We start from the raw sequence: 72,089 nt of genomic DNA, 5'->3' as shown, positions 1-72,089 counted from the left end.
GTGTGTATGTATATGTATATGTGTATAAATATTTATGTGTACATACATGAATGGGTACACATACATCTTATTCTGGAAAACCTATTCTCAAAATATAGAGGATGAATGTTTCTTGGTTTTTCTTAGTTAAATACAGTGTCTTTTTTTTTATTTGGTTATCATCACCCATAAATGTAGTTGTCACAGTGGTCATGATTCAAATTTCACAGTTAAACAGGATTCCTCTGCATCTTATTTTATAAAGATTTCTGCTATCCTAATATTTTGTGTGCATAGAATCTTATGAGATTAGTTAACTTTGCTCTCTAAATAAAGAAAGTGGAATACAATAGTTTGTGTGAAGTCACAATAGAGACCAGGTTGAAATGACAATCTCAAAGGTCCTAATCACATTAACACCCTTGGGAAACTTCAGGGCTCTCTTTTCTTCTCACTGCAAGTATTTTACATTAAATTGTCAAGGTGAACCCACTTCCGAAATTATTTATGTAAGGTAAACCTAGCCTTTTAGGTAGAAGAGTGGGATCTCTAATCCTTTTTTGGTGCTATCCTTAACAGCTCCAAAAAACCTTCTTAAGTGCATACCATAAATACTTTTGGAGTACTTGCCCTTTTTTAGGACTGTCAAATACATTTTATTAACTGACTCGAGGAGCATATGGATAAACTCTGTATAATGGCCAAAGAAGCATAGTAAATTGTTTTGAAAAGTAGAATGAAACCTTGCTATTTTTGCATATCATTTTTCTTTGTCCTGTATTTTACAGTTTTCTAATCTATTAAATGAGCAAAGTGCATTGCAATTTTGGTGAGGTCAACACTAGGATACATAAAAATGTCTTTTTATAATGGTTCATGTTGATAGTTTTAGGTGCCCAAGGAAAGTGACCAAGAGCCTTCTGGTTATGTCATAAAACTAAAACAGTCTCTATTTATAATTATGATTATAAATTAAATTCTTAAATATTTAAATATAGAACATAAATTTACAAAAACTAAAATTAAAATAATTGTAAATTTAAAAAACCGTAATGATCATGTATTTTATGAACAAGCAGGAAGAATACAAGAAGAAAGTAGGGCGAGTGAGGAAGTTACTTGCCCAGGAGACAGGACACCAATGCCTTGGGTAAATTAATTAAGCCATTTGGCACTTTTTAAATCTTTTCAGAACAATGAGGAGATTGTACCCCAATAATTGGAACTTTTATGCTGATGGTTTCAGCTGGCAAACCATTTATACCGATGTTAAAGGTAAAAATCCAATAGCAGTAGACTACAGGAGTGTGTGTGTGTGTGTGTGTGTGTGTGTGTGTGTGTGTGTGTGAAATGTGTTGAGGAGCTATAGAGTCTGAGTCCTTCTCGCCAGGAAACCTCTGCAGAATTCCTTGTACTTTCAGGACTATAATTTGAAAATTACCTAGAGAATTTCTAAAATCCAGCTCTGTCTATTGTTTTATGAATTCTTCTTGGCTAGTTAAAGAAGACTCAGACACTTGTAGAGAGGGAAAATAAATCTAGAGTTACCTAACATATTTTGCTTAGAAACTAGCCATTGTGATTTCTCAAGTATAATGTTAGGTGGTTTTCGATATTCATGTGTACAATATATTCAACTGTAAATCAAAGAAAACACTAAAGAATTTTACATTTTCTTATGGGAAGTAACTTTAAAATTGTAGTAGGAAGGTCAGGAAAACATGAATTGCTTCAGGAGTATAAATTAGGCTCACAGCCATTATCACAATCAATTATACAGTTTATGTAACTAAGGAAAAGCTGCATCTTATTTTATAAAGATTTCTGCTATCCTAATATTTTGTGTGCATAGAATATTTTGTGTGGGGAAAGAATACATCCTATGTGGAAAAAAATACATATTTCCCAAGAAGAGAGAGGGGAATAATAATGAGTGGATTGGGAAAGTTATTTGTTATAGAATCAAGACTAATATGCCAAGAAAGTGAAACCACAAAGATTATGCTTGAAAGTAGTGTCAGACAAGCTGGCTTGGCCACTCTCTGGGAAGGCTACTGTGGTTGAACATCTGCTTTCAACAAAAAAGGGCAAATATTATGGTACCAACAATTCTAGGCATTCTACCAAGGGGTCTCTTTGCTCACGCTAATTCATGTTAGATGTGTATTTCTAGTTTCTGCTGGAATTCTAAACAGTTTGTTGGTTTGGTCAACAAGCTGATGGCATGTCAGATCAGATGTAATCAGATATAATCAAATGGATATCTATCCTCCCTGGGTGATTAGGAAAGCAGGCTACTCTGGAGGCCTAAAGGGATGCTCCTGGATACATTTCAGAATGACCCAAGACAGAAGGAACAGCTGCAAGACTGAGCCCAGATCTTGCAGGTCTGAACACCAGAGATGGTTTAGATATTTTAAAAGCACACTAAAGGCTTTTTCAGTCTATTCCGCTTCCATTACTCAAGGATGCAATTAGAAAGCTGGTAGCCGATTTCAGACTAGACTTCTACTACTAGGAAAAACTCTTCTCACACAAAGCAGCCTTTTCCAACATTCTCAACAGTCACTCACGTGGCAGGCCGGGCCACATTTAGATGCTATGGAAACACATTTAGAAAACTATGTGAGAGGAACTGTGTCATTTTGCAAAGTTAACACAGTGCGGAGACATGAATAGCAGATAAAATCTTCACCACATTTTAAGATTTTTGTTGCTAATACACTTGTCTCAATTCTGCTGCCTGATAACGAATGCTCAGGTAGTCTACCAAAAAACTATAATAACGATATTAATAATAACTGCACAACTATTAAGATTCTCTTGGACACTGAATAGCAGCACAGTCAACTTGCCACCAAGTCTACAAATCCATCTACAGATATTTGACCTAAAACTGACAATAAGCAGTCAGACCCCCATGCATGAGGATCCCAAAATTCAAAAACACTTTATTAATATCACCAACAAGCCACTCTCAGGATGAAATAGAAAGACAAGCTAACCAATAACGGGCTGTGAGCTGGGGAGAGCATCAATATTGATACTGAAATCAGATTCCTGTGGTTTAACTCTCTTAAGAGGTCCTGGCAGGTAAGAAAAGAGATGAAAGAACATTCTCCAACCAGATCTGGAGCAGTGGGCTGACACCCAGGCAGGAAACTATCTATATTTCCATGCAACATCCATGAGTGTAGGTTGTGAAATGCAAAGAAACAATAGTAGAGGAACCAACAGGCCGCATGATAGGAACAAATATTGGGAAAGAATTTTCAAGTAACCTCTGATAGAGCAAACAGGCTAGTTGTTTTTTACTTATAAAATTTCAGAAAATGTGGCATTTGTTTGAGTCAAGAGAGATGCTTTACTTTTTATTCTAGATGGTCCAAAATACCTAGGGAACTTATAATTGATGCCCTAAGGACCCCCTCTCCCTTTTTCCCCCGCCAGTATAAACACCTTTATTACCCCTGGATGTTCCTGGGGCTACTGGCTATCAGTTGCTCCCACACACACGCAGAACACCTTTTTCTCCTGCTAATCTGTCTATTGTCAGTTAATTCACAGGCCTTCCCCTACCGCCCACCGCCCACCCCCCACCAGTCAGACTTAAGCTGGTGGGGATGTTTTCCGTTCCAACACTGAGAATCTCACAATCGCCTCTCCTGGGCACTGTGGCTTGTCCATCACAGGTCACCCTATGGAGTAGCTGCCTTCAAAAACAGGTATAGCTGCCGCCTCAGTCTGCCCCTCACCGCCTCACCCCCTTCTGCATGGCTCTTACTCTTCCATGTGGTCAGCTTGAGAGGGAGGGGAGGGGTTGATGAGTGGAGTCCCCATCGTGTAGCTGACCACTGTGTGCCTAGCCCTCCAGCGGCCAGGTCAACAGTTGGGCATTTTCAGTTTCAAGTAGTAACTGGGCGCTTTTTCTCAAAAGGTTCTGGATACTTCTTCAAGGAAGAGATTTATTTTATTTTATTTTATTTATTTATTTACATAAAAGAATAAAATGACCCTCCAAAAATCACTGTAGGAGGCTTTGAAATCTACCAGACTTCTTTACCTAGTTGCAAGGGAAGAGCATTTTTTTCCTTTTTTTTTTTGGCTGGACACTTAGATGCACTCTTTCCCGCTCACAGAAGGAGGCAGTTCAAGGCATTTAATCTGCAAGGAGGCATTCAGCCCTACACAGAATTTACGTATTAAAGACCCTGCATATTAAGGGTAAAGTTTACAAGTCACAACAAGATTGCTCTAACTGCCAAATTAGGAGCTCAGGGTGCTATGCTCAAACCATTTTTGCTTTAAACATCATTACCAATAATAATCTGCGGGATCTGAGTTGGGCTGGATGTTTGGCGGCTGATGTGTGAGGGGGGAAAGAAAGCAGCTGCTGGCTTGTCAGCTCTATGAGCTAAGCATTGCTAAGCAGCAGAGACTTGCTTTTATGAGCTTGTCCAGTATAGGTCTATATAATTTTATTTAGCCATTTATGAGTCAGGAGACACATAGGCTGTCTAATTAAAAATGCCCTTCTGTACAGGCTCTTTTCAGACCCAAACCACACTTTCATACAAAGGAATGCATAAATATACATGATAATTGACTCTAATGACAGGAAAAGAATGTGATGAAACATTTCCTGATAAAATCTAGTCTCAGGCATGCAAAGGGGATCAAGACTCCTCTTCAGTCACTGTGATTTACAACATAAAGGGAGAAATTCTAAAGGGTGAAGTAATTTTCTTCTAAAGGCAGAATATATGTATGAAGAAAAGCAGAGGGCCTTTGTGTGATCTGGACAAGGAAAAATTATGAATGTTTTCTAGATGGAAGAGGAAAATCCCATTTGACAAGCCAGCCTTCCTTCATGGCCTTTTTAGTTTCTAGGTATTGAGTCCATTTTTCAATTCCTCTCCCAAGTTTGCTGTGCTTCTGATTACAGAGCAGTTAGGCTTAGTAAGCAACATGAAAAGGACATTGTTTCTGGGCTTTCTTCCATTGTTTTTTTAGAGCACGCCTCTAGACACACTTCCCCTCTTCTATTATGAATCCAGCATTCTTCAGAGATATGGAATGCAATTATAATGATTAAGGATCTTAGTGTTTGAAAATGAATCTTTAAAACTGGACACAGTTGTTAGAACACAATTGCAAGGCCTTCCATAAACATTCCATGCATCTTGGAGGTACTGAAATTTACAGAGACCTCCTTGCACGCAATGCTATGTATTAATAAAGCCGAATGTGATAGTTATCAGATGGATAGTTTATCTGATTTCTTATCTTAAAGTCATTCAGTGTTGAGCTTCTCCCAGAAATAGCTTTAGGTCTCTAAAGAATAGAAAATGAAAAAATACAGGAACAAATAAAACTCGAGAACAAGAAACAAATATTTCATCGGATTCAAAATAAAGGATTTTGGCAATCAAAAGGATGGTCAACAGAATAGCTTGGTTATTTACTGCATTAAATAGCAAGCACCTGACAGATTTAGCATTTACAATGCTTATTATGTAAGAAAAATAGGCAAAATCACGTTTTGCACAGGAGTGCGCTTCCTTTGTAACAATTAAAATACTTTCAGTAAAGGATATGGAAATACTCTTAGCCGATCTAAAGGATATGTTTTCAAAGAGCCCAAATTATTTACTGAAACAGAATTCGTTAAAACAACAACAACAACAACAAACCATGTATTTATTTTAGAGAGAGAGAGAGAACATGTGTGAGTATGTGAGCAGGGGGTGGGGGTAGAGAGAAAATCTCAAGTAGACTCTGCGCTGAGTGCAGAGCCTGACACAGGGCTTGGTCCCACGACCCTGAGATCATGACCTGAGCCAAAATCAAGTCGGACATTTCACTGATGGGGCTACGCAGGTGCTCCTGAAACAGAGGTCTTAAACCAAGTGCCAGGACCAGTAGCTTACTACTCTATCAAAATGATGGATAATCTTTTATGAATACGCATGCACACTGAACATTCATTCTCTTACCAATTTAAGGACCAGACAGATAGGACTTTTTAAAATGGCTATCTGTGGTCCCAGGGACTCCCTGTCTTACCCTTGAACCTGCTTTCCCCACCTTTTCCCCTTTTTCCCCCACCTTTTTCATGCTAACAACTTTGGCAAAGGAATGCCTGGCTTCCTGGTTGACATAAAAGGCTCTTGTAAGGTGGCAAACAAGGCCCACTGAGCTCAGAGCGTGAGCGCAAGGGATGGACTGTGGTGGGGGAGAGAAAAAGGTTCCTGTTGCCTCACAGAATTCCAGTGGCAAGCTGGAAATAGAGAATGTCTCTAACCTCAGCACCACATCCTTACCTCCCTTTCTCTCCTACATTATTGCTCTGTCTTTAGATTTCCATTGATCCCCACTCCCCTTCCCTTGACTTGAGGAAAGCCTACCAGCCAGAACACCCTCTGTGCGACTTCCTCCATCAGCCTTGTGGAGGACAGCTTGCTTCTAAGTAAGATTTTAGGGAGGGAAACTTTGACAGAATGCTTCACTAAAGCTGTCTTTTGGCCCCCTTGCTCTTCCCAACACATTTCTTTCCTTGTTCTCATTCATTCACTGAATGGGGCTTCCTCTGTCACCCTTTGGGGCTCCTCTGCCCCAAACATGTTACAGTTCGCCCTCCCCCAACACACCCCCCATAGTTCTTTCACTTCCTACTGCTCTTCTCCTTCCAACGCTCTCACTCGTGACCCTATCCATGCTCATGGTTCCAAATACTCACCCTACCTCTGGCCAACACCGTTTTCCTGAGCTTCAGATCCATCTCCAGCTCCATTCTGGAAGTCTTCATGCAATGAATTGAATGTTTCTATCTCTTTAAAATTCAGATGTTGAAATCTTAATTCCCAGGGTAATGATATTAGAAGGTAGAGCCTTTGAGAGGATAAACCGTCATGAATGGAATTAGTGCCTTTATGTAGAAGAGGCCCTAGAGAGATCCCTTCTCTGCAATGGGAGGGCAGAGTGAAAAGACATGGTCTACAGAACTGGAAGTGGGCTCTCACCAGACACTGAATCTGCCAACATCTCGATTTTAGATTTCCTAACCTCTGGAAATATAAGAAATAAATTTCTGTTGTTTATAATCCACCCAGATCATGGCATTTTTAAAGAGCGGCCCCAACAGACTCAGGTCCTTCACCTTGCTATCCTTAAATCATCTTAAACACAACTTTCTCTGAACAGAGTGCTTTGGGGGCACCCGGGTGGCTCAGTCGGTTAAGCCTCTGCCTTTGGCTCAGGTCATGATCCCAGGGTCCTGGGATCGAGTCCTGCATCTGCTTCCTCCTCAGAGGAGAGTCTGCTTCTCCCTGTGCTTCTCCCCCTGGCTTGTGCTCTCTCTCACTCTCTCTCAAATAAATTAAATAAAATCTTAAAAACAAAACAAAAGAAATGGAATGCTTTGTATGCTGCATACCCTTGCTCTCCTTCTGGTGCTAGTTGGTGGCATCTACATGGTCACAGGAGAGGGAAAACTGATGGAGAAGAAACTTAAACCCAATTTCTAACTGGGAGAACTTAAACCCAATTTTCCTGGGCAAAGTGAGACATGGGAGGGCCGAGGCCGAGAGAGAGCAGGGAAAGCTCTTTGTTTTTGAATTTGGGTTTTTGGTTCAAAGTTCTGCTTGACTGCCATGGATGATAGCCCTTAATCCAACTGGCTCCCGAAAATAAAAAACTAGAGACCAGGAGTGGTAGAGAGAATGGGAGTTTAGTTTCTGCAGTGAGGGGAGCCATACCAGTTAGTGGCAGTTAGTTTGCTGGTAAGAGAAATCTGAAATGATAATAGCTTCAGTAAGAAAGAGGTTCATGTTCTCTCAAGGAAGAGGCACAATTACGCAGTCCAGGGCTGTTGTGATGGTGCCATGATGACTTCAATGTTCCAGGCTGTTCTATTTTTAACTTTTCCATCCTTAGCAATTCGTGCTCATCCTCAGGGTTACTGCAGATCTACAGAAAACGCTGGTGACGCTCCAGCCATCAGACCCACGTTCTGCTCAGGAAAGAAGGGAGAGGACCAAAGGGACTTCCAAGCAGCTATATCCAATGCACTCTACTAGCTTCTCCTTGGCTACCTCGAGAGGGAAAAGTGGCTGGATTTTTTTTCTGCCCATAATAATGTGCAAGTTCTATCTGGTAAGAAGATGACTTAATGGAAATTAGGTAGAAAACTAGCAGAAGCTGGTACTGGGGGTTCTAAAAAAAAAAAAAAGGTTGAGCTTTTTTTTTTTTTAATATTTTATTTGAGAGAGAGTGCGTGTGTGTGAGAGTGCACATGAGTGCGTGCATGGTGGGGGAGGGGCAGAGGGAGAAGCAGACTCCCTGCTCAGTAGGGAGTCCTACACTAGCTCAATCCCAGCACCTTGAGATCATGACCTGAGCCAAAGGCAGTCACTTAACCAAATGGGCCACCCAGGCGCCCCCAAAACTTGAGCTTTTAAAAACATTCAAATGCTTGGGCCCTCTAGGTTCATGTCACTGGCCGAAGCCCTTCTAGTGTTCTCTGGCTGTCCTCACCCACCACACTGAATTAGTTGCCAAGACCTGCCAATTTTAATTCCCTGCATCTAACTTGAAGCCATAGCCTCATCTTCCCTCGTGCCACCACTCCCCTAGTCCCGCCCCGGCCCTTCCCAGATTGATTACTGCAACCACCTCCTGGGAGATTTGATAAGACAGTCTCTGGAAAGCACTTGCACAGTATCTGGCTCACGGTAAGCACTCAATGCATGTTAACAATTGTTACTATCGTGCTTTAAAAAACTTCAGTTTGTATGCTGTACCAGAGCAATTTGTTTAAATAGCTGATTCTCTTACTATTGGGTGGCTAAGGGCAGGGCCGGCTCTAGCTCATCTTTTCTTCTCCAGCACCTAACACAATCACTAGTGCGCAGTAGGTTCTAGAATGCATGAGCACTGATATTTCTGTAGGACTGATACCCTGCAGACAGCAGAGCAGATTCATGGAACTCCACAGATCACACATACGGATGGATCTCTTATTTCTACTTATTAGTCTGCTGTCAGCAGCAGGCCAAGTGTCTCTAGTTCTCATATCTTTTTCTCCAAGCTTAGACTTTATTCCCATTTTGGGCTCCTGATACGTCCCCTTTGAATTTTTTTCTAATCCTATAGGAGTCTATCTTTCTTCCTATCTAGCTAGCTATAGTCATATATATATATATGATATTCTGTGATGTATATTATATATTTTCCAGGAGTGGTATTTTTATATAAGAACATCTATAAATTATAGGATATATACATTCCTCTTCATCTTCATATTCCTTTATTTTTCCATATTTCCTTCATATTTCCATATTTATACAAAAACAACCTACCTGGCAATAATAGTAATAATGATGATAACAGTTAATATTTTTAGCCCTTGAGTTGCACCAGAGACTTCTCACAGCTCTGTGAGGCAGTCAAGTTTTCCATCTCCGTGTTCCAGAAGCACAGAGACGTCTGATACTCTGCCTTAGGTCTCTGGCTTGTACGTGGGAAAGTAGATGTTGACTTGGATATTGTTTGAATCTCAGTCTCACAATTTTCCCCCCTTCAGACTTTGATTTCTCCACCCCCCTGCATTTCCAAGTATGCCAAACTTTCCATCATACAGTGTGTCTTAATTTATAAATCACTGGCACATACATTATTTTACTTATCTTCCTAACAACTCTCAGGGGTGAGTTAGGAAGATTTTGTGACTTGCACTTGACAAATGGGAAAAATGATGCTCATAGACATCGCTATTTAGATGTATAAGGTATTAATTCTGGCCACGTATAGTAAACAATATCTAGTCCAGCCCACTGGAGAGAAGGACATGGAGCCTCAGAGAAGTCACTGGCTTTCCCTGGTTCCCCCAGCTCGTTGCTGTACCTATAGCCTGTCTTTGAATTCATTGCCAGCCCCATGATGTGGAAGATATATTGACTTCGGAGCCAGTGATTGAATTTCTCTGAGCTACAGTTGACTCAGTTATAAAATTATAAAACGGGGGATTTTATTAAGACTGCTGTGAAAAATAAATGCAATTAATATGGAACGGCCCTAACACAACCCAGGTACCTGGAAAGTATTTACCAGACACCAGCGGTTTGGCTTCCTCCTTTCTTTCTAAGGTTGTTGTGAGGCTGTAATAGAGAAACTTCCTTTTCCACGTCACGGACTGTCTCCCATACCACCGAGCTATGAAACCGGAACTCCCCATCCTCTCCTCTCCCAGGCGGGTCTCAACTCGGGCACCCTGCCGTCTGGGTCACCGCATCCCTTCCTCGCCTGCAATCCTCTGGGGACACAGGCAAACCTCTAGGCTCCATCAGGTCACTTTTCCTTTTGCCAGGTTCCATTTCCAGCCCAACTCTCTGGTCCATCACTTCCAATCACTCTCTTGCCACTATTTTTTTTTTTTTTTTTTTTTTTTTACTCCCTTGCCGGCTTTGCTCCTCCGGGCCCCCATCCCAAACGCTGCAGGAGAGCCCTAGTTCCTCGCCCTGTTGCCTCAGAGCTTCCTGGGCCCACCGCAGCACCCCTGCCCACCCCCATTCCATGAGCAGGGGCTGCCATTCTAGCCCAGGGCCCTCCGTGTTCACCTCCTTCCTCCAACCCCTCACTGCCCTCTCACCTGCCCCTTTGCGCAGAACACAGTGCGCTCCATTCTGCAGAGAAAACCAAACTTGTCCGGATGCCTCATGGCTAACATCCGCTGAGAGCTGACTGTATGCCAGGCACTGTGCGAGGCTTTGCTTCTCGTCTCCTCATCTCACCTTCCGCGGAGCTTCCCGCGGTAGACGCGGTTATGACAGCCCCACTTTGCAGCAGAAGCCCCAGCCCCAAACCGGAAGCCGAGAGACGTTGGCTCATTTACCCGGGGGGAGCAGCTGGGGGCCCGCAGCGGGACGCAGACCCCTGAACTGACCTTTAAAGCATCAGACAACAAATTCTCCAAGTTTCTCCTCTGTAGACCAGACCTAATCTTCATTAATTTTTAAAAATTGGGTTTAACATTTTTCTTCTCAGAGCTATTCATGCACATAATTTAGAAAGAAAAACAGGTATGTAAAACAAACACCAAAAACCGCCCCCCAAAACAAAAACTACGCAGCAGCCCCTGACCTTTGCATCCTTCATTTCCTCTTCTCTCCAGAAACAACCACTTTTAGTTAACTCTTTGGGCACTTTTATGCATATTTCTAAATATCATGCCTATGTTGCTACTTACTGATCTGTCCGTGTTAGCCACATTCTGTTGAGTTCCCACAACGAAGCACGAGGAATTAGCTATTATTTCCCAGAGCAATGCCTGGGCCCCCTGAGCACATACGCCGCGTTGTCCTACCCCATTCAGCTACAGGTTATGTTCATTTATATATAATAAAATGTAAATGCCAATCACGACTAAACCACAGGTGGCTTACAAATACTTTCCCTTTCCTGAATGCTGGGCTGTAAGGTCTATCATTAAAACGTAGTATTATGTGCTGCCTTGACATCTGGGGAAACCAGGAGGCGTCAGATGGCTTCACCGCATGCTCCCCCTTCCCCACTCGGCTCTCCTGCCTAAGGTCCCCCAGCTGAACAACTCTCCTTATCAAGGGGACCAGGTGCTGCTCCTGCTTATCCCTGAGTAATGAATTTCAGTGCCCTGCTAGCCTTTGGAATTATTAAAAAAAAGCCAAATACATCATCTTGTGGGGAAGGAGGAGTCACTTTGCTCTCTTGATACTGCAAAGAAGGCCTCCCACAGTCCCTGCTGATTCATTCCATCCCAGAGCATGGCCTCTGTGTGGGCCTGCCTGGCAGGGCGGGCCTCCTCCCCCAGGGTGTATTTGATGTTAATAAACTACTGTCAGTCTCACTGCCCAGTGTCCGGGGTGGTGTGTTCAGCCATCCCATAACCCTAGGATGAGAACTCATCCTCACCCAAGAGATTAATGGGAGGCAATTAAAACACACATCTCTTTGTGTTTTTAGGACTGATAACCTTCTGGGTTTTCCCCAGGCCCTTCCCAGTGATGTAAATTTCCTCTCCATCCCTTCAAGTCTTCATGTTCATTTCCTCTGCTTGCCAAAGTCCTTCATGGAGCCCCTGCCCTGTTCCAGTCTGGCTGGGTTCATTACTTTGTGGGCTCAGCAACCATCATCTTTTTGAGATTTTGCATGCCTGAGAATGTTGTTATTCTCACATGTACTTGATAGGTTAGCTAAGTTTCGAATTCTTGGCTGGAAATGATTTTTCCTTCGAATTTGGAAGCCACTTTCCGTGTCTTTCGGTTTCCAACTTTGCTGTTGAAAAGTCCAAAACCACTCAAAACCCTAATCCTTCTTATGTGACCTGTTTTTCCTTTGCATCATGGAAAAAAAAAATCCTTTCTCTCCCTCATCTCCCCCTCCTTATTTGAATTTACCAATGAAATGTACCGGTGTAGTTCTATTTTCATTCACTGAACTTGGCACTTGCTAGGTCTTTCTAATCTGGAAACTCACATCCTTCAGCTCTGGGGAAATTTTCTTGTCTTATTCATTTGATTTTCTCCATTCCGTTTGCTTTCTTTATTCTCCCTTTCTGGAACTCTTTTTATATAGATATTGGCTCTTTTAAATTGTACTCTTATTTTTTCTTTTCTTTCATGTTCTCTCTGTTCTTCTAAGATTTCTTCTGATTTCTAGATTTCTTCACCTTCTCTTCCAATCCTTCTATTGAGTTTTCCATTCTGATTGGTATAATTTAAATTTTAAGTTTGTTTTCCTGTGTTCTTTTTGGGCATCTCTGTGCTGCTGGTTGGATTTTATTGATAGTGGGCTTCACTGTCTGGTGATTTGGCTGGCTGTTTTCTTGCAGAATCCCCAGTGTCAGTATTTCTGGTTTTTTCTTGTGGGTGGGCCAGATTTCCCAGGGAAAGCTCTTCGAGACTCTTGCCTGGAGGAATGCCTGGTGCCGCCAGCATTCTGCAAGAGGGTCCCTCCAATTCTTGAGTCTTCTGCAGTAGGGGAGATGTACATTGGGTTACTTTCTAGCTTTCTCTACTTTCCCAGGTCTGCTAAGCCAGTTACCACTCACCCATCCCCTTTTCAATTTTTAAAACTGCACTGCTGGTGTTTACATTCCTTTTGCATTTTTATACTTTCCATGTATTAATTAGCTTTACTGCTCTCTAAATAGGATTTGGGAAAGAATTTGAGGCTAATGCATGTGTTTAATTCTTGTCCCTTTATTTCTATTTCTACCATCTTTTCCTCATTTCCTCTCATTTTAGCTAAAGTCTTTTTGAGTCTAAGGCTCTTCACTGAAATTTGAATTCAATGTCTTACTGTCTCTCTAGAGTTAGTGCTTCAATACTCATCCATCCCTGTCTTGTACTTTTGAATGTGTATTGGCTTTTTCTGTCAGCTGTAAACACACTGACATAAGGCCATCTCTAGACATTCTTTTGAACTGATATCTTCTTCGTATGTTTCCAACCATATTTCTGCTTCCTTTAAGAATCAAGCTTTTTGAAAGCAGCCTCTGTGCTTTTTCCCTTTTTCTTGTTTTAAGATTTATTTTTTAATTTTAGAGAGAAAGAGAGAGTGTGTAAGTGGGTGGGGGAGGACCAGACAAAGGAGGAGAGAATCCTCAAGCAGACTCCCTGCTGAGTGTAGAGCCTGAAGTGGGGCTCGATCCCAGGGCCTTGAGATCATGACCTGAGCCAAAATCAAGAGCTGAATGACTAACTGTGCCACTCAGACACCCCTCCTCCATGCTTTCTATTTCTATTTCCTCTGAGCCCATGTACAACTCTATCCATGGAAAAAGACTTCTGGTAAAATCATCAAATGACTTCCATATTGCTGAACTCATAGATACTTCCTTGCTATGAGTTTAAGGCTCTGTGGTACTCTTGGCTACGTTGACCTTTTTTCCCCCTCTATCTCTCTTTGAGAAGATTTTATTTACTTATTTGAGAGAGAGAGAGAGCAAGACTGGGGGTGGGGGTGGGGGAGGGAGAAGCAGACTTCTGCTGAGCGGGGAGCCCAACATAGGGCTGGAGATCACAGAACCCCGAGATCACAACCTGAGCCAAATGCAGACACCCAACCTACTGAGCCCCCCAGGTGCCCCTTGACCTTTCTTTTTATCTTATTAGTTCTTATTTTAGTATTAAAAGTAATACATATTCATTACATAAAACTTAGAAAATAGGCAGAACATAGGAAGGAAAAAGGAAATCCAATCCCTAAATCTACCAAATAGAGATAACTCCTATTCAACTTAGGATGTATTCTCCCAACTTTTGCTCAGAATATGTTATTTGCCTAACTGTGTGTGTGTGAGTGTGTGTGTGTGTGTGTGTGTGTGTGTATATATATATATGCCACAAACTTAACATTTTCAAAGAGTTCTTCAGAAAATTGGTTAATTTTACATTTTCTATCTCAATCAACAATACAGCCAGAAGCCCATGTGACGTCCTCACCTTCTCCCTCTCCCTCACCTCCTGCAGTGAGTGAGTCACACAGTGTTTGGAATTCTACCTCGAAGAGTTTAGCCACCTACCTCTTCCATCTTAACATCATCACTTTAGGTTAGGATCTCACCCTGTGTGCCTGAATGATTTCATTTACCACCTAATTAATATCCTTGCCTTTCTTTTAAACTATTATTCAGAATGCTGTCAGAATGACTGCTATAAAATGCTTGCCCTATCATGTCATTCATGTGCATAAAAATCCTTTGACAGTTCTCCATAGCCCAATGAATAAAGTTCAAATTCCTTAGCCTAGGAATCATGGCTTTTGTGTGTCTTTCAGAAGTGTCCTGTCTCTTTCCCTAGCTTTATTTGTTCCTTTCCTCCAATTTTCTCTGGTATGGAAACAGTGGGTCACGCTGTTTCTTTCTGTTAAAGCTTCTTCATCCTCTTCTCTTTTTCCCCTTCTTAACTTCCACAACATGGTTCAAACATATGAGCTTCACTTCTTCAAAGAAATCCTCTTTTATCTCTTAACCTAGTTTAGAAATTTCTTCTCTGTGCTTCCGTATTACCACCTGGAGACAGCTATCCTACACTGAAATGATTTGCTTTGCTGCTGTTCCTACTAAAATATATACATCTTCAGAGTTAAGACTCTGTTAGGTCTCAGACTTTCTTTTCCTAATGCCTTATCTTGTGCTTGACAAAAGATAAGATAGCAATGTTAAAGGAGTAATTTTCCATTCTGATTTTCATATGGGTAGTCTGTTTTCAAGGACAGCCTTTTTTACTTTACAATACCCTTAGGAATCTGTAAGGAGAGACTGTTACGCGGGTAGGTGGGAAGAAAAGAAGGGATATAGAATTTACAGATTATCACAAAGGATTATTCTAAATTATCCTTAGGTTTGCCATCCCGGTTTTTAGGATAGACCTGGAATGCAACCACAGTATAGAGGTAGGAAGAGATGGGACGTTACCTCATTTGAAAGTCTAATGCAGGCGCCTGGGTGGCTCAGTGGGTTAAGCCTCTGCCTTTGGCTCAGGTCATGATCCCAGGGTCCTGGGTTCGAGTCCCACATTGGGCTCTCTGCTCAGCAGGGAGCCTGCTTCCCCCTCTCTCTCTCTCTGCCTGCTGCTCTGCCTTCTTGTGATCTCTGTCTGTCAAATAAATAAATAAAATCTTAAAAAAAAAAAAAGAAAGTCTAATGCAATGTCTTGAATGTTTCCAACAGGAAATCATTGCAGAATAATATCATTAAAATACTTTAATAGATAATTGTTTGTTAGTGTTTGTGTGTGTGTTTACTTGCCAAATTACATAGTAGGATAATGAGAAAAACCCTATCATTTAAAATTACACACTCAAAAAATATTGAATTCTAAAAAATCACATACGAATTGTCTTACTAATAGTTGAGTTGTCATTAATTTTCCAGGTAAACGTTTTTTCATTACAAGGTAAGACTCCTTCCTTTCCTTCCCATGGTGCTTCTCTCTCAGTTCACTTGGATAATAAAACATTTCACATTCAGACTACATTTTCTTCAATCATGTTACCTCAAGATGAAAGGTACTTGGCTTCAGAAGTAAGCCATCACATTGGTCCTGAACATGATACCCTATTTATTTCCTTGGCTTTATCTTTTAGAGCAGTTTTAGGTTCATGGAAAAATTAAGTGAAAGGTACAGACATTTCTTATATGCCTCTTGGTCCCACACATGCATGCCCCCCATTATCAACATCCTCCTCCAGGGTGTGCATTTTTTACAACTGAAACTACATTGACACATTGTGATCACCCCAGGTCCACAGTTCACGTTAGGGTTTACTCCTCGTGTTGTGCATTCAATGGGTTTGAACAAATGTATGATGACATATATCTCTTGTTATAGCATTGTACAGAGTAGTTTCACCTTCTTAATAATCCTGTCTTCCATATATTTATGCCTTCCTTACAAACCCTTGCAACCAATGATCATTTTACTGTCTACATAGTTTTGCCTTTTCCAGGATGTTATATAGTTAGAATCATACAGTATGAATCCTTTTCAGATCTGTGTAACATGTATTTAAGGTTCCTTCATGTCTTTTCATGGCTTGTAACTCGTTCCCTTCTAGTGCTGAATACTATTACGTTGTCTGGACGTGCCACAGTTTACTTACCACTCACCTACCGAAGGACGTCTTCACTGTTTCCATGTTTTAGCTGCTAACTAATTATGAATAAAGCTGCTAACTAATTATGAATAAAGCTGCTAACTTTATTATGAATTAAGCTGCTAACCATGTGCCGATTTTTGTGTGGACATAGGTTTTCATTTACTCTGGGTAGATATCAAGGAGCATGATTTCTGGATCACATGTCTTCAAAGCGTTGGTACCATTTTACATTCCTACCAGCAGTGAATGAGAGTTCCTATTCCTCCACGTCCTTGTCAGTATTTGGTGTTGTTAGGGTTTTAGATTTTGGCCTCTCTAGTAGGTGTGTACTGATACCGTTGTTGCCTTAGTTTACATTTCCATAATTTTTTTTTTTTTTGTCTTTCAAGTAAGTCATTTAATGTTAGAGACAAAAGAGATCCTAGATATGAATCTAATCCAGAGAGTATCAGGAAGTGGTGGGAATGAAGTTGGGGATGATTTCTATCAAAAGCATCTCCAGAACTTAAAAAAAAAAAACATCTACCGCAGTTTCTTGGTTTCCTCCTTCCTAAACTCTTAACATTCTTGGAAGCTTGGTGTCAGGCATGAGTGTTAAATCCATATACCTAGTCTTCCAAGCAGTCATAATATCTTCCATCCCTCTGAGGTGACAACTATTGATTTAATGTAGCTTTTATTTTCCAGAAAACTGAAACTCAGTTGGTTCAAGTTTCAGTGTCTTTCCTGAGTCATGGAGCTAGTTAATGGCAAAAGCAACACTAGAACCTCTGTCTCTTGCTCTTTGCAAAGGACTTCTATTCGGTTTCTTGCCGATTTCTTGATCTAGTTTCAGACCTACCCCCTCAAGAGAATGCTGGTGTCCAACCTGTCAGTAGCCAGCGGGGCTTCCCAGGAGGACAGCCCAGCTCTTCTTGTGAGCTGTCCCCGGGGCCTGGTGGTGGTGGTGGTGGTGGTGGGGTGATGGGGGAGGGGCGGCAGCCAGGCAGGTCTCCCCTGGCTGCCCAAGGGCGTGGCTCCATGAAGCTGTTAGGTCTCAGCATCCTGTGCAAAGAGAAGCCCAAGGTGGTGCTGCTCAAAGCCATGGATGGCATGTCCTCCTTCAGCTTCTTCCAGAGGTTCAATGCTCAGGAGACTATCTGTGCCTCTATGTGTGGCACAACAGTTTTGCAGAAATGGTCATAATGGACAGTGAATATCCATTCCAGGGGGCTGTGGCCTTGCCAGAGAAGGTACAAGATGAATTCTCCAAGCAGGTCGACAAGACAGAGTGGCCAGTCGGATCCCCTGCTACCGTCCTAGATGGCCACCTCAGGAGATCTCAGAACCTTGGAGAAACTGACCCGATGTCCAAGGCATGGGCTGAGCTGGAGGTGACCAAAATCGTTCTGCACAACACCACGGAGCCTCTGTTAGAGTGAGGGGAGAAGCTAGATGCCTGGTGTCCAAACCCGAAGTGCTAGAAACAGTCTGAAGCCCAGAAACAGCCTGGAAATAGGACTTGTGCTGTGCAACCACATGAAGGCAGCCGGCGGAGCCCCTGTGCTGAAACGCCACGGTCATTCCCGTCAGAACCACAGCCCCTGGGGAAGTGGAGCCATGTGGAGAGACCCTGCGTGGGCTCACTCTCATCTTCCACTTTGGAGCTCCCTGGAGGAACTGAGCAGCCGTGGAAGGGCCCTGGGGCCAGGGCACCGGCAAATCTACATGTCCAGTAATTTTTGAAAAGATAAAAGGCGTAGTATTGGGCCCAATGAAACCATAAGCTCTGAGTGACTTACATAAAACAAAAACAACCTCTTTAGATCTGAGGAACCCTTATCCTGACAGTTCTGACCAAGCAGCTCTAAGGACAACCACAATATCCTTCTGCTGGGCGAACTGTCCAGCATCTCCTCCCCAGCAGTGGGCGTGATAAGTGCCATTGGGATTGCAGGTTGTGTAGCCTTCATTTCTCCCAGGAAGCGAGGGGCACAGAACTGCAGACAGATAACTGGGGAGAGCATGCCCTTGTAAAAGGAGAAGATGGAAGGGATGTGGCCACGTGGAAGTTAAGTGGCCAGACTACATTCAGCCTGGGATAAAAGGCATTTAGGAATGGCTTCGTCAAGTGCTGCAAATAAAAGACAACTGTAGTCAGTAGGGAGGGTGGGGCAGGCGGGCTGGGCTGGGCTGGAGACAGCAGCTGCGCTTTCTACCAGGACCCAGGAAAGCAGACTTGAAACCTCACCCTAGATGCATCCTCCCCACCCTCCAGCCCAGATTCACTAATCCATATACACACACTATAGAACATGTCTTTACTCTGGGCTAAAAATTAATAAAGCAATAAGTAACTGCACAGGGAGTAAGTTCTAGAGTCAGCTGTAGCAAGCTAGGAAAACAACAGATGGTTGAAAGTTTGCTTATCCTGCTTACAAACCGCGTGAAGGAGGGCGGCGGCGAAGCTGTCATTTGATTTTTAGGAGTTTGTTTTGAACAACTTGGATTCAATTCAAATGGAGTTTCAAGTTGTGTGGATTTGCAAGTATATTACTGGACTTTTTCTCATTATTTGAGCATCAAAACTGGCAGCTCTTGAATTCCTTGGAATGCTCACATCTGAAAATAGGTGGCAGGACAGACTCTGAGGCGACACAGGATGGCCTTTCTTGCTGTCCTCCTCCACCTCCCAGGTTTAATCGAGTACCATTGTTTTTTTTTCGTGGTAACTCCATTGATTTTCTCCTTCCCCATCACTCTTCCAGAATACCATTTTCCAAACTTGCTGTCTAAACAGAAGAATGACCAGTGACCAGCTGTTTTCCCTCCAATTAAACCTTCCATTCAGATCATTCTGAGCTTCTCAGGGAGCAAATCTTTCCTGTACTCAAAAGCCTTCAATACTCCCCTTTATTTGTATAATAAAATCACCTCACACCTGTCAGGATGGCTAACATTAACACCCCAAGAAACAGAAAGTGTTGGCGAGGATGTGGAGGAAAAGGAACCCTCTTGCCCTACTGGTGGGAATGGAAACTCGGGCAGCCGCTGTGGAAAATAGTATGGAAATTCCTCAAAAAGTTAAAAATAGAACTACCTTATGATCTAATAATCATTCTACTGGGTATACAAAAACACTAATTCAGAGGGATACGGGACTCCTCCCCCACCCCCCGACACTGTTTATTGCAACATTATTTACAATAGCCCAACTATGGAAGCATCGTGAGTGCTCATCAATTGATGAATGGATAAAAATGATGTGGTGTATATATACAATGGAATATCATTCAGCCATAACAGAAGAACGAAATCTTGCCATTTGCAACAACATGGGTGGAACTAGAGAGTATAATGTTAAGCAAAATAAGTCAGTCAGAGAAAGACAAATACCGTATGATCTCATATGTGGAATTTAAGAAACTAAACAAATGAGCAAAGGAAAAAAAAAGTGAGAGAGAGAGAGACAAACCAAGAAACAGGCTCTTGACTATAGAAAACAAAATGATAGTTACCAGAGGGGAGATGGGGTCGGGGTTAGGGGAAATAGGGGATAGGGATAAAGGAGATATTTATCATGATGAAATAAAATAAAATTAAAAAAAAATCCAAATCTGACCCAGCCTCTGCCTCTCCCTCTACATTGTGAGCTCCTTGAAAAGGGCAGTGAGCGAAGGATAATATGAAAGGACAATGGAAAAAATAGGATTAAGACTAGGAGCAGACAAAATTATAATAGAGCCAAGAGAGCTTCAAATGTCACCGCATTCGTATCTACTGGTGATTACAATTCATTTTACATACAAAATCCAGTATGTATAGGGCTTATACATCTTCGCTAACACTAAGGCTCTATCTGTAACCAAATGTTCCATAACACACGTAAATATGTAATGCTCAGCTGAAAGTAGGTTATGTCCAGGAAAAATAGTCAGATGTTATCCAAAATAGGGATATAAAAAATTAAATCTGTTAAAAATACCCAGAAAACCATCCAAAGGATTCTATGTAATCACTGACTTTTAATCCTTGGAGAAAGAGCGGAAGAATAAAATCAGACCAGATTTAGTACAATGGGGCTTCACTTCCAGATATTCAGAATGTCTTGTCATCTGTTTAAGTTCCTTATTTTAAAAGAAAGAGAAATTTTTACTTACCACTTCTCAATATTTATTTATGCAGATGAGACATGAGTCACAAGGATGTAGAGATGAGCCCTGATTTATGACAACATCAGGAAAATGGCTAAAAATAATTGTGTCTTAGGATGATTCAAAGTGCAATAAGGGAATTTCCAATGATTCGGTAACAAATGTAGCAGCCCAACTCCATTTATTTTTCCAGCAAATAGTCCCAAGTAGCATGAAAAATGACAGCTGCATAATCGGAAAAGCTAATTTTTTCATGTGAGTTGATTCAACCTTTTGTGTCATGAAAAAAAAGAGAGAAAAGGAAAAGAAAGAGAGGGTGTGAGTAATCAAGTTTGTCTTTTTACAACTTGGGAAATACAATTTCCAATCATCTATCAGTAGCCTAATGTTAATGTTCTAGCCATTAAGCCTAATGGCACAGAAAAGATAGAGTAAGCAACAGGATGAGGCCATGATTTTGGTGGGCTAGTAGCTAGGTGAGAGTCACAAGTGCAGAACCCTAGAATTGAAAACAATATGAGATATCACTGAACTCAGCCTCCTGCCCTGAGCAAGGATTGTCTCCAGAGAATTGCTCTCAGAAGCAGAATCCAGCCTGTTAAATACTTCTAGCAACGGGAAGCTCACCACCTGTGTTTTAATTTCCTAGAGCTGCTGTAACAAATTTCCACACATTTAGTGACTTAAAACCACTAATTTATTATCTCATAGTTCTGGAGGCCAGAAGTTTGCAGGTGCTCAGCAAGACCATGCTCTCTACAGAAACTCTAGGGGAGAAGCCATTCCTTGCCTCTGCTAGTTTCTGGTGGATGCTGGCTTCCTTGGCTTGTGGCCACATCACCCCAACCTCTGCCTCTGCTTTCACATCATCATTCCCTCTCTGTGTCTCTTAAAAGGACACTTGTAATTATATTCAAGAATCAACCAGATATTTCAGAACAAACTCCTTGTCTCAAGATCTCTAACTTAAGGACATTTTCAAAGACCCTTTTTCCAAAGAAGGGGACAAATTCACAGATTCTGGTGGTTAGGACATGGCCCTATCTTTTGGGGGACCATCATTCAGCCTACTATATAACCTCTAAAAACAATCCCTTTATTTTTGGTCAGTTCTTATTAGAGGAACTTCTGTTGTTTTGAATAGTATCTACATACCTTTACTACGGGGAAGTAATTCCAAGGTAGATGTGAGGTAAGGCTCTGTCTCCTACTACTGAGCTGAAATGGGGAAATTCTTCTCTTCTTAGACCCCGGACTCTAGGGCAAGAGTGAGTGCATAAGCAGAGCCAGTCAGATGCCCATGTACTGTTCCTACCAAGCTCCTCCTTCTGCCTTCAGCTGTGACCCCAACCTTCACTCACACTCTCGTTACTCCCACTTCCAGGTCTCTACTCTTTTGAGACACTACCTCAAGAATACCTTTTTCTCTTCTTCTTATCCTCCTCCTTCCTCTTCAAGTAGACTCCATGCCCTGTGGAGCCCAACATGGGGCTTGAACTCATGACTCTGAGATTAAGACCCGAGCTGAGGTCAAGAGTCGATGCTTAACCGACTGAGCCACCCAGGCACCCTGCCTTCTCTCTTCTTTAGACCTATAAATTAGACCTGTATTACTACCTTACCCACTGCTTCCCAAATACTGATCATGCCTTTCAGACAACTGCCACTTTTTGCATTTGGACCACATGCATTTGACTATAGTCAACCTGGAACATTAGAGTAGGCTGTCTAGGATATTTTTTCCTAAATTGATTTATTTGCAAGCCTTACCTACCCAACAAAACTATAGACTCCTAGAGGGTAGGCTTTCTTATTTCTTTAGTATAATGGCTCAGAGGTGGTTAGTGGGCACAATAGACATTTAGTTTTTCCTGTTTATGAGAGAACTGAGAGACTTCAAGACATCTGTAATTTTCCTAAGCAGGAAAGTTATATAAGCTCTTGAAAAATAAATTTCCTTGAATTATTCCATTTTTCAATCCTGCTTGATTTTAAGATTTTTAAAAATGTATTTATTTCTTAGAGAGACGAAGAGAGAGAGAGAGCACACAAGCAAGGGGAGTGACAGGCAGAGGGAGAAGCAGACTCCCCGCTGAGTAGGGAGCCCAATGCAGGATTCTATTCCAGGACACTGGGGTCATGACCTGACCCAAAGGCAGACGCTTAACCCACTGAGCCACCCAGGTGTCCCCTACTTGATTTAATTTTACCAAAATTAAGGGCTTCATGTATAATCTTTCAGAAAATTGATTTCAAACCCAAGCACAGTGGCTTTTTAAATAAATACAAAAAAATTATATGCATTCAAAATATTCTTTTACAAGCACTGCCAAATTATGTCTTGAAAAGTTTGTAGGAACTAAGAATTTGAGTTTTTAAAGACTGTAAATTTGGTGGGCAGGGATGAGTCACTTAACCAATGACAAGAACCAGCCTCACTTTCACATTCCAGGGAGGCTGGGGACTCTGCACCCATACAATTATAGACCATGAAGTATGCATTTATTTTTGGGAGAGTTTCTCAGAAAAGAGGACAATGCTATTGCTGATGATAGCAATGGAGAAAAAAAAATAAATACGTCTTAAAAAGTGCTGGTTTTGGTCAGAAAGTAAAAGTTTTTTTTTGTTTTTGTTTTTGTTTTTGTGAGAAAGATAAATAGAATGTGATAATCTGTTTACAAATCTCAAAAGCCTCCTGATGGGGATGTTAAGGGTCTTCTGTCTTCAAGTGAATGGAATTTAACTTAGTGACAAGGGAGAAACGTGAACATAGCATGCTGTTCCATGAATCACTGATAAACTATTGACTATTAAGATTAAATAAATGTATATATACATATAAAATATATTCTTTCCCATAATTCAGCTGTGCCGGAAGTATAAAATTTATGACTAAATTGCACAGCTTCTAATATTCATCCTGAACCCATTTATCATTTTTAAATGTATCTATTATTTGCATGATATTTGTTGTTAAAAGTCAAACAAAACTGAAATATATAACAAATAACTGTAAGGTCCTCTGATATTTCACCCATCTGAGAAAATGGATACTAATATTCTGGTGTCTCTAGAGTTTGTGACATGCTTTTCATGTCATAGAATATTTACTTAGTGGTTAAATCCATAACTTTTATAAGTTACTTTTATAGGTTTAAAATTCTGATGAATTGGGAAATCACTTGTTTATTTTAGAATGAGGAAAGAAATGGTTACTAAGTTAAATTTCTTTTAAATGGATAATCAAATACACTATTTGCTGAATAATACTTTTTTCTTCCTATTATTTTGCAAACCATTATCACAAACTAAATTCCATATATGATCAGTATAATTTTGGACTTTACTTTTCTATTCCTGAGCTGGGAATAAGTTTTACAACAGTAACTTTTAACATCAAGAAATACTTGCCAATTTATGAAAAAACGACATTAAAGTGAATAAAGCAGAAAGTGAAAGTCTTCCATATAATCCTACTTCCCAAAGATTGATGCTGTTCACAGCTGCATATTCTGAAATTTTTCCCACACAATATGCATAATGTAAATGTAATCATATTATATCCTGATGTATAACTTTTTCCACTTAGCAATCTATTGTGGGTATTTTTCAAGTCAGTATAGACAGGTACATCATATACTTTTAACTGAATATGTCATTGTATAGCTATGGCATCATTTACTTATTCAATTTCTTTTTTTTTTTAATGATTTTATTTATTTATTTGAGAGAGTGAAAGAGCGACAGAGAGTGTGAGAGAGCATGAGCAGGGAATAGAGGGAGAAACAGGTTCCCTGTTGAGTGGGGAGCCTGATGTGGGGCTCATTCCCAGGACCCTGGGGTCATGACCTGAGCAAAGGCAGATGCTTAACAGACTGAGCCACCAAGGCACCTCTACATATCCAATTTCTTATTGAAAGCATTTATGTTTTTTTTCCCCTAATTCTAGTTGTTTTTACCATTACCAAGGATACTCAAAGCTTTTCTATCATGTATTGTTGTGTGCTCTATTTCTATACAATAAATTTCTAGAAGTAAGGTTTTGTGGTACAATTTTTAATATTAGCAGGTATTTCCATATTGTTTTCCCCAAACTTTAGTTTTTGTTTGGCAGAGCAGTGAGCAGGAGCTCACTTACCTCTCCAATGCCCTGGGCATTTTTAGGGGACAAAGGGATGCAAAAGAGAGGTCAAGAAGATATAAAGACCGGGGTACCTGTGTGGCTCAGTTGGTTGAGCATCTGCCTTTGGCTCAGGTCATGATCCCTTAGTCTAAGAATGGGGCCCAAGCCCAGCTCTGCAGGGAGCCTGCTTCACATCTCCCTCTGCCTCTACCTCTCTCGGCCTCTCCCTCTGCCTCTCCACCCTGCTCCTGCTGTCTCTTTCTCAATCAGTCAATCAGTCAATTTCTTAATCAGTCAATTTCTTAAAAAAGAAAAAGACGATACAGAGACTAAGAGCAGAGTTGAGAAGGTGGGTTGAAAGTTATAGCTTTCTCTCAGACTGCATAAACAAGAAAGATGGCATTGGGAATAAAGGTATGTTAGATAAGAGATGAGCTCTCTCCATAGAGCCCCCATTTTGGAGTCTTTCAAGTGAGTGAAACAGGAGAGTTACAATATTTATTGAGGGAGAACTTCTCTGAAAAACATCCGCATAATAACTGTCTGTTAAGAATCTCTTGATTTTTTCCCCCATAACTGTGGAGGTTTTGGTATCTTTAAGAAAGGATTAATAGAAATTAAAATAATAATGATAAACACACAAAAGGAAAAAATAACCACTTTTCTCAATGCAGAGGTAAAATGTTTTTCCAGTGTGTGTAAATGAGAGGAGTGTTCAGCATCAGGAAATGTTAGACTTCACTGAGTAAAATCTTATCATATAAATAAATGAGTACAACAGAATTATTATTTTAATTTTTGATAAGCCAATGACCATTCAATATTGTGAAATTATTTGATAGAAATATTTGAATTAAGACCCCATCATTCAAAGTTGTATTCAGCAATAACAGATTTTCATCTTCCTTCTTTTCTTTCTTTTCCCCTTCTGGTGGTACGGGGCGGTGGGGGGGAGGAGGAGGGGGCCGTGGGGGCTGTTGTAATGTGTGCTATCTCCGAAGAACCCTAATCCAGATGTCCATAATGTTACGATGGCACTTCCTACAAACAAAAAGATTGTGAGGGACTCTGGGGCTTATTTTGTAAATTGTTCCATGTAGAGATTTGCCTGTCCTGGCATCAAGCCCTGGATGGAAGCCAGAGAGAGGGTTACAGAAAGAGATTAAGGTGTCAGTGCCAGAGGCAGGAAAAGAATATTGGGCAATGCATTTGCCTGGTTTTACCACACACCTCATTTCCAGCCTGATTGTGAACATCTTATAGTGGATAAAATGCCAATAGCTGCTCTATTATGGTAGTAGGTTTTCGAGTGATTTAATCCCTGCATTTTTCAAATTTTATGTAATGTCTTATTGTTTTTGTAACAAATATTTCTGAAACATTTTCTGGAAGATGTTTGGAGGTGCAAATAGCATAAAATACATAAAGTATGTAATACATAAAGTAAGATATAATTTTATGCATATTGAAACAGATTAGTGTTTTTTGAGATTAAATACTAACACAGTATTACCAATGATTGCTGGAAATTATTTTAACGATGTGAATATTTAAAAATTAATCCAAATCCAAATGTATAGCATAATCAATATATTCTAAATAATATTTAAATTAAATTTTTTAAAATTTAATTTAATTTTTTATTTTAAATTTATTTATTATTTTTATTTTAAATTTTAAATTTAAATTTTATTAATTTATTTATTTATTGGAAGGATGGAGTCAGTTATTTAGGCTTAGGTTATTTTGAATGTCCTACACATTATACAATGCTAGGTAAAAAGGAAGAATTTTCTAACTAAGAGTATTATTTAAGTATAAAATTAGTCTCACATAAGGCACACTTTCCCTTCAAGTTTATTTTGATAGCTCATTTTATGGATTTTTAGCAAAATTATTAAAAAACTAAGATTTAAAATCTTTCAGTGTTACATATTTTAACTCTTAGAAAAACTTTTTTTTGGTTTGTTTAGGATTAAAATTCATCTTTAGAAAGTAATAAATATTATAAGTAAACCTTGACCAATTAAGGAAGACTAATGAGAAAGTCAAGGCATTCTAAGTGTAGGCTTTGTAGAGTATGAGGACCTCAGGGAACAGATATGAATTCCTGGTTGTAGGAAAACAAAACAGTGAAAATAGGGTCTCCATTTTGCTGCTTTGTAGCTACGTGGTCCTAGAGCAGTATTCCCCCTCCTCTTTCATTCCTCTTTTCTCCTTTTCCTTCTCCCTCTTTTCTCTCTCCCTCCTGCCTTCCTTTTTTCCTTCCTTCCCTCTTCTTCTGTGACATTCTCCTCCATCAGCCCACCCATCCCTTCATTGGCTCATGGGGCTTTACTGCTATTCCTCGTTCAGACTACATTTAAAAGTCTGTACCTCTAGCAAGAGTTTCCTGGTAGCACATGTCTGGTTTCCTGGGTTGCTTCCCTTCCTTTGTGCTCCCCCAAAGGCGGCCTATGACATCATGCTATAATTGCCTTTTCTCTTATCTGTCCCCTTGCAATGACTATGTCCGCCGGGTTCACTTCGTGTGGTCCAGTATGATATTTATGACTAGTGGGAGCTGAACGCTCCTTTCCAAATAAACATCAAGCAAATAATAAAGAAGGAATCAAACATGATTTTTTAACTTAAGAAGGCAATGTAAGGCATTTGTTCACCTATTTACACATTGAATGTTTATTAAGCGTGTGATGGTTATCTGAATATTTACATCAGGAATTCGGTAAAATTCTATTGAAAAGAATGAAACCATGCATTTAGATTTTTTCTTATTTTTTTTCACTACCACAACTTCATTCACTTTCCCCCCCTCAAACCATTACTATAAAAGATACAGAATATTTCAAATTATTCTGTTAAGCTTTTAGAAAAAGACACTATTTCCTTTATTCTATGACATAATATTTTTGTTTGACCACTGAGAACAGGTGGTGGCTGGTATTGTTAAAGAGCTCATGGCCTTATCTAAGCTGAGTGTATCCTGAGGTGAGCAGTTATAAATCACATGTCTAAAGAGAAGTGACTCATATTTACATGGGTGGCAACTTTGGGTAAGAAATGTGGGAGGTAGGCAGAAAGGAAAACAATGCTGTAGGTATTTTCTCCTTAATGTGTGAGTATGAAAGCTTTTACTGCCAAGATCCTGATGATTAGTGAGTTTAAAAGGAAATGTACAAAGTTGTAAAAACACTGTGCTAAAAAAAGTGAGTGGTTTTTCTTACTGTCTGCACTCAGCTTCATCACATTTAAACCCTCCGTAGCTGGTAAAGTATAGCATTTTCATATTAAGAAGAGGTTTGTAGGCAATAAATACATTCAATGCTGAGAACAAAAACGTTAAAGACTTTCCTCTTTCGTTAGTCAAACCAGAAGTGGGTCCTGGATCCTCTGTTTTACTACTCAAATTTCTCTCACAGTTTATAGCCTAGTTAGCGTGACTAAAAGCAATTTACAAGTGGTTTTCTATGGAGTGCTCAACCCAGAGAGAGGCACGTGAGACCCTTTGAAATGAATTATTCAGTGCTTCTATCTTAAATGGTGGATGACTTCAGGAACAGATACCTGAGGGACAGTCGGAAATAGCAGTTCCATGAAATGTCTGCAGAGCCCTTATCTCTGAGATTAAGGCAATCAAGGACAAGGTACAAATTCCTCTCAAAAAATGGTATCGTGCATTATTGTGCTTAGAGTACTATGTATACCTCAGCTAGATTAGACCAAACAAAATCTCTGAATCAAACTATCACCAAGTTACTCATCTGATATATTCTTCCAAAGTCAATAAAAAGAGATGATAAAATAGTGTGTTCTTACCTCTGGAAGAAGGATGGGAAAGCAAAAGTGCTTGTCTAAAATTCAGCCCTCGAAACTACTTTTTACCAGAAATACTCATATGTTAGAACGTTTTTTTTTTCTTATGTAAGAACTGTCCTAGGAAACTCCATCAGCTATGAAGTTCAAGTGCTCTGTGCAAGACCTCGTACAGAGAACACCATGTGGAAGGAGACAGACTGGGGCTTGCTGTGAGAAGAGATGGACGGTACCACCATGGGACAGCTCTCCCATGATGCACTGCCTACCTCTCCTGGTCTTTTCTTCTTTACTTTCTCCATCCGTGTTCTTCCAACAATGCTGCTGTGTCATCACATGGGCTTCCTGAGAAGTCCATCTTCACCTTGTGTAAAAGTGCTGTTGAGTTATTCCCTTAAAGGTTTTCCATTATCTTTTCCCTAAGATTGACCCTAAATATGTGTGCATGTGTTTTCATACAGTGGAGACGCTGGAAGGCTTTTTTTTCTGTTCCGTGTGGAGGAAAATGTGGGTACAGAAAAATAAGACAGAAGGAGCGAGTTAAGGACAGGGGGTACTTCCCACATCATAGAGCAAATATTGTGAGTTGGGAAGGGGAGGGCTGACGTAAAGGGTTTGAATTTAATGGGCACATGATAGAACTTACAGTTATAAGTTAAGATGTCTGCTCTATAATGGATAGTATAGCATAGACTACATAGCACAATAGTTTAGTATCTGCTAGGATCAGTGGACCCTGACATGTTGACTGAATCTAAGACTTAATCTCTCAATTTATTCATCCACAAACTGGGAGTAACAACAGTAACCTCATAGCATCATTGTGAGACATCAATGAGACTATCAGACATAAACATCTGTTAATCAGGTAACGGTTTGTACTTCCTAAAGATTTATTTACTGATTTGAGAGTGTGTGCATGCACTGAAGCAGGGGAGGTGTTGAGGCAGAAGGAGAGAGAGACTCTCAAGCAGACTCCCTTCCCTGTTGAACGTGGAGCTGGACTCAAGGCTCGATCCCAGGACCCTGAGATCATGACCTGAGCTGAAATCAAGAGTCAGGAGCGCAACCTCTGACTGAGTCACCCAGGCACCCCGACTTTGTACTTCTAAATGATAGTTATTACAAAAATAGATATTTTTATCAAGCTCTCTAAATTAAACAATATATTAGCCCCTCAGGCTCATTTCCTTGACACCAAAGGTATTTGGAAAGTTGCTCAAAAGTTAGACTCTCAGTTTTGGAAGATTGAGAAGATAGGGTTTGGAGGCCCATAGTATTCATACCACTTGTCCGAGGCAGATCTGGGGTCCTCTTGGTAGGTGGAACGTGTTGCCAGGATTTTCTTTTGCAAATACTCGGCCCACCTGCCTTTAGTTCTGCTGGTAGAAACTGGTGCTTACTCTAATTCATTGTCGCATTGACCACTAGAAGAGTCTTTGCTCTGGACCTTAGGACAGGGATGACTCCGTGTGATTCTGCTTGGGGCTTACATTTCTGGGCATCCTCAGGCCAGTTGAACTTCATTGTTGCATGACCTGTTGCTGCAGGTGACTTTGATCTGTCTTGTTCCCTGCATTAACTCAGGAAAATCTGGCATTTTTATTTAGTTCCTGTGCTTGTAGCAATGACCATAAATGATCATCTGCCTGTGGATTTAAAGATTTCGGTAGGTCTCTAGGAATTGAAGAAAGTGTCCAACCCTCTATCTAACTCAGTGGTTCTCAAAATGGGATTTCTAGATCTTTCTCAGATGTGTTTTTTGGGATCTGTGTGTTCTCCACAAGAACTGTTTTTAAACAGTGTTGATTCATTTGCTTTGTTCTGTTTTGTTTCCAAATGATAGGCTAAAAAATTAATCAACTGTAGTGTGTTCTGCACTATCTTGATGCCCTCTTTATAATTAAATCTCATTTCCATCCCTGCTTCTGGCTTTGTTTACTAGCTTGCTAGAGCTGCTGTCATAACAAAGTACCATAGCCTGGGGACTTAAACAACAGAAATTTACTGCCTGCCTCACCATTCTGGAGGCTAGAGGTCCAAAACTCAGGTGTTGGCAGGACTGGTTCCTTCCAAGGGCTGTGAGGGAGGGATGTTGTTACATAAAATTAAAGCCCAATAAATATCAGAGGGCATGAGGTTTTTCCAAGTTGAAGACAAAGTGTAAGCAATAGGAAGAAAACTTGACTCGTGCTAAAGTGATCTTTACATTGATACAAATGAGTGATACCTAGCATTTCTTCATTTCCATCACTGGTTTGGTGGTAAAGTTTATGCTGAAACTAGAGATTCTTTTCACGATCTGCAAGAACTGAAAACTAATTCCAGACATTATTTTCCTGATTGATTGCAACAATAATTGGATTGGGTTCACATTTCATGCTGATTTCAATAATTTCACCATGGTTTTCTTTTCAAAAAGAAAGTTTAAATTAATCCCAAGAATCTTTTTTTTTTTTTTTTTTTTTGCTTTGGAAGTTTCCAGCACACTATTTACGTTTGTGAACCACTACTTGATAGGAATAAGCCAGTTATTCAAGGGGACCTTTCTGTCCCTTACCTAATTTTGTGATCCTAAGACAGTTGGACCCTTGAAAAGCACTCTATATGTCATATCTCTATGGCACTGCATCATTTCTGCGATATAAATTTGCTTTCTTAAAATAAAGACTTCCTCAGTGGGGTAAGAATTAGAGGATAGCTCATATGCTTTGGAAGAGGGATTTAGAGGATTAAACTCAGACATTTGGGGATAAGTCAGATGTCAGACCTCAGACTAAGACCTATTTCCTAACAACTGTGAGGAACTGGGAAGCAACCCACCAGAGATCTTCTCGCCTCCTGAAATAGCCGATGATCAGAGACACCCACCTGTGTCTTTATATCATAATATAATAACCTGCTGATTGCAAAGCTTGAATTAGGCCTGTCTGCGATTTACTCATAGCTATCAGATTTTTCTCCCAGTACCAATATCGTTAATTTTATTGTTATCTTGTGTTTGTAAGCTAGTCCAGAAGTAGCTTATGCACGATAGCATAATTTTATTTATTTTAACTTTAGTTTTTTGAGTACTAACATAATTTTAATGTAATTAAATGCATGGGAATTTTTGAATGCCTAGCAAAGCAATTTACGGTCATTTTAACAACCTATGACAATGTTAATGCTGTTCTCTATATATAGTAAATCAAATATTACACATATATCTATGAACATATACAATATGTTTATGAGGAAAATGGTCTTTTACTTTATGTCATGGTAGAATTCTTAAAAGCTTTGTTTATACAAAAAATTGAGAACCATATTATAGTAGATACCCACGATTTGGTCGGATCATGGTACCCTAAGTTTTAATCTTAGAATCTTAATCTTGCTAATGATTAAGATTCTAAGTGATGGTGAAGACTTGCCTAGGAAGAAGAAAGTAACTTTATGTCATAACAAGTTATGTTTGTTGATAAAGCACGGCCGAGCTCAGAGGAAAGGCTTTTATGGAATTCTGGCTCTAGCACTTTTTGTCAAAATAAATCAACTAACACAGAAAAGTTGAAGGGTCTCTCAATGCAGTACACTTTTCTGAATCATTTCATTTGCTTTCCCTCTTTTTTCTTTTTCTTCAGCCTTTCTATGGATTTTGCAGTCTCTCGGTGCCATGTTTTAGCTACATTTTAGAATAACTCAGCCTCTTTCTGTAGAATTTAGAAGACTCTCGTGCATTCAAAATATATTTGTTAAGGACCTATTACATGACATCTGCATGTTGGAGGATAGAGACATCAAGTAGAGAATCCATTGTTCATAGTCTTTGCTTTCAAGAAACACAGTGCACGGTGAGCAAGGGAACATAAACAGATTCAGTACATAGGACAGTTCAAGGGGCAACTCAGAGCCCTGCCCACATTATTATGGGGACACCAAGGATCCTACTTCTCACGGTACCTTGGGAAAGCAGGCAAAGCTTAACAGTGGATAGTGCATTTGACCAAGCTTTCTGGGAAAAGTAGGAATTTAGCAAATAACAACAAAAAAGGGGAGGGAGTGAAATTCTACCCAGGTAGAGGCCAGCACTTAAGCAATATCCTGGAATTCTGAAAGCCTATGCAGCATCCAAAGACTCCCAATAGCCCAAGAGCTGTCCTTCCTCTGCCATGTGAGAGAGAGAGATGAAACCAAAAAGGAAGATAAGAATAAACATAGAGGTATAGAATGCATTTTTAAAAATAATTCAGGGGCAAAAGGAGGAGATTAAGTGTTCAAAAACAAGAGAAATATCGCATCCTAAGCAACAGTAAGTTTTAGCTTGTATTGACATACGGAAAAAGTAAAAAAAAAAAAAAATCACATTTAGGGAGGTAATATAAATAAAAGGAGCCAAAGTAAAGAAATAGATGACTGATGTTTGGGTAGAGTGGGAACAAACAAGCAGAAGTCTTTTATGATTGCATGGTAGTAATTACTAACATTTATTGAACACTTACCATGTAGCACATTCTGGGCAAGCACTTTATTATCTTATTGAATCCTCACTGGCTTTTAGTAAGTACCACTCAATTAATAGGCATTGTTAATATATCCACTTTATGGAAAGACAATTGAGGATCAAGGAGATTAAGTAACCTCCCCAAGTTCATTTCTGTATAAAGAGGCAGACGCAGGCTATGAACCAGTCCGTCTCACTCCAGAGTCCTGAGGGTGTAACCACTACATAAACTGCCTCTCCCATGAAGTGAGATGACCCCATGAGTGGCAGACTCAGATTTGCAGTGGGCACGTGGATGCCACAAGGAGGCAAATCTTGATGCACAGAATAAATACAAAATAAAACAGAGGAAACAATAGCAACAATAACATTTAGCAGAATTTGGACATGTTGGTTCAAAGGAAACCTGGTTGAAGTAGTCATAAAGTAAAATGATGAGGTCAAAATACAAGATTTTGGTCAGAGTGGAATAAAAACATCCAAGTTTTATAGTAACATATTCTCAATGGAAAACTTCTGGGATTGGGGGATGGGGGATGATACGATGTGAATTATGACCTGTGATAAGGATCCTTGGAGGAAATAAAAGGAAATATGCATATAAGTCCATGCATTGTCCACCTCTGGATGTTGCTAGGTTTTCTCTTATTTTCAGCAAGTTTATCCTAAAAAATGATTATTTCTTTCAATCATGTCTAGATCTCCTTGTTATTCTCTCTGTAGGCCATCTTTCCTTTTTTATATTTTTCCCAAGTAAGCAATGCATATTAATAAGGATGCATTCCTTCAGCCACACATCTAAGATTTGTAGCTTTATAGAATGTGGTGGAGAGTCATATGCAGGATAGTAAGAATGTTCCCACTACTGGATGATGGTGTTGGACAGAGAAGGAATGGGAGGTGAGTGCTTTGTTCTCTGCCAGAGAGGAGAACAGAGAGGTGGCCAGAGGATCCGAAACCTTGGGAGGTTATCCCTTATTAAGACTTACATTGTATTTCCTTCATACAAAATATATTTCCTGTAAATTTAGACAGGAAGTATATTGCCTCTCATGTTGGTCAGAAAGCTTAAATATCATTCAAGACACAGGTTTGGGGATACAATTCAATACCCAAAAACAAATAATCCAATTAAAATTGGGCAGAAGGCTGAACAGATATTTTCTCAAAGAAGACATAGAGATGGCCAACAGACACATGAAAAATGCTCATCCTCACTTATCACGAGGGAAATGGAAGTCAAAATGATAATGAGATATCACCTCATACTAGTCAGAATGGCTTAGATCAAAAAGCACAAGAAGCAGGGCACCTGGGTGGCTCAGTTCATTGAACATCTGTCTTTGGTTCAGGTCATGAACCCAGGATCCTGGGATCAAAACCCATGTGGGGCTTCTTGTTCCTTGGCAGGGGGTCTGCTTCTCCCTCTGCCTGTTGCTCCCCTTACTTGTGCTCTTTTGCTCTCTCTGACAAAATCTTAAAAAACAAAACAAAACAAAACACAAGAAGCAACAAGTGTTGGTGAAAAATGTACACTTGTACACTGTTGTTGGTGGGAATACAAACTGGTCCAGCCAATGTGGAAATTCTGAAAGGCAAATTCTGGAAGCATTCCAAATGTTCATCAATAGATGAATGGATAAAGAAGATGTGGTGTATATGCACCACAGAATATTATTCAACCATAAAAAAGAATGAAATCTTGCCATTTGCAATGACTTAGACAGAGCTTGAGAGTGTCATGCTAAGTGAAATAAGTCAGTCAGAGAAAGACAAATACTATATAATTTCATTCATGTGTGCAATTTAAGAAACAAAAGAAATGAGCAAAGGAAAAAGAAAGAAGAGACAAACCAAGAAACAGACTCTTACATAGAACAAACTGGTGGTTCCCAGGGGGGAGGTGGGTGGAGGATGGGTGAAAAAGGTGAAGGGGATTGAGCACACTTATCATGATGAGCACTGAGTAATGCACAGAACTGTCACTATACTGTACACTGGAAATTAATATAACACTATATGCTAACAATACTGGGATTAAAATAAAAAACTTAACAAAATTAAAAGAAAAAAAAAGATACAGGTTTGGCGGTGTCACATACCCAGAGGATCAGATTGTGAACAAGGCCTTTGTGGGCACGTAGTGTGCAGCTTTCAAGACTCAGAACTTCTAGAGAGTCAATGAGAGGATATGCCTGTGGGAAGTGCTCTGCCTGGCCCCATCCCATAACCGCATCTGGTTTAGAGTGGATTGGGGTGACACAGAGGGTAGAAGCAATACAGAAACTGATCCTAATAACAAATAATAACTCTTTCCAAAAAAATGCCATGTATAGAAATCATAATGGGGATTTGGCCATCTGACAGGGGGTTCATGGGGATGGTAGGGAGGAGGAAGAGAGGGATGAGCATATACAAAAGAGAAAGTTCAGTTCCCTTGAAGAATATAGCGAGAGTGTAGCCTAGCAGGCCATAGGACATGATGCTATAGATCTTCATGCCCTGGTAATCCCAGACTTTATCAGTAAAGGCGACCTCTAACTTCTTGGATTCCTGGTGATCCAAACAAAAAGGTTGAACAGACAATTTACACGATTTTTACTAATCATAAGGGGGAAACACACTAGGATGTCAAGTGTTAAAACCACTTTTCATCACAGTTCAAAGGAAACAAAGCAGGAAGGGAGCAGAAATTGCTCAGAGGAAAATTAATTAGCATAGGACCTTAATGATACCCTTTGTTTACTGGTGTTTTAGAAAGAAATCCTCAAAAGTTACTTTTCTCAGAGTTTAAAAACAATAGTATATTCCCATGAGTTCTAATAAACCAACCTGAAAAATTTTCATACATGTGTAAAGGTGTCCTAACAACTGTATTCTGTATATATAATCAAGTCTGATTTTACTAGACTTTGACATTTTGGTTACAGAAAAGATTCATCCACAATGAAAATATACTGTAGATAATAGATTTATAAGCACGTGGTTTCTATTTGTTAGTATTAGTGGATGGAACAAGTGCAGAACAGAAAGAAAATATACATTTGTCAGGGGAAAATTCTCACGAGGCCTGTCACATTCTGACATGGAATGTAGTTAATTTCTCTCCTTTCTCAGTTCAGCGAGTTTGTTTTCTTAAAATCCATTCTCTGAGTTAGTTTAAGGAACTAGTTTCAATTAAGTGCCATATTGGAAGTAGCTCAATAAATAGCCAAGGCTAAACTCAGGAAAAATGATATCCATAGATGAAATTCAAGTCAGGGAACTGGAAAGAAGAAGAACAACAATAAAGAGCCGTGTATCACTGAGAAAATGTGGATTCATTATTGTTTAATAATTAAATGAACTAATGGACAAAGAGTGCTCACAGGGCATGCCTGGGCAAAGGGCTTTTGCTTTTATCATTCACACAGAAAGAGCTATCATGAGATCCTCAAAGGCAGCTCTGGTTTCTGGACCAAAATGCAGTGAATGCTGTTATTATATTGCTCTTTGTAGTGAAATGCAAAAATAAAAGGAGTATTTTATTGGTCTTTAAAAACAGTTTTCACATGGATGTTCATGGACTGGAAAGTTTCAAAACCTAGAAGATTGAAATGCTTTTCTTTTGAGATGTAATAGAAATCTGATAGTACAATTACCCAGATTTGTGTCGATTTACTTCAACCCATCAAGTAGTCACAGAGATTATTTATTTTGAAATTGGAAATAATAGAAAGAGACAAAATAACATATCTGTTTTTATTGTTCAGTATGACTTGCCTGCATAAAAGTCAACGCCTTGAAATATTGATCAATGTGGAAATTATTATTATTTTTTTAATGCGCTGCCGTACGGGTTATCAGACACTGCAGACTTTCCGAGCAACTAACAAGAAACAAGATCAGGTGTGTTATATAACCATTGATTTGTCCACGATGAATTCATGTAAAATGGCATAATTAAAATCACACAAACTCCTTTTCAACCATTTTTAAAAAGCTAATCTGCCTGGGTTTATTGTTTATTGTTTATTGGGTTTATTGTTTCAAAGTATCCACTTCTGTGCACTGGTACTCAGATAAAGCAGGTTAAATGCCTTACTACTACTAGGAACTTGGTAAGAATGCCACCAAACTTCCTAAGCCATGGTTTTCCTACACTGGAAGAAATCATAAAATGTCAAGTCGATGTAAACATAAGGATTCATCTATTAAGAAAGATTCAGGCTCTGTTTATTTTCTTTGGTTATCAAATCGAGGAAAAATGGCAGGCATCACAAATGTTGCCAGCAAGAAGACACATTTTGCGGTTAAGTGGAATAAATACCTTTATTTGAAAAAGAACTAGCACTTTCATTTTTTTACAGATTTTAAATCTTGGGTTTTTTTTTTTTTTTAATTGGTAAAACTCTATATAATTTGATTCCAAGGTATATTTGTAGGCTAACAGGACTGACCATTAATATGGAAAGTTTCTCTTGCCAGATTTTTGTACACTTGCAAAGAAATGGAACAGAAAGTAGTAGAACATCCTAGGAGTTTCAGATAAATATGAACTTTTCTTGCATATGTGTTCATGCTTTAGTATCATAATGATTTCCAGTCTCATTGTTTGTTTTTCTTTATTTTTACAAAATGGCTTTTGGGACAAAACTTTGAAGACCCTAAATTTATTCTTACTAAGTCAATTTTCTTCCCCCCATGGAGTGTAGTTTTTATATATATTTCACAGTTCAGTGTGGATGAGAAGTGGCAAGCTCTAATGAAATTTCCAGTTTCATTTCCTGTCTTTCCCTGCGTCACATTTTACATTGTGCGCCCAACCTCAGCAGGCATGACACATCCTGATGGGCCAACTGCTCCTTTCCACAGAGCACAGGACAAACAACTTTGCTGTACCGAGGAGGGAACTCATTCAGATATCATTCATCCCACAAGGGGCTGCCAGAGAAAATAATCTTGCATCTGCCAAGTCTGAGGGTGAAGTACAAAGCTGCAGAGAGTAGGACAAATCAAGATGTCCCTCCTTTCACATTTACTTAAGTCCTCACTAGTATCAACCCCCTCTAGTATCAACCCTTACTAGTATCAACAGTTACTGATCCCAAGAGCAGGGGAAAAAAAAAAAAATTCAAACTACCCCATGCCTATTCTAAAGAGTTTGAAGGGAAAATTCCCTTCTGATTTCAAATTTTGGCAGGCTGTTAAACATAGGAACATGATTCACCAGAATCAAGCATATAATACCATTTATAGTCTGAAATCTCAAGTGGATAATAAAGGAAGTCACATATTTGAAAATTATGTCCTATTATTTCCTGCTTGTGAGGTGGTAGACTTCAGAATGAAAAATCTGTTTTAAGAATCAAATACTTAATATTTTACCCTATGCTATACTTCTAGACTTGATGGTACTACATAATACACTCTAGGAATTCTTTGTTTTACTTTGCTTTCCAAGTACAATATAAGAAATAATTTCTTTGGAGGCAAGATACTGGTTTTATGAACATCCTATAGGCTGTTGAGGTTTTTTTTTTTTTTAAAGATTTTATTCATTTATTTGACAGAGATCGCAAGTGGGCAGAGAGGCAGGCAGAGAGAGAGGAAGGGAAGCAGGCTCCCTGCTGAGCAGAGAGCCTGATGAGGGACTCGATCCCAGGACCCTGGGATCATGACCTGAGCCGAAGGCAGAGACTTTAACCTACTGAGCCACCCAGGCACCTCAGACTGTTTAGTTTTTACATATCTTTAGGATCGCTGGCATATGATATGTGCCGACAATGTGATTCTTATTTGTCTTAAATACACCAAAGTGTATGTGGAAAGTGTACAGAATATAGTCAGTCAACTAATATTCTATAACGAAGAACATTCTTATTAAGATTATCCCTTGGTTCCATTAGGACGATATATTATATTACTAGATACAATAAGTATTTTACACTATTCAGTTCGAAGTGTTAAGTCCATTGTATTTATCAACAATGCTGAAGACAGAGATGGGGATGAAGATGAAGAATGGAAAGAATTCAAGTCCTCACATACCTTTACTTCAATATGGTTTTGGCAAATTTCTACTTCCTATATCATTGTTTCAATTATCTGCTTTAAACTGTCAATCAGTTTAACAACTTAAATAAGTCTGAGTTCAAATTAATGTTGGTTTCTTATAAATCACTGAGGTAAATAAAACTTTTTAAAAAGATGTATTTATTTTTAGACAGAGAGAGAGCGGGGATGCGAACATGAGCGGAGGAGGAGCAGTGGGAGAAGGAGAAATAGGCTCCCCACTGAGCCCAATGGGGGGCTCGATCCAAGGACCCTAGGATCATGACCTGAGCTGAAGGCAGAGGCTTAACTGACTGAGCCACCCACATGCCCTGTAAATAAACCTTTTTGCTATAATCCATGTTTTTTACCCAGTTAATTCTATGTAAAAATTTAAGTGTGTAGTCCAAAACTCTGAAATTCACCATTGTTTCACTCTCAAAAATTATCACATTTATCAATTAAAAGTGTTTATTTGCAGTTTATATTTGTAAATTTGGGCTTATGAAATGCAATGAGAAATGCAATAGGCTAATTTTTCTGTTTTTGAGAAAAACATTGTCAGTACATTTTATCTGACATAAATTGCAGAAAGCAAAATGGTTTCATGAATAGAATACTATCATTTCATAGTTGCTGATCTCTCTTTATATTAAACTTTATCCTTTCTTTGAGTTTGTGGCTTGGAAGATAGTTATCCCAGGACATAGATTAGACAATAGATTCCACCTGAACAACTTTTCTTTCAGTCTACAAACGTTCCATAAGGCTTTTTTCATACGTGCTTGTTTTGTTTTGATGAAACTTTTCATAAAGGCAAAAGAAGTTCAATGCCATCATTAGAAAGAATTTAAATTTCTTTTCAAGTTCTTGATTTTAAGAGTACAACTTTTATTAAAAGAAAGCTATACAGGTAAGTTAGAATCAACTTTGGCGTGAATTTTTTATTGAGATGATTGAGAATATGGTGTTTAACATTCTAAAGGACGTTGAGCTGTATCATCCATATTCTTTTCACAGTCTCATTTGAACAGAAAAAAAGATTGATCTTGGCTGACCCATTGTTGAAAAAAATGTGTGTATGGGTGTGTGTGTATTTTATGTGTGTGTAAGCTTCTAGACTCCAGAACTGGAAAATTCACTTTCCCTATTCTAATTGAGTGATTTAGAATATGATCCGCGTATTTGTTTTTTGAAAGGAAATACTATGAACTGTAGAAGATGGAATTTTTTGGATATAACTCAAATCTAGTATTCAGACTGAAAAGGGACTATAGCCAGCAGAATCCCATGTGTTTTTTGAATAAGAATAGATTTAACTGTTTGTCTTCAGGAGTCTGTTATAGTATATACTAACTCATACATTTATGAATTATGTTTATTTCAAGGCATATAGGCAAAATAGGTCTCTGTTCTTTCTCAATTCTATGAGGAGTTACCACACTAACTAAGGTTTTAATTTTAGGAGAAAACCATGTCTGGCATAATAAAACCAGTTTTGAAGCTTAATTCTTTCCACATTATGCAACTCAAAGAAGAGGCTTTATTTAATAGTATTTTAGTTCATTACAGGCAAGGGATTCAGTTACTGAAGTCTGATGAAGATTGGATTCTCAGTCTCTCGAGAATTGAATTCCCTCTCCGTTCTCTACAAGAAGATATTTACCTATTTCTTGGACGAAGAAATGAGCAAAGTGGAGTTTAGAGAAAGTTACCAGAAATTAGGTGAGACTGAAAACAAAACAGAATAAAACCAAAAATTTCTTGAGTTAAAACACTATTATTCAGCTTTCTTAAAATAAAAATTGAAAAGTAGGGAAAAAAATCTGAAGATGGGGCACCTGGGTGGCTCAGTTGGTTAAGTGTCTGCCATCAGAAAGAATGAATATCTACCATTTGCATCAACATGGATGGAACTGGAGGGGATTATGCTAAGTGAAATAAGTCAGGCAGAGAAAGACAATTATCATACGGTTTTACTCCTATGTGGAACATAAGGAATAGCATGGAGGACTATGGGGGAAGGGAGGGAAAACTGAATGGGAAGAAATCAGAGAGGGAGACAAATCAAGAGAGACTCTAGATTCCGGGGAACCAAATGAAGGGTTACAGAAGGGAAGGGGGTGGAGGGATGGGATAACCAGGTGATGGGTATTAAGGAGGGCATGAGTTGTGACAAGCATTGTGTATTAAATATAACTAATGAATCATTGAATACTACATCAAAAACTAATGATGTACTGTATGTCGGTTAATTGAACATAATAATAATAATTTTTTTAAAAAGTGCCTTGGGCTCAGGTCATGATCCTATGGTCCTGGGATCCAGCCTCTTGTTGGGCTCCCTGCTCCATAGGGAGCCTGCTTCTCCCTCTCCTTCCTGCTCATGCTCTCTCTATCTCTCTCTTAAATAAATAAATAAAATCCTAAAAAGAGATCTGAAGACAGTAAGAAAGCTTTCTTTTAGTATGTATTTTAATAAAAAGTGCTGAGGTTTAAAAAAAAAAAAAAAAAGCTTTGACTTTTAGGTAACCTCTATTCCCAATATGGGACTTGAACTCGCAACCCTGTGATCAAGAGTTGCATGCTCTACTGACTGAGCCAGCCAGTGACTTCAAAAGTATTGAGATTTTTAAAATCCTATTCCAAGTCTTAAGTTTACCTTTCATATTCTTTTCTTCAGATGTATCCTAAATTATCACTATTAGTAATACTATTATCAGTAGTCATATTTTGTGCAATGACATTACACCTGGAAGAACAGGACGTCTTCTAAATAATATCACTTACTTGTGGCTCTACCTGCAGTAGTTGCCACCATCTGAGCCTGTGCTGGGTTATGGGGGTCCTGGGAGCTCATGGGGACGGGTAATGTTTTACTTAATTGTTGTGTAGTTAGTGAGAAGAAACAGAATCGTGGTTGGGAAGGGAAACGAAAGTTTGAAGCAGCACAAAGTCTTGATGGAAAGGCTAAAGAGAGCCTAAAATTTGACTCATGAGGTCAGAGGATAGGATGATTCCAAACAGGACGGAAAGAACTAATAAAAATGAGTCAAGAGGGTGGTTCAGTACTCAAGCCATGAAGGTGTCAAAGGTCTAAATGTTGCAGAAACAGATGGACGAGACGAAGCCATCTGTAAGTGTGGAAGGTAGCCTTGCCCCGAAATAGTTTCCCTGCCAGGGTAAATAACAGCCCTAATGTCAGAGAGTATTACGTAGTGTGGGAACCCATTTCACATGAAACACGGTCCTCACTTTTTTAAATAAAAGGAATGAAATTTATATTTGTCAAAAAACCAGTTATATCATTATTCTCATGTTTTCAAGGTCAGTTATAATCTGTGCTGATATTGTTAGTGTGGTTAATATAAATAACCAGTATTTTCCAAGCACCACTGTCAATGGAGTATGTGGGGTGGGAAGAGTTGACATGGTGAGAAAGAAGGCTTTGAATTGCTTTGCGCGACATACGGACGTAGCTTCGGGCCTTTAAAATAGAGTAAAAATTAAGAGCATGGGAAGAGAGGGCTAGAACATTTTAGTGAGGGAGACATGGAGTGAAGGGCCAGAGGTGGTAGCACCATCTTAGGAGTCTATTCTGATCGTAGAGAAAGAGGTAGGATTAACTGGTGAGTAAGCCTGGCTTATCTGTTTTGACTCATTTCCAACTTCCAAGTTGGAATTATTTAGTGTCTTCCCAGCTGGACCTGGAGGCTGAGTTCAACCCAGGTTCTGGCACCATGCTGGTTCCCAGAACGGAGGACATTTAATTAGAATTCGACCACAATAAATCAGGTGCAGGCCTGTTTCGCTGCTGGTTCCAGTATTTCCTTACTCTGTTTCACGGAGTGTCCAGTTTGTGACTTCTATGGGGTAAGTACATATCTTTGTTGTTCCCAGGTCTGTGACCTCTTGCTCCCTATCTAAGCCCTACCTTGCTTTCTGCAGCCTTGAGTCTGAGGTTTTGATACTAGTTTTATAGGGAGAGATGATAACCACAGGCTGTTGGCTGAACACCGAGGGTACTTTGACCCAGATACAAGAAAGATTCTGGTGGAACTTGTTGAGTCATCTCCTGGAATAGTTCAAAAGTTTCAGCAATGCTGCATAGTGAAGATAAGGCTTTAAACAAGTGAATGCCCTGTTAGAATTCTTAGCCAACAACACTCTATAAATGAAATCATAATAATTATAGCTAGAAAATATCTCCCACCGTCCCATCTTAATAGATTAACTTTATGCATTTTCCAGTCTCCTTTTTAGTTTGTACACAAAAGAAGAGATGATTTTTCCTTAGTTACCACCACAGCAGAGATCCCAATGAGTATGCCAAGTCTAGTCCATAGAGAAAATATAAAGATTTGTCTTTTATTACCTGCTATGGTCTGAATAATTGTGTCTTCCTAAAATTCACATGTTGTATTCCCATGGTATTAGGGGGTACAGCCTTCAAGAAGCACTTACAACATGACTGTGGAACCTTCATAAATAGGATTAATGCCCTTAAAAGAGGCTCCAGGGAGAGCCCCAAGCCCTTCTGCCTTTAAGGATACAACGATGAATCTGTGACCTGGAAGAAAGCCCTCACCCAACTACAATGGTCCTCTGATCTCAGACTTCCCATCCCTAGAATGGTCAGTTACAGAGGATCTCTGTCATTTACAAGCTACCCAGTCTATGGAGTTTTGTTATAGCAGCCCAAATGAGTGGATTAAGATACCACCCAAGACACTGAAACAAAACTTATCAAAGAATATGTTAACCCCTGCAGCACAAGCTGATGGGTATTGTAGCTCCTGGTACGCCTACTTTGGTAAGTGGAGCGGGACTTCCTTTGTGAGAAAAAGATGATTTCACCATCACTGGTAGGAAAGTCCTTGAGAAGTGTCGAAAACTTTTGTTCCATGCGTTGCAGACATTGTCAATTTTATCTGCTGGTTTGGTCCTAAACTTTACTTAAGCTCAGCTTAAAATGTGACTCCCCAACGTTTTATTTACTATCATGCTCTCCTTCCAGACAGGATTTTGAGAGACTAGGAAACATCTTTCAGTGAGGAAGTGCAGCAATGATAAACATGGTCTGGGCTGTTAGGAAAGGGATACTAAGCCATGGAGAGAGGCACAGTTGCTGTTGTTATTTTTCGGGGTGTTTCTAGATGACACTGCATTACTTGAATTTTTAAAAAATTTTTACTTACATTCCAGGTAGTTACCACCCAGTGTAATATTAGATTCAGGTGTACAATATAGCAACTCAACATGTCCATACAACGCCCTGTGCTCATCACAGGTGCACTCCTTAATCCCCATCACCTATTTCACCCATCCCCCCAGTCTCCTCCCCTCTGCTAACCATCAGTTTGTTCTATATAGTTCAGAGTGTATCCTGTTTTGCTTCTCTCTCTTTCTCCTTTGCTTGTTTGTTTTGGTTCTTAAATTCCACATATAGTGAAATCAGATGGTATCTGTCTTTATCTGATTGACTTATTTCACTTAGTGTCACACTCTCTTGCTCCATCCATGTCTTGGAAATGGCGAGATTTCATTCTTTTTGATGGTTGAGTAATATTCCATTGTGCATGTATGCATATGTTCTTTACCCATTCGTCAGTTGACGGACACAGTTGGGCTGCTTCCATAATTTGGCTATCGTAGATAATGCTGCTATGAATATCAGAGTGTATGTGCGTTATTTGAATTTGATGACAACACAACTTTCAAAGGTACACATAACAAACTGGGGGTTGAGGAAGGGGAGGTGGGTGGGGTGTTGGGGTAACTGGGTGATGGGCATTAAGGAGGTGAACGTGATTTGATGAGCACTGGGTGTTACACACAACTGATGAATCATTGAACACTACATCCGAAACTAATGATGTACTACATGTTGGCGAATTGCATTTAAATAAGAAAAAAAAAGCCACAGGCTATTAACTTTAAAAAAAATTGTTCTAAAATATGGAAGAAAAATACAATTTTGTGGTTGGAGATCACACTCTGAGGATAGGAAATGGAGTTAGTTTTATGCAAACTGGTTAATTTGGTTAAGTTTGTCTTTGAAGTAGATTACCCCTTCTTTTTCTACTCTTTCTCCTTCTTGTCCTACTCACTGCCATGTACTCCCAAACTATGCAGAGTCCTTCTTGGTAAATTAATTAACACAGAGGTTTTAATTACCAGCCGTCTGGAAGGATATAAATTTTGTAAGGAGAACCTCAGGGGACAATATTTAACCAAGTGAGTTGTTCTCCAATAGTGGAATTTCAAGAGTTGCATTCCTGGAAGGGGAAGTGTTTGCTGGACTTGACCTGCAATTAGACGATATGAGAGTAGAACTACACAGTGTATATAAAGACACCTTGAAAATATTCAGGATCTTTGGAAAGGCAGTAGGGTAGATAATCTCAAGACTTAGAGAAAAATGGGGAACAGGAAATTGCAAATCATCTTTATTGGAAGGATAGTGTGTCTGCTGTGTGATTGCTCTAATCCTATCACCTTTCCTCAAGAATGACAAGGTAAAAAAAAAAAAGAATGACAAGGTAAATTCATTGATTATCAGAATCCATCAAGGCAAGTATTTCCCTCTGGGGATTTAGTAAACAATTAAGTGAAATCACTTTTTCGAACACTCCTGTAATATCAGACTTACTGCTCTTCTTACCATTATATTTTTCTTTAGCAATTGGTTCAGTTCTCCAAAAGCTCCTCTCTTTGGACACATTCAAAATTCTGTTCCGGTCACTAAAGCTAAGATTAGATGAACTCTTTGGCAATATTGTTCAGAAGTTCCAAACTCCACTGGGGTGTGGGAACATGGCTCGGTTGGTTCTTTGTCCTCTGGGGTCTTTGGGTCGTGGGACATGTTTAGAGACATGGTGATTTTGGGCATATAAAGAAACAAAAATCTGCAGTTGGTTTCTTGATCACTTGGTAGTTGCTAAAATAGTATGTATCTATTTAAATCAAATTCAGAGATAGTGAAAGAAAAACAATAAAAATAGTAATATTTATTTACTTTTATAAATACATTTACCAGTCTACGTTCATTGGAATTATATATAAACATCACGGACCCCTTAAGCCAATATGTGAATGTTTTATTCATTTCCTTTTCCAAGAAATGTATTGACATAAATAAAACTATACTGTTTAGAAAAGTTACTTATGGATTCAATTAATTAGGACCTTTCTCTCACACTAAGTTTGTTTCAAGAAGGCAGCTCATTTATGTGTTACTGTAGCAGTTCATGTCACAAACAAATTAAAATATGAAATGTCCACTTTTAGAAATTTTTCTCTTATGGTCTGAAGCTGCCATAACCACCATCTAGTGAAATATTGCTATATAAATTCATACCATTGCATTTGGCCAAATACAAAAATTTGTTATATTGAGGGTCTAATAGTTGGCAAAACTTCTATCTGTCAGTATCTAATGTTTCATGGTTAAATGCATTGGCTTTATTTGACCTCAAAAGTCAAATACTTTGTTCCTTCTAAGATTTTCAAACACAGAAAAATCAGCTATTAGCTTTTTTGTCAGCTAAGTTGGTGGCAAACTGATGAGATTTACAGCATGTCATTCTTGACCAGAATTTGCATTTGTTCATCACTCGTTCAAATGATTTTTCTTTCTATGTCCTGCAATTATCTTCTTGCCCAAAGATGTCTTTTTCTCTGCTTGAGAGATAATCATTAATTAATTTATTTTCAAGGGTTAGAAACCCACAAAATTATGATTAAAGATGGGAAATCGGGGCGCCTGGGTGACTCAGTGTTAAGGCTCTGCCTTCGGCTCAGGTCATGATCTCAGGGTCCTGGGATCGAGCCCCGCATTGGGCTCTCTGCTCAGCAGGGAGCCTGCTTCCCCCGTCTCTCTGCCTGCTCTGCCTGCTTGTGATCTCTCTGTGTCAAATAAATAAAATCTTTAAAAAAAAAAACAGATGTGGAAATCAAATACACATACCAGGTAATGCTGCCTTTTGCATGACATTTCATGGCGAAGGCATGTCTGTACGCTCTTCTTCAGACAGTCGCATCAGCTGTGATGTATCAATGTGTGGTGAGTTGATGACAATCGCCTGACCCTCGTGAGTGGTCTAGTTTGGACTTCTTTGTTCTCTGGGGCTCTGTCCTGCGACACTCTGCTACTTCCTTTAAAGTGGAGGCTGGCATAATGGACTGTAGAGAGATGGCCTGGTACAACCCGACCTACACAAACACATTGGCCTTTATTCATTGACCCCTTTGGCATGTTTTTCTAGAGATTACTATATTAGTATTATTTTGGAATGGAAGAATTCGATTGCTTTCAGTAATCAATATTTACTCTGGACATTTTGAGACATGTTGAGCAAGATAAACTTGCTACTTTTTCCTCCCTCCGTTTTTAGACACATGACTCTTTTAGGGAAATTTAATCCGTATGTTTCTGATTCCTTTACACTTAACTCATCAAAATGTTGTTTTGTAAGAGCCTTTGAAGTCAAGGAAGGCTTTTAAGTCATTTTTTATGAGACTTTTTCAAGCCTCTTTTCTTAGGAACAGGAAGTGGCATTTAGCCAACAGTTAACAAACTCAAACACCAAAAGGTTCAACTTGGGTTTGAATCCCTGAACCCACAAGTGTTTGGATGGACTTGTGACATGACCCATCTTTGCTGTATATGTAGTGCCAACAGACATCATAACAGTCCTAATTACCGAGAGGGCTCCAGGATCCTAACTGCCTGCCAACGTGCAAGTGTTTCTCTAATCAATCTAGTTCATGCTAAATTATGACTCATTTAACTTTAAAGGCACCCCTTTATTACCCAATCGGCCTCGTGTTTTTGGACTTCTGTGAGAGCTATTTAAATTGTCATTCTCACAAAGGAGCTAGCGAAAACTTTCAAGTCTGGTCACCAGGAAAATCACACAAGAGTTCAAGTTCACAGGACAACTGCGTGTTGATTGACCATGAAGTCTTCCATCCGACACAGAGATTATTTCGGCCACTCAGTTTCTGAGCGAAGAAGATAACGCGGAGGCCTCAGCCCCTCAGAAAATACAATGTGCATTAAAATAACAAATGAAGCATCTGACTTCAGAAGTTCCCGCTTGATTTATACTCAACAGTTGTTGTAAGTATAAACTAGCCTCCATTTCTCAGGAAATTTATAGCCCCAACAAGCACACTACTGACTGCCGTGGTAGTTCCCACTGCCTCGTGCATTTCAAGTGATTCTGTCCAGTAGGCTTTGAAATCACCCTGCTAAGTACTCATTCTGCAACTTGCAAATTATGCAGCAATGAACATGCCAAATAGCAACAGAGGATCTACGTGGTTAAAAGCTTTAAAGTAGTCTCAAGGACAGCTCAGAGAGGGGTAGTGAGAATTCATTCTAGAAACAAGCGACTTTCAGTAATTAACATTAATGTCAAGAGAGCTCAGGCGAAGACTATGCCTCTTTTTTATTTAAGGTGCTGCAACTCAGTGCTCTTTTGACTGCATTTATTATCCAGGGTTCGGGGTCTGGAATATCGTCCAGACTACCGTCGTACAGATGTATCAGGAGAGCATAGTAGCTAGACGCCCAGGGGCTCAGGGTTCAGGCTGTCTGGTTCAAAACCTGACACCATCTATCACTGGAACTGTGACCTTAGAAAAGGGAGATAATAATAGGACCTATCTCACTGGGTTGTTCTGAGGATTCCTAACTTGATGCAGGTGAACTACCTTGTAGGTGTTCGGTAAGCTGTGATGTTGAGGCTACGTGGATGACGATGATGGTGATGATGATGATGGTGATGATGAAGGTGATGGTGATGACGATGTTGCATAGGATCCGGAAACAGGATGAGAGGAAAATATCACTCAGGTGTCAGTCACACACTAGGAGTTATGAGTTCTTTGTGTACTTCAGTTTTCCTAGGAATTCTCATCCACGTCCATGGCTTTCACTGACACCTGTTTATTGAGGATTCTCAAATCAGTGTTCTTCCTCTAGGCTTCTCTCAGAGCAAGGCTTACAAGGCTGCTGATAACCTCATCTTCAGCTCGTCTTGCTGGATTATAGGCTTTTACTCCAACTTGCTTGTGCTTTTCATACTCTAAAACTTGGTGCAAGGTCCTCCCTCTGTCTTTAATGCCCCCACTCCTTGACCATCTGGCAAATTTCTGTTCATCCATCAGTGTTCAAGCACCATGTCCTTCGTAAAAGCCTTGAACTCCTTTTTGCTGATTTTGGTGTCCACCCTCTCTCCCCCCTTAATGCAGTATTGCATCTCACTCATATTTTATTATAGTATTCATCCCATTGTGCTGGACATCACTTGTATATTTATCTGCACACTTCCCTGTGTGTGCTGTGAAGGCAGGAACTGCATCCTATGTCTTTGGGTACCAACACCCAACATAGCACCTTGCATGTGGTAGACATTCAATAGCCCCTTGGTGAGGGAATGAAATGTATCTGGAGAAATAACAAAAAGGCAATGTGAGTTGAAAATAGTTTTGGTTTTATCATCTCCAGTTTTACTGTAATAGACTCTTGACTCTGCATCTCAATTCTTGTGGTCACATCAAGCGAATTTGAATGTTTTGGAAGCAGTGTATGTGTATGGTGGAGTTTTATCTTCCTCTATGAAAGCTATGCAAAGTACTCTATGGAGGAAGAGACCATATTGTATTTACCATATTAGATATTAAATACAATAGCTCATATTCCAAAGCACCTTGACTGTGACAGAGGTTTCCCTTGCTGTTGGGTTAGTGCCTGTCATATAGGAGACATATGGTATTTGCTGAATGTATGCCTGAAAGCAGAGGAATAATAGTATCTGAAAAATTAGGACAAAACCCCCAGTATTCTTTGCTCTTATTCAGGTAGTTGCTTCAGTTCCTTAGTGTGATGTTTCAGTCTTTAGTGACTTGCTGTGTTTAACATCAGTCTTATCAAATGCCACTGTCAAAATATCTTCTCTCTCCATCCATGTTGCTAATGATACCATCACACGGTCCTCGCCAGTGTGGGACTTACTGAGAAACTTATATACAACCTTCAAAACCCAATAACATATACTCTCTGAAAGTTGCAAGTCACTGACTGTGAATTATCGATGCAAATGACCAAGAGGTGGCTTAAAGCCTAGAGATGTCCTACTGGCAAGAACTGTGACTGCCTGACTGCCCTCAGGGCTATTAGGTGAATTCTGAGCCCACCTGGAGATAGTCCAGCAATTTTTTTTTTTTTTAGCCTACAAACGGAAAGTTGAGATACTAGTTAATTGCTAAAAGCAGCATGACAGCCTGTGCCCTCAGAGATTCTCCACACAAGAGATGTGACTTGAGACCTAAGTTGTTCTCTTTCACCATTTCACAACCCTCATGCTTATGTAGGGTGGTTCTAAGGGTTTTTATAGAAACCAGAAATCATAAGTTATTAATTGCTTATGAAATTCATTTAAAAACCAAAAATAATAGAACATAGCAGTCTATTTTACATAGGAAGAGTAAGTATTGTTCTGTAAAGCTTTGTGTTGTGTCATTTTAAAGATTATGCCCGTGTGTGTATGTTGGGGGGGATGGGTGGGTGGGTGTGATGTGTGGTGTGTGTGCGGGGTCTTGATGTGATATTCATTTCTTACTCTGGGTTGCCCTAAAAACAATTTGAAAGCTGCTGTCTTAGAAACTCTGAAGCAAGCTGGGGTTTGGATGCTGATCAAGGAATCATAACCACCCTGTAACACCAAACAGCTAAACTGGAACATGGCTTGGCATGAACTTGGGTAGGTCATGTGACTTTTACCCATGACAAATGTTGGTTATTCATGGAAGTGGGAGATAGGATACCTTAGAAAAGTTACAAATTTCAGGTTTTTCAGGTGTAATTTTACTCATCTTTTTCCTTACTTAGAGAAATACCTATTGTGTGTAACAGTGTCAAGAGCTATTCTAGATGCAAGGGAGATAACAGTGGAAAAGCCAGTCACTGAATTTATGAACTCAGGACACTTCTAAACAAAATGTCTTATGATTCTAAGCTACAAATTTTATTGCTTTTTAGATCTCCTCCTTTTCTCTAGCGGTGAGCTTTTTCTGGGGGAAAAAAAAAAGGCTAATGACTAGTCAAAAAGGTGAACAAATGAAAGAAAAGAAATTGGGAAAAATTTGAGCCTGAAAACCTTATTATTAGCCCCTTGGTACTCATGGTAATAAAGGAAGTAATAATGCCATCATAGGTTTGACTTCTAAAGTCGACAAAACCCCCTGAATCTTCAGTTCTATGAATCTAGACTCTCACAGTGTTGTTGTGGCTGTTGTCACAGATATCCTGGATTTTTTTGTAGGAAGCGAAGGAGAAGACCCACCATTTAATTCTGATGGAGACTTTGAATTTTGGGGGACTAAAGCTAATGTTAGAGCAAGTTAATTTCCCCCTGGCAATTGTTTATCTCTGTTTCTAGTTGCTCCATGCTGGACTGTTAACATTTAAGGATCACCGAGTAAAATCCCTTCAGTATAGCCAGTCATAAACATTCCATGTTTTGTTAACTATTAAAGTAAGGAAACAATATCTTGTTTTCTAACTGGGAAAAATAGTACATGCCACGGCCTCTAAAGGCCTCCAAAACAGCTTTTCCATGTTTTGTTTGCATTGGAATCTCAAAAGCTGACAATATCTTTCCTTCCTTCCTGCTCCTTGATGTCATGAAAAGCTTCCCATGTAAGTCTGATCTTTCCAGTTGAACGGATTTATACGGTCTCTCATGGACACAAACACTCTTGTGCAAGAGAATTCTACAGTGTGAGGGCTTGAGAGTTCCTAAACTGTTATTTTTTCTCTCTCAATAAACTTAACTTGTCTTAACTATCATATAATTTAACTTTATGATCCATTCCACATTCCTGCAGGAAATCTTCTTTTAAACATGATTATATACTTCGAGAATGGAGCTGCTAATTTTTCCCTGAGTTGCATTTTTTATGGTTGCTCCTCTACTTCCTGGTAGCATATTTTGGATGACACATCCATAGCAACAGTAGATTTGTTTATAAGTAAACTGAAGAAGAAACATGAACTTTGGTTTGCCTGGTCATACAAAGCGCATCTAGACTGCAATTGTAATTATGTCCACTGGTGGTGATGTGGGCCAGAGTTTATCAGGATTTCCAAAGAAACCTGCTCTCTGGGAGGAAATCTATCAGCCACGGCAACACAAAATGAAACACGTTGGCGTGGAAATTTCATTCTTTTAAAATATATTTTAAATTTAGTGTTTAAAAATATGTGTAAGTCGAAATGGCATCCATGTGGCAAAAAAGAAGCTAAGTTGTCACTATTTGTAGACAACATAATAGCATACATAGAAAATCCTAAAGACCATCAAAAAACCCTGAAAAAATGATTAGAAATAATAAACAAATTCAATAATGTGGCAGGATACAAAATTAATACCCAGAAATTGGTAGCCTTTCTGTATACTAACAATGAAATCACAGAAAGAGAAATTAAAAAAAAAATCATTTATAATTACTCTAAAAAGAATAATATATCTAGGAGTAAACTTAACCAAAGAGGTGAAAGACCTGTACTCTGAAAACTATAAAACACTGGTGAAAGGAACTGAAGATGACACAAAGAAATGGAAGGTTATCTTATACTCATGGATTGGAAGAACACATGTTGCTAAAACATCCATATTACCCAAAGCAACCTATAGATTCAGTGCAATCCCTATCAAAATACCAACAGCATTTTTCAGAGAACTAGAACAAATAGTGCTAAAATTTGTAAGAAATCATGGAAAAGCCCAAATAACTAAAGCAATCCTGAGAAAGAACAGAGCTGGAGGTATCAGAATTCCAGATTACAAGATGTACTACAAAACTATAGTAATCAAAACAATATGGTACTGGCACAAAAAACAGACATATAGATCAATGGGACAGAAGAGAAAACCCAGAAATAAATCCATAATTATACAGACAATTAATCTATTGCAAAGGAGGCAAGACAATGCAATGGGGAAAAGACTGTCTTTTCAATAAATGATGTTGGGAAAACAGAACTGCTATATGCAAAAGAATGAAACTGGACCACTTTCTTATATCATACACAAAAATAAATCAAAATGGATTAGACTTAAATAGGGGTCCCTGGGTGGTGCAGTCGGTTGAGCATCTGACTCTTGGTCTCGGCTAAGGGTGTGATCTCAGGGTTGTGGAATTGAGCCCTACATCAGGCTCTGTGCTTAGCACAGAGTCTGCTTAAGAGACTCTCTCTCCCTCTGCCTTTCCCCACTCCTGCTCTCTCTCTTTTTCAAATAAATAAATAAATCTTTAAAAGAAAAATTTAAATGGTGAGACCTAAAATCATAAAAATTCTAAAAGAGAACACATGTAGCAATTTCTCTGACACTGACCACTAAGGCAATGAAAACAAAACAAACAAACAAAAAAAACTACTGGGACTACATCGAAATCAGAAGTTTCTGCACAGCAAAGGAAACAATCAACAAAACAAAAAGACAACATACTGAATGGGAGAAGATATTTGCAAATGATATATCCAGTAAGAAGTAAGTATCTAAAATATACAAAGAACTTATAGAAGTCAATACTTTAAAAAAAAACAAGGAATCCAATTAAAAAACGAGCAGAGAACCTGAGTAGACAGTTTTCCAAAGGAGACATATATATGGTCAACAAACACATGAAAAGATATTCAACATCATTAATCATCAAGGAAATGAAAATCAAAACTACAATGAGACATCACCTCATATCTGCCAGAATAGCTAAAATAAAAAATATAAGAAACAACAAGTGTTGATGAGGATGTAGAGAAAAAGAGACCCTCATGCACTGCTGATGCGAAGGCAAACTGGTAGAGCCACTGTGGAAAACAATATGGAGTTTCTTCAAAAAATTAAAAATAGAAATAACCATATTATCCAATAATTCCATTACTGGATATTTACCCAAAGATTTACCCATATATTTATTGTAACATTATTGTAGCTATATATATAAGAGACAACAGATGGAAGCAACCCAAGTATCTAACAGATGAATGGATAAGGAGAATGTGATATACATATACATATATATATATTTTACACAGCCACAAAAAGGATGAAATTGTGCCATTTGAGCCAACATAGATGGACGTAGAGGGTGTTAAGCTAAGTGAAATAAGTCCGGCTGAATAAGACAAATACTATATGATTACACTCATAAATGCAATCTTAAAAAATAAACAAAAAGCAAGATCATATCTATAAATACAGAGAACAAACTGATGGTTGTCAGAGTGGAGGGTTGGGCAAGTGACTGATAGGGAAAGGGAGATACAGGCCTCCACTTATGGAATGAATCAGTCATGAGAATAAAAAGCAGAGCATAAGGAATACAGTGTGTGATGTCGTAATAGCGATATAATGGGACAGATGGTAGCTACACTGTGGTGAGCATGATGTAATGTATACACTTGTCAAATCACTAAGTTGTACACTTAAAACCGACATGTGTGTCAACTACACTCAATGTATAATATATATTATAATAAATAGTATATATATCAGTACAATATATAGTATATATTATAATAAATATACAAATAATATAAATAATAAAAATAATATATATCATAATGTATATATAATAAAAACTACTACCTGTTGAAGGAAAAACAATACATGCAGGTTAGCAATAGGGGTGAACTAATGAAAAATTTGAGCCTACTCAATCATTAGTTCAACAAACATACTGAGTTCTTCTTGTGTGAGTCCTTGTGGGGACTACAGAGATAAATAGAATGTCATTTTCACCTTGAGGATTTGCTCCTGTGGACTAGAGACACATGCACGGGGAGCACAATGTGAGGCGATCCGTGTTAAAACCAGGGATAAACTGCATCAAGTTCAAATGGGCTCAGAGGAATGAGAAGTGTCTCCTTCTTGACTACAGTGTTGGAGAGTTTATGACAGGGAAGGGGAAGCCTTGAAGGAGAAGCAGGATTCAACAGTTGGGATGCGAGAATGAAGAGAATTCCACACTGAGTGAGCCGATGAATAAATGCCAGCTTTCCGTTTTGACTTGAGAACGGAGAGAGAATATCAAACAGGCAGGTTGGGGCTTGATTTTGGATGGTCTTGAATGTTACGCTATAGAGTTCACACTTCATTTCCTGTAGCAAAGGAAAGTTCATGAAGACTTTAAAAGGAACTTGACATACCTTTGTTATTTTGTGGTTTTTTTTTTTTGTTTGTTTGTCTGTTTAAGAATGGTGAGCAGTAAGTAGCTGGGAGTGAGCGGAAATGCATTACAAGAAAGGGGAGAGGGAGGGTTTCCAGTTTGGATGTGACCCTAACCATCTAGGGGAAAAGGAGACCCAGTGCGGTAAGCAGGACAAGGCAGGAAGAAGGACAGATCTTGGTAGTCAAATGGACCAGACTTGGCAACAATGGACTGGCAGTTGAGGGCAGTAAGGGAGAAGTATGAGCAGAGAATGATGCTAAGGATTTTGGCTTTTTTGGCCCAGTACATTAGTAAAATCATAATGGATTCCTGGAAAGGAAGAGTGTGTTCTGTGGTAGTGGGGAAGAGTTGCAGGGCGGGGAATGATTATTTCTGTTTTGGTAAGGTAGATGGAAATACATATTTAGAGCAGTAATTTTCAGATTTTCACACACGTGTGGATCACTGGGAGGCTTGTAAAAATGCAGATTCTGATTCAGTAGGTCTGATTAGAGCCTGCAATTCTGTTTTCCCTCTCGGCTCCCGGGAGATGTCAACTCCACTGGCTGGTTCACGTAACACAAATCTAGAGCCTGGGAAAGAAATGAGTTTCGGATGACTTGGAGCCATTTTAATAGAGGTCACAATTAAAGTCATGGGACCAGGAGGCATGAACATTATAGAACATAGACTAAAAAGAGAAGTGGGACGGGGACAGACAGCAGATGTGCCCAAACAAGAAGGTCAGGTGGGAAAGGTGAGCCAGTGAAACTGTTAGGAAGGAACAGCCAGAGGTGTTTTAAGAAGCTTGGGACCTTAAAATCCTGGAAGCCGATGGAAGAGTTTGAGAAAAATACAGTGTTTATCAGTCAAATGCTAAATCGTTCCAAATGCAGGAGGAATGGCACCAGGGCTCTGGATTAGCAAATTTTAACTGGCTTTTCAAGATACTGCTTTCTGTGGGAAGAAAAGGGCATAAACTGGGAAACAGAAATGAATGGAAGGTAAAGATGAAGCAAAAATGTATGTTTGCTGTATTTTTTCGAAAATTGCTTGTGTGTGGACATATACACACTGACAGTTTCTTGGGTGTATTATTGTTACAAAAGGGTCTCCCGGCCCCCACCCCGGGTGCTAAGACCATAAGATGGCAGTACATCATGAGACAGGTGACAGGAGGCCTTAGGGAGACAAGGTGTTGACTTCTCAGAAAGATGAAGCGAGGTCTCCACAGCACAGAAGTTAGCTTTGATAAAGAAGAGGGCTGTTGATACGTGTGTCAGTTACGCACGGCCGTGTAACAAACCTCCTCAAAGCCGGGGGAGAAGCACCAAGCAACATCGGTTTATGATTTGCCACCCGAGACGGCTCCTTTACGCTCCAGGCGTCTCAGCTGGGCCCACTTGAAGCAGCCCCAGTTTGCACGCGGGTCCAAATGATCATAGCCCTTTGCCTCCCTGCCCTGGCTTGGATGTAGAAATGCCGAGGAGGGCCTCAGCCTGGACTTCTCTACGTGGCGTCTCAGGAAAGGGGGTGCTGGTACTAAGACCTTTGAGGGTCCAGGCACCAAAGTTCATGTGACATTACTATTGTCATATTCCTCAGGTCAGAGCTAAGGATTCCAGAGGTCCCAGGCAGCTGAGGCCCAGTGTGGGGGGAGGATGGCCCAGGGACATAAACACAGACTGACAATAGCTTCGGGCCATTTTATAACTTGCTTCTAAGACAAGAGGAAAAGAGAGAGGATCGGTGAAGGTAAAAAACATTTTTGAAGTGAAGAGGGAAGTTCGGGTTGAAAGGCTTTGTTCAGCAGAGACAGAAGGAAGCGCATCTTTCTTTTTCTTTCTCTCTCTCTCTCTTTTTAAAGGTTTTACTTATTTATTTGACCGACAGAGATCACAAGTAGGTAGAGAGGCAAGCAGAGAGAGAGGAGGAAGCAGGCTCTCTGCCAAGCAGAGAGATGGATGCGGGGGTCGATCCCAGGACCTTGAGATCATGACCTGAGCCAAAGGCAGAGGCTTAACCCACTGAGCCACCCAGGCGCCCCAGAAGCTCATCTTTTAAAAGAGAAGCAGTCACAAAACCATTTCTATGAGTCAGGGAGTGATTCCTTTTTTCTTATACAGTTTGTTATGAACTCTGGGATTCTGAATTAAAGCTGCTACTACGGGATGCCACATGATAAAAAACTTAGTTTTAACAGAAATTCTTTTTTTTTTTTTTTGAGTCAGGTATTTTGGAAATGCATGCCATTTGTATCTTCACATACAATATGATACTAAGTGAAAATAATGGCAAAAACTGTGGAGCGTGTGAGATTTTACCAAAATTGCAAGCTAAGGAGTTCACGTGCCATACTTTCATGGGTGCTGGCAAAGACTTGAGTCTCCAGGGTCAGAGATAGAGGACTTTCTTATTTATAGCAACAGCAGTATCCAGAACATCTCCATGGTCTCCACTGCTCCCCTTAGCCCTAAGACTCACAGGGCAATGTGAAGAAGTCTGGGTGACATCTGAACATGTAGTTAGGAAGCTTGATTCTTTTGTAACTGGCAGTACACAGGTTTGCTCTTTTTCAGAGGGAAATACCATTTTCATTATACTGTACAGTCTGTCCTCCACTAGGATGGGAGATACTCTTTTCATCTTCCCAGGCTGTAGGTAAGCCTCCTCTGCTCCAGAGAGAGATGTTATCTCTAGCTTTGAACACTATTTGTTACGTAAGGCATCCCTGAAAAGACAGTCCAGAAGAAAGACGGCCAGGGCCCCTGTTTGTAAGACAGGCAGAAATGCGGAGGGAGACACACAGAGCATTGTCCCCCAACAATTAATTTTGAGATATTACTTCACTGTGCAAGAAATTGTCAAATTTGATGCAAATAAATTTCTACCATGAAAAAATATTTCATGATAACCCTCAGTATACCATTACTTAACAATACTCTTTATTTTACATTTTTTTTAAAAGATTTATTTATTTATTTATTTGACAGACAGAGATCACAAGTAGGCAGAGAAGCAGGCAGAGAGAGAGGAGGAAGCAGGCTCCCCACTGAGCAGAGAGCCTGATGCGGGGCTCGATCCCAGGACCCTGGGATCATGACCTGAGCCGAAAGCAGAGGCTTTAACCCACTGAGCCACCCAGGTGCCCCTCTTTATTTTACATTTATGGCATGTTGTTTTATATATCAAATTTTATACCAACAAATTTTTCATGGAGTCAGAGAAAGTGCAAATAAGGCTCTCTTATTATGATTCATGCGGGAGCCTGGGTGATCTATTGGGATTTTTTTAAATGAAAGTTTTAAAATGTCGTCAGATGTTCATCAATTATCACTATGGTAGGCTTTCTGTAGAACATATAAATAGAAAACATGAAATTATTTTTAACTATTTGAAGTTGTGTTGTATTGAAGACTGAATAAATGAATTCATCATGCACATTTAAATAAAAGATAAGGTCAAGAGTGTCATAATAGAAGTTGTAAGCAATTTAGGAAACCGATTTCATTGTTTAGCAGCTTGATGGAGTCTTTGGGGACATCACAATCACCAGAGCATTGGTGGGGCTATGGGACATCAGTCACAAATGGCCCTCCCTACAGGGATTTCTGGCTTTATTGCCTGGGTTCCAGCTCATCTCAGGGGTTTCCCTACACCTTTTATGGAACAGCGGGAGTCAGTTAGGGTTGGTCTAGGTCTACAAATGCTCCAAGAGATTTGTTCCACCCCAATGTATGGTGTGAACACATAGGGATGTGATGTGGTTTTACATTTCAAATCTACCATGGCATGGTATAGGTGTGATGCAGTCCCAGGAGTACTGGAACCCAGAGATCTTTCTGCTTTGTCTTATTTTTTTTTAAGTTTTTTTTTTTTTTTTTTTTTTTTTTTTTTTTAGATTTATTAGAGAGAGAGAGAGAGAGAGCGCATAAGCAGGGGAAGCGGCAAGGAGAGGGAGAGGGAGAAGCAGACTGCCTGCTGATGAAGGCAGACGCTTAACTGACTGAGCCACCCAGGTACACCCCCTAGACCCCTGAGATCTTTTTAACGCAAGGATCTGAAGTTTAGAGTGCCTGTGGAAAGCTCTCACTTATTGGCGAAGTTTGAGGACAATATTTGTTAATCACTATGTAGTTCTATTTTTCTAACAGCTTGAAAGACACCAAATCTATTTTATTTGTAAATATCCTTATCCTTTTGCATATTCAGTTCTACTCGAGAGATCATTATGGGGGAGGGCTGTGAATTCTGAATCTCAGATAGAAAACTGTCATAGAAAGAAGGGACACTTAGCAAGGAAGGCGGGACATGAAATGGAATCCAAAATGTTCAATTTCTTACTTCAGGCTTGCAACACAAATAATAATCAAATTTCCTGTTGTTGTTTTCTCCTAAGTTTACGTTTGCATTTCTTTTCATTGGTTCAGTTGAGTTGAAAATACAATTTTATATTAAGGGGCAACACTAAATCAATTATTTACCTTCTTAATGTTCCAGTAGTGTCTGGTAAGTTGATGAAACACTGAAGTGGTTTGGAATATTGCATTAGTCAATATAGCTACAAAGAATAAGGAAAGAAATCAGTGGAAAGAATACATACATTAATACCCACTTTTTCCCCAGCATGCAACTTGCTAACTTTTTCTTCTGTGACCACATTAACCCCTTGCTGAATACTGGCTATCTGGCCATGCTACTATTTTCATATTACTTTCTTATTAGAACATTTATTTCCTTATTATTTATTACCTTTGCTTTTCTATCTATTATCTTCTTACTCTCTCCTTTTTTCCACCCTCATTTAATCTTTTTTGAACACCCATTTTTACCACTGGGTAGTTTTAACCTTTCCCACAATCGAAGCCTTGCTACTCAAATGATAAGGAAACAGGTTTCGAGAAATTAATGAATACATTAGTTATTTAGTTCTGTGAAAAACATTAGTTCCCTGGGAAGTAATAAATGTCAGTTCTGTGGAAAATCGTCATACTTCATGTTAGGAGATTTTGGTTTCCAGATGGGAATCTTTGTCATCTGCACTACTCTTCAGCTCTCCTTGCTAACTTTTAAGATTGAGTACACTGTCCAGATAGCAGAAGATGATCACTGAAAAGGACGTTGTTGACCGACCCAAACTATCACACCACAAACACTAGTTTGTGTTATCAAAGTAACACACACACCAAATTATCACATTTGCCATGAACAAATGACAGTAATGACATAAAAGTGAGAAATAAGACCCTCCTTAACAAAACTTCAGGCTTCTTCCCCTGTTATCAGGCTTTTCTGAAAAAATAGGAATTCCTCACCAAGAGTACTTGGCATTCGACCACCCTGACGAACATCGGAGGGATGCTTTCCTCTGGGCTAGCTTGGCAAGGATGAGGAACAGGGAGTGTCAGTAGAGGGAGCTGGAATAGTGGGAGTATGAGCAGAGGAAAAGCTTTAGGAAAGAACAAAACAATTCAGATGTTGCTACTGTACAGTGAACTGGGGGAAACTGGGCGTCGCGAGAGGCTATCCCAGGAGTCTAAAAACCAGCCAGGGCTTTTTGAACCAGGAGGACCTCCTGATTGCTAGTGTTACTATGTAACTATTCCAAGTAGTTATCATTAATGTTACCTTTTTCTCAGGTTGAAAGGAGCTTAGGTCATGCAATCATCTTTCCTTGAACACACGTGACTGTGGACCCCTGGGTAGAGACGGAAGACAGTAATGTGGTTGGAAGCAGTGGCTAGGAGTGCAGGAAGAAGGCACAGAATCTTACGGTTTGGGTGAAACTGGGCAAGTAATAAACAACAGATGCCATTTATCCACTGGCTGCAAGGGACCGGGCTCAGGGCTAGCATGTGGAGAACTTAGTCCAGGTGAATTGAATCTCTGCCCTCAAGTTTGGAGTCTGATGCAGATTAGCCAGAAAGTAGGGAATTCATAGGCACTGATGGCGAATGCAGGGCCTCAAGATGCTAGACAAGACAAGACAAGACAAGAAAAAATGTCAGAAACACAAGCAACAGATGCTTTACTATGGAGGTCTTGGGAAAAACAACAACAAGAACAAAAAAACCAACCACCAACAACGCTGTTTCTTCTTCAGCCAAGAAGTCTTCTTCCATATGTACAGGGGCAGAAATCTGTCAAAGGATGGAACGAACCATGGTCTTGCAGAAGGGAGCAAGGAGGACATGGAAGGGCCAGGAAACGGGCTGAGCCGGCTAGAGCAGAGAGGGCAGAACGCATGGCAAGGACAGAACTGACATGCAGGTCATAATCTCCCCACCGGTCAGACGTGTGCTTCTGATGGACATCCCCACCCCCCAAAGAGGGCCATGACGAAAACACAAAGCGAGGCTTTGCTCCTGAAAACAGGGGGAAGAAGTCTAGCTTGGGCCTTGGGTAGGGCCAGCTCATCGTTCCCAACCTGGCTGCAGGTGTGAGTCATGTTAAGACGTTTGCTCTGGCTGTCCCTGGCCACAGGTGATTGGACAGAACGTAGTGACATGACCCCAGAAGGACCAAACCATTGAGTAGACTGATCCCATTAAATGACTTCTTGTCCAAGAAATGAGCTAAGAGTCATATTGGCCTGTGATGGATATGTGAGCCGAGGTCACCGGATCAGGGGTTGAGCAGCCCTTCTCCACGGCATGCCTCCCGAAGTCAAGCTTATGTGTCTATGAGAGAAATCAGCTGATAGAACAAGGCACGGGGAGAAGCAGAGACCTGACAGCATGGGACACGGGGGAGGGATTCTTGAGGTGACTGTCCGCCTCTGTGTGTCATGAGATACCCTTGTAACTTTTAATAAATACCCCTTTGGGGGGAAGTCAGTTTGTGTTCTTTGCAAACAAACAGCCTTAAAATGCATGCTTTTCTGAAGAGTTTGGGTTTATCTTGTAGGTATGGAGAAACTATACCAAGTATTAAGCAAGGGGTCCCACAATCAGGATTTATTTTGTTCTCATAAAATGACTTGGCTGCAACATGGAGGGTGGTTCAGAGAAGATTCAAATCAGAAGGAGAGAAAAATCCCAGGAATCCATGGGAATATTCTGGGCAAGAACTTAGGAATTCCTGAACCAAGGGAAGGATGCAAGGAAGATAATATAGAGCTAAGAGGTATTTAGAAAGCCCAGACAAAAGGACCCAGTGAATGACTGTTGCCAAGGATTAAGGATAGAAGGATGGGTGATGAATTAGCTTGGGTGACTAGCAAATTGGTAATCATGGTAAGGACTTTAGAAGGTGTTAGATTTGCAAATGAAAAAAAAAATGACATTAGTTTCGGAGGCTTTGAGGAATGCATCACAGGACACTCCCAAGGAGTGAGAGCTCCCAGGAACGTTCTTGGCTTCCACAGACATATGGTAGTTGAAACAATAGGAAGTAAGTGGAATGAAGAGTATAAAGGTATAAAAAAGAACTCAGAAGAACATCGGTGTTCAAGGCACAAGCGGAGAAACAAACCGAGAAAAAAACTGAGAAGGAATGAATAAGAGGTAGAAGAAAAGCCAGGAGAGCAATGGTCAGAGAAAAAAAAAAGAGAGAGGGAATTAAAATAAAAAAGTATGGGGGCACCTGGCTGGCTTAGTTGGAAGAGCATGTGACTCTTTGTCTCAGGGTCATGAGTTTGAGTCCCATGTTGGGTACAGAGATTATTTAAATAAATAAAACTAAAAAAAAAAAAAAAAAAGGAAGGAAGGAAGGAAGGAAAGAGGGAAGGAACCAAAGGATTATGTGAAGTCAGTGGGTTTAAGACTTAAATATAGACATTTCCATGGCCATGGTAGATACCTGAGATCAAAGGAACAGGCTGATGGGCAAAGGCTGGTTTGGGGGACCACTGGACAGAGGTTCACTCTAAGGTAAGCAGGTGCCCATAGGCCTGGGTCAGATATAGACTTGGTGTCCAGGAAAGGCTGTTAAGAATTTGTTGAACCCTATACAAATTCACAAATCTAGAGGTTTTTTGTTGTTAATGTTTTTTTAAACCATAACCTTTCTTTATTCTGAATTTTAACAACCTAACTATCTAAGAGCAGTTAAGAACTGCATTTTTCCCAGGCTTATGAAATGCAAAAGGGCAAAGCTCCCATTTCACTAATGAGAGAATACAATTACTGTCTAACGAATATAATTTAAGGGCTAAGTAAGATAATTTAAAGAATCTGGAAGAGTCATAAATGCAAATGAATAATTTTATATAATGTTTATCTACCCCTCCCAGCTGAAGTCACTGATCCCAGGAGCTACACATCTAGCTCTATTTGGTTCTGATGGGACTATGCCCAGGTGACCTGCTGGGGACACTTTGCAGCTCTAGCTCCCAGGCTCAGTTGGGCTCTGGGGTGAGTCTTGGGCACTCTGCCGCCTCCTGCAGGTGCGTCTTGGGTTTTTCTGTCTCTCCTTTTCTCTCTAGACTTGAGAGCACTTGCCACCTGTGCTCTTAAGCCGTCTTCTTATGTGGTCTGATAAGAACTCCATGCACCCTGACATTGACCTGAACCGGGCGCTACTTAAACCAGTTTCCCGCATCACTCCGGGACCTCAGCATTGAACCAGCCGAGCGTGGTTCCCACAGCTTCTCTCCAGCTGCCTCCACCTCTCTGTCTGGCTCTGTTCCTGAGGGCTCAGCCTGCTGGCCCCCATTCATGAAAGGGCATGATTTTTAATCACAGATAAATGGCTACTTTAACAGAAAAAGCATTCCATTTGTTTCTGTATTTTCCCAGAGACAAACTGAAGTGAAATAAAAGGAACGAAGGAAAGCATTCAATCCAAAGTAGGCTCTTCACTCGAAAACATTGCCCCAATGTCCCTATTTTGTCAGAGACAGGAATAAATGAAAGACAGGATGTGATCATTTTTCAGCAGAGTTTGGCTGCTTTCGCAGTGAACGAAGAACTATGAGAGATGTTTATGAAATTCTTGTTTCAGGGTTAAGAGTCCAAACTAGTGTTTTAAGAAAACTGTTAAGGGAAATCTCAGATGTGATTGATAGCCTGTTGTAATTTGGTTGGCAAACAACCCTGTCTATACATTTTCTTTTCTTAAAACAAAATTTGGCATTTGTAAAAACTGATAATCTCAAATTATAGAAAGATTTTATTATTTGGTGAAGCTATTTTTACATTTGTGATTAGAGCTATCAGAGGAAAATATATTATGGCAAAAACCATATGTGAATTTTAAAAATGTGGTTCCACTGAGATATTATTGCAATACAACTGATTCTGTCTGGGAAGAATCCGTTCTGTCACCTTCTCCATTCTGAAGGAAAAAAAGAAATCTAAATTTTCCATAGTTTAATTGGCCCTGGGAATATTTGTGGCATTAATATTAAAGGTTAGGGTTTTGATTTAAAAAAAAGAAAATAATTTTTGATTTAAAAAAAAGAAAATAATGATCATTGATCACTTCCAGTATGGAAATGTGTTAAGATTTTTTTGAACGTTTTTTAGTATGCCTTTTAAAAAAAACTCCCTGTGACCCCAATGTTTTAAGATTCTAGGTATATTTTCTGCTCTGATGAAATATTGGGATTAAGGCTTCCAATATATATTTATCAATATTATTGAGATACTTTTTATTCCCAGACCACAAACGTAAGGGTGGGGTGTGGGAAGCATTGCTCTTAAGAGGAGAGTCCTTAATCACTAAAAATAGCTCATAGAATGTGAAGTCACTAAAAAGACACCACGAACTTCTCATGGGAAAACGAGAGCCCTGTGATTGGCCTTCTGTGATAAGAAAATTTCAAAGTACATTAGGGACAGGCCGGGACATCAGACTGGCTCTCATTCCTTTCCCAGAGGCATTATTTTGGGAATGCTTACAGATGACAGAAACATGTTTGCACACGAAATACTCAGATCGAAAATACACTCTACCAGCTATGTTAGTGACAGTAAAGGCAGGCTTCCCCTCCCAGCAAAGTCAGGGCTCCACGTGTGGAGAAATCAGAGGGACCTCATCAGCCTCTCAGACGCCCGGCCGTGAGGCCTGGCCAAGTGAGATGAAGAGAGGCCAGACAGAAAACCAGCAGCCGAGGCCGGAATTAGTGTAAATCATGTGGCCTGTGTCTTGTGGGTGACCCGAGCAGTTGGAAAGGCCTCAGAACATCCTTCCTCCTTTGCCTGTCTCCTGTGAATCCCTGGATTTGCCTGTGTCTCACCTATCCCACAACGGAAGTCTCTGCATGGAAATGATTTTCAGGTTCATTGCTCTTAGGGGATATTTGGCTGTTGACGTGTTTCTGTAGTCTTCTCCTCCAAAGGCATATGGTCCCTTCCTGTGGAGTCTGGAAGTCCGTGCTCCCTCTAGACAGAGAGCGTGAGGTCAGGCCTGCAGCCCCGAGGGATGGCACACTCAGAACCAGGAAGGGCTTGCTTGGGGCAACCTCCCTGTCTTCCCGGCTCAGGCCACAGGTTGGCAGTGGTGCCCAGCGTTCAGTGGGGAGTGATGGGTTGGGGCGGGAGGAGCCGGGGCTTCCTCAGACTTGGGCCCTGTGTCCCTCAGGATGTCCTTCACTATGCTGGCTTCCCTGCCCTAAGCGGAAGTGGACCTGTCGCAGGAACTCCGAGCTCTGGGCAAGGTCTGAGCGTTGCTGCACTCACCTTGTCACCACAGAATCTGACGTCTGTGATTCCCAGGAATGGAAGACAGACTGCCAGCCCTGCTCAGGGGACAACCAGAAACTCCATCTGAAGTCATTTTGGGGAGAGCTGGAGATGAGTCAACATTAATGTCGACTTTTATGTAAATAGCCTATCTGTTTCGGGTCTGGTGTAGCTGGAGCCCATAGAAAATCAGAGCATGGCTCCGTCAAGGGAAGCAGCCGTAGTGAGGGGAGACTTCCCTGCCTACATCCCAGGGCTTTCATGTACCAGTGCTACCTTGTGGACCCTTAGGACATACATAAATAAAAACAAAGCCTTGTTTCATCCCTAACAGCAACGTTATGATCTGATGGCTCCCATCTTTATAGAAAGAGGAGTTCAGTCTTGGTTTGAGATCCTGTCTTTCCTACATGTCTGTGGGCAGTCCAGCTCTGAACCTTACTGTGCCCGCTGTACAGAGCTAGTCACACTCTTCAGGAATTTTATTAGAAATAATAAAATGTGTTTATTGTATCTGCCACATAGCAGGTATTTAAGAAGTCAGTAGTATGTATAATTAATATTAATCGAAGTCTCAGTTACTCCTGTACTTTTACTCCTGGTAATCATGATACAGGCAGTTTGCATGGCCCAAATTCCCAATCTTTTTACATCCTCTCTCCAGCGACCTCACAGACAACTGAATTTTAATCTCTCACCTTGTGGATTTTAATCTTTTTCCGCTGCAGAATTGCTGGGGAAATTTGTTAAAATGCAGGTTCCCTGGCCCCAAACATGGAGGTTCTAATTCTGTAGGTTTGCAATGAGGCCCACAGTTGCATTGTTAAAAGCACCCCCGGGGTTTGGGCCTGGTAATCAGACTGGCCACTGTTTGAAAAATAGGACCCTGTGTATGAAATGCACTGTACCCACCTGAGCCTTCACTGTTCCATGGGGCTCCTAAGTCGGCTACAGTTTACTGAGTAGCCAGCTATGGTCAAGGCAACATGCTAGGTTCTTACACACATCATGCTATTTTATCTTGATAATAATCCTATGCTACAGTATTGAGTGCCCTGGCTTTATGCTGCGGAGACTGAACTGGAATGTTCCACAGAGGTCCTTCTGTCACACCTCTGGCCCCTGGACTGAGATGACTGGAGATGGTGTCTATTGCTCACTCTTTATTTTGTGTCATTCGTTTCTTCACTCACACACACACCCTACATCATTTCTCCGTACCCACATACACATATATACATACACATATGTATTCCTAAGCAATAGAGTGTATGTTTGTAAGGTAGATTCCTATTGGCATATGTTCTACAGTTCATTCATTTACACTGCTATGTAATACGAAATTGAATGAATATAATACATGTTGAAGATGAAGGGCCAAGAGTAGTATGTGCTGAGTGTGAATTTAATTTTTTAGAGCAGCATTATTTTCCACATGGGTTCAGTGAGTCTTTCTGAAAGCTCCTTTCAAAAAAGGTAGGACTCTGAAAGGCACTTTTTTGATTGAATATGGGAGGGAATTGAGAAACCTTTCTGGGCGTGGGTCATTATCATGGCCTGATGGCTTCAGGGCAGGCATGAGATCTGGGTCCATTTTCCGCAGGGTCTGTGATGAGTCAGAGAAGACTCATGTAGGCTTAGGATCAGGCAGCCATCAAGTATGTCAGTGCCTGTGCACGACAGGTTAGAGATTTCTGTTAACACGTGTTTCTGTTGTTCTCAGGTTGGTTGGTTTGTTTGTCTTCTATGAAAAATAATGTGGCTGTGAACATTTTGGATGTGTGTCCTGGTGCAGATGGGGAACTTTCTCAAGGAAATTCACCCTGGAGTGGAAGATGGGGGTCACAGTATTTATGCATCTTCAGGTTTCTTAGATAATGCTAAACTGTTCTGCAAGGCGTTTGCTCTAGTTCACACTCCCACAGCAGTGTAGAAGACCTGCTGCTGTACATTCTCATAACACTTTGTTCCTTCTGGCTCATGATGAATGAACAGCTACCTCGAGAGTCAATTTGGGAAGGAATAAGAGAGTTGAATAAGTGCGACGTTATGAAACCTACCCAGAATTAGCATTAGAGAACTTTAGGAAAGAGCCTGGTTCATCTTTTTTTTTTTTTTTTTTTTTTAAATCCAAATGCAATGCAGAGTGCTGGCACTTATAGGTTTAACAAATACACATTTGCTTGGTTGTAAAGTTCTAGCCCCTGAATTGCCTTTCTACCTGGTTTGCCAGATTAAAAATCCTTAAAAGTCTTGTATGCATTCTATCTACTCTGAAATAGGCATAATTCCAATCTATCATGTAGAATTTTCATGTGGGTTTATAAAAATAGGCTTAATGGCTAAAAAGTCTATGTAACATTTATGTAAATAAAGAGGTTGGTGCATCAAAACAAAAGGGGAGGGATGCTCACAGGCCAAGTTAACGAGAGAACACATAACACACACACAAAATCTCCGAATGCCTTTAAGTACAGTAAAATTTCAGATATGTCATTATTTAGGGTGGTCCTGGATGCAGAACAGCTGTGTCTGCCTTGCTTAGCAGGTGCCAGGTCCTCAGCCAATCTCTACAGTGGTAGCAAATTAAGGTCACTGGGAAAGGCAGCTCTTGCTGTTCCTGTCACTTTCTAACCATCTGAAAAATGATGCAACGTTGTTTTGCAGAAAGACTAATAAGCCTTCAAGGAATTGTAGAAGGATACGGAGAACTCTCAATATCCAAGGGGCATTGGATCACAAGGAAAGAAAATGTGGAATTTACCCCGTTTGCCATTAAACTTCCAGAATGAACCCTCCTCAGGCTGATCACCACTCTGAGTTAACATCTCAGTGCCCGGTAGCAGTCTGTGAAATGCTGTGGTGACTCAGCTCTGTCTTTGAGAGACAGGTGTCCACTTTAGAAAACCACCAACCCACTCAGCAGCCCTCACGACAAAGGCAATCAGTGGCTGACTAGTTAGCATCGGAGTCGATTGCAGGAAGGCATCTCCGGGAGCGGGAGAACAGAAGCAGCCAGCCTTCCATTAAAAATAAAATTCGGTTCAATCCAAGAAATTCATATTGCATTTCTATTATGTTCACGGCAGTGAATTGGGCATTGCAGGGGAGACAGGGAAGAAGGGAGACAGGGCATCCGCTTGAAGGAGCTTGCAATCAGACATGTTCTTCCCTTAAAGGAGAAGAGAGGCAAGAAAAGGAAGTCACAGTTGTGATCAAACTCAAATAAGCCTTCGCTCTATCTTGCTGGCAGAATGATAATTTACAACCTTCACATTAGTGATGTTCAGAAAAAGACGGGCAGCATCAATAAAGAAACTGGAGCTCTCTTAGATGTGTTTTACCAGTGAAAGAGGGAAAAGGGTATAACAGAAGTCCTCTCTGAAAATGGACAGCTGGGGAGAAGTAAGGAGTCTCCTATCAAAGAGATAACGATCTTTGGAAAAGTGTTGTTTGCTTCTGTGTGCTTGACACTCCAGTGGGGGGAACTGGACCAATGTCAACCCAGAAAAATTGGAACAGCCTGGAATATCTGGAAGCAAATACTCCACAGATGGAGAGAGAAGTGGGAGGTTAGCTCAGACCACTTGATTTTAATTAAACAGCTTTCAATTTTGTGAACTTGGAAAAGAAAAGGCAAGCAGAACGGATAAAGTCCGTGTGACATTGACTCTGTTTCTTTAACACTTCAATAAAAAACAAGAGCAGTGGGCTAACTGTTTTAGTCCCCCTTTCCAAGAAGGGTAGCGTTCGGGTTACTGGGACTAAGTATGAAGGATCTGAGAACCAGAGGATCATAGATGGAGGCTTTAATCATCGTTGGCACCTATCTAAAGGACGGATGGACATAGCGGTGATATTTGCTATTTAGGGATGTTTGACAGAACACCTTTGAGGGAGGGAACACGGTTTTCTGGTTTCATGGTTAGTAGAACAGATGGGCCAAAGGGCAGGTCCAGCCCTGCTTCAAAAATGGACCCCAGCACTCTTGGGTACAATTTAGAACGCAGCTTTTCGGATAGATGGTGAGGCCAGATGCAGGAAGCTTGCCAGAGTCCAGGTGCACAAAGGTGGGGGCTGAACTAGTTTTTTGCTTAGAACTTAAGCTGACTTGGGTTCTCTTGCTGCTGAATGCTTTATAAGAGCCCAGGGGAGAAGAGAGAAGGAGGCACAGTCTCCAGTAGACTGTCACCTTCATTCCCACCCTTAATCTTATTAATGCCAACCTTCTCCTCATCATCCATATTTTTCTTTCTCTCTTTCTTTCTTTCTTTCTTTCTTTCTTTCTTTCTTTCTTTCTTTCTTTCTTTTTTTTTTTTAAGATTTTACTTATTTATTTGAGAAAGAATGAAAGAGAAAGAGAAAGAGAGAGAGTATATGAGTGGGTCGGGAGGGTCAGATGGAGAGGGAAAAGTAGGCTCCCTGCTGAGCTCAGATTTTCCCCCATATGGGGCTTGATCCTGAGACTCCATGATCATGACCTGAGCCAAAGGTAGACACTTAACTGAGCCACCCAGGCGCCCCCCCGCCCATATTTTTCTTATTCAGAAATCACTAACCAGAAAATGTAGGTACAGCCATTATAAACATTCAGCATACAAGGTTTGGGGTGACTATCCTCAACTAGGAGTGATTCACTCCCTCCACCCCCCCCCCCCACCATGGGGACCTCGGGCAATATCTGGAGATGTTTTGGGGTTGCCACAGTTGGGAAGAGCATGTTACTGGCATGTAGTAGATGGAGGCTGGTGACGCAGCTAAATATCCTACAAAGCACAGGACGGGCCCTCACGGTCAAGGATTACTGGGCCCCAAATGTCAATAGCACCAAGGTTGAGAAACCCTGGGCTAGGTTAAGGTATGATTTTTTGCTGAAAAAAATCTTAGAAAGGTTGACTGGGGCTGGATGAAGTTGTGCTGGCTGACCTAATTTTATAAGGTTGATCTTAGGCTTTATTTTATTGGCCATGATGTATTAGCAGGTAGTTTTCATGATTTTTTTTCACAAAGTAGCCTTGATCATTAATCTTCTTGAGAAATGTTGCAGATCACAATTGTGAATTTCACCTCAGTTCTGTTGATGGCTGACTTTGATGGAGAAGTGAGATTTCCTACCTATTCTTCGAATCTAGATTCTCTTGTTTCAGGTAAGTGGGGAGAATCTCCCTGTCAATGATTTTTTTTTTTTTTTTTTTTGCTTCTGAGGTAATGCTATACTCGGGAAGAACCAACATCATATTTTGGATGGCCATTGCTTGAATACTTACCCTCTTTTATTTTATTGAAATTTAATGGAAATAATTTTTATTTATAGTTCCATTATTAACATTGCAAATATACTTGTTCAATAAAGTGAATCAAATGGAAGATTTTCCTGGGAAGCCTGCAGAAAGGTTGTACACCTGACTGTGTTTACTCTTCCTTTGTGATCACTCAGAATAACTGCAGCTTCTAGGGCAGATGGCAAGAGAGCTCGTTTGCTGGGCTCAACTCCATAACTTGGTATATGACAGAGATTAAGAGATTTACTGCAGATGCCCAAATATTTGTTGCTCTTGAATACAAAGCATTCTTAATGAGAAAATTCTTGATTTTAAAAAATAATCAACTATCTAACTAAAAATGTTTAATAAATTTTAGTTCTCACCACACATTTAAAATCCATTATTACCTAATATAATAATTGAGCAGTATTTTTTTCCACCTCTAACTTCTATAAAACAATTTCATTCAGCTTGTCACATTGATTTTTAAATGGTAGATTTTCATCATCATAGAGACCTTTTGAGCTCTCTCCTCTCACATTTTCTGTGTCATATTCCTTCCATTTTTGAGAAGTGGTATTTTTAAATTACATATGATGCTATCATTGGAAATTTTATTCCATGCTATAGGTGCCCATTCATAGACCATTAAGAATTATCATTATTATTTTCCATTAATGCTGCAATAAACATAGGGGTGCCTATATCTTTTTGAATTAGTGGTTTGATTTTTCTCTTGCCATTTGCCACAATGTGGATAGATCTAGAAAA

The 72,089-nt window shown here is 40.0% G+C and overlaps 1 long non-coding RNA gene and 1 pseudogene across 1 annotated transcript; both read left to right on the top strand.

The window, feature by feature from the left end:
• The first annotated feature begins 17,637 nt into the window (after positions 1-17,637).
• Positions 17,638-18,091, top strand: LOC116855420 (annotated as a pseudogene).
• A 22,949-nt stretch (positions 18,092-41,040) lies between these two features.
• On the top strand, positions 41,041-57,594 carry LOC116855408. The gene is made up of 3 exons (XR_004380345.1): positions 41,041-41,058; positions 44,075-44,078; positions 57,482-57,594. It is a non-coding gene; the product is annotated as an uncharacterized LOC116855408 (long non-coding RNA).
• The last annotated feature ends 14,495 nt before the right edge of the window (positions 57,595-72,089 follow it).

This window comes from Lontra canadensis, unplaced genomic scaffold (assembly GCF_010015895.1).
Source record: "Lontra canadensis isolate GAN:19392208 unplaced genomic scaffold, GSC_riverotter_1.0 scaffold102, whole genome shotgun sequence".
NCBI lineage: Eukaryota > Metazoa > Chordata > Mammalia > Carnivora > Mustelidae > Lontra > Lontra canadensis.
The sequence above is the reverse complement of the archived record's forward strand: the minus strand, read 5'-3'. Positions and strand labels throughout refer to the sequence as shown.